This window comes from Vigna angularis, chromosome 8 (assembly GCF_016808095.1).
Source record: "Vigna angularis cultivar LongXiaoDou No.4 chromosome 8, ASM1680809v1, whole genome shotgun sequence".
Taxonomy (NCBI): Eukaryota; Viridiplantae; Streptophyta; class Magnoliopsida; order Fabales; family Fabaceae; genus Vigna; species Vigna angularis.
The window spans coordinates 10,942,018-11,014,106 of NC_068977.1; the positions used below are offsets into that span (position 1 = coordinate 10,942,018).

The 72,089-nt window shown below is 33.0% G+C and overlaps 4 protein-coding genes across 8 annotated transcripts; all 4 read right to left on the minus strand.

Moving 5' to 3' along the window:
- Positions 1-2,101: 2,101 nt before the first annotated feature.
- LOC108343685 (pre-rRNA-processing protein ESF2) lies at positions 2,102-9,274 on the minus strand. 5 transcript variants are annotated; one of them, XR_008244947.1, is made up of 9 exons: positions 8,570-9,274; positions 8,005-8,068; positions 7,816-7,883; positions 7,331-7,420; positions 7,122-7,252; positions 4,972-5,094; positions 4,385-4,440; positions 3,578-3,677; positions 2,102-2,446 (listed from the first exon to the last, which is right to left on the minus strand). XR_008244947.1 is itself a non-coding variant. In XM_017582013.2 (8 exons), exons 1-7 carry the CDS (start codon positions 8,808-8,810, stop codon positions 4,423-4,425), a joined length of 735 nt encoding a protein of 244 aa, XP_017437502.1. In that variant the 5' UTR covers positions 8,811-9,274; the 3' UTR covers positions 2,102-2,446; positions 4,385-4,422. The 5 variants fall into 5 exon arrangements, 3 of the variants coding, with proteins under 3 accessions (XP_017437502.1, XP_017437498.1, XP_052723413.1); XR_008244946.1 differs by having other exon boundaries at positions 2,102-2,458; XM_017582013.2 differs by lacking the exon at positions 3,578-3,677.
- Positions 9,275-15,671: 6,397 nt separating this feature from the next.
- On the minus strand, positions 15,672-28,765 carry LOC108345726 (pentatricopeptide repeat-containing protein At4g35850, mitochondrial). Its single transcript, XM_017584446.2, has 13 exons — positions 28,635-28,765; positions 28,309-28,462; positions 28,025-28,187; positions 27,296-27,361; positions 27,090-27,187; positions 26,603-26,720; positions 26,308-26,517; positions 24,373-24,449; positions 17,250-17,343; positions 16,883-16,948; positions 16,718-16,795; positions 16,522-16,623; positions 15,672-16,004 (listed from the first exon to the last, which is right to left on the minus strand). The coding sequence occupies exons 1-13, from the start codon at positions 28,657-28,659 to the stop codon at positions 15,912-15,914; spliced, it is 1,344 nt and encodes a 447-aa protein (XP_017439935.1). The 5' UTR covers positions 28,660-28,765; the 3' UTR covers positions 15,672-15,911.
- An 8,159-nt stretch (positions 28,766-36,924) lies between these two features.
- LOC108345476 (agamous-like MADS-box protein AGL82) lies at positions 36,925-37,402 on the minus strand. Its single transcript, XM_017584062.2, is given in 2 exon segments — positions 36,925-37,023; positions 37,025-37,402. Coding segments are annotated over 2 exon segments (399 nt in total). The 3' UTR covers positions 36,925-37,002.
- Positions 37,403-51,105: 13,703 nt separating this feature from the next.
- LOC108344435 (uncharacterized) lies at positions 51,106-51,474 on the minus strand. Its single transcript, XM_017582880.1, has one exon. The coding sequence runs from the start codon at positions 51,472-51,474 to the stop codon at positions 51,106-51,108; it is 369 nt and encodes a 122-aa protein (XP_017438369.1).
- Between the last annotated feature and the right edge of the window lie 20,615 nt (positions 51,475-72,089).

Genomic DNA, 72,089 nt, shown 5'->3' on the forward strand with positions numbered 1-72,089 from the left:
ACCCAGAGGACGAGGAACTAGAAGAGGTAGAGGCTGATCACGGGGAGGTCGAACCGGAGGCAGAAATGCGAATGTCTATGATCAGAGTGTCGAAGAAGATTATAGCGAGCACAGAGATGGAAGCAAGAGAGGTGGAAAACAAACGAGAGGAAGAGGAAGAAAGAACATTGATAAGAGAAACATCCAGTGTTATACCCGCAGTAAATTCAGGCATTATTCTTCTGAATGTTGGCACAATGGAGCTGCTAATAAGAGCAAAGATTATGAGGCTAATCTTGCGCAAGACACGTGCGAATCTGATTTTGAGCACGTCCTTCTAATGAGTACAGTTGACCATGACAAAGAAGAGTTGCGGTGGAGTCTAAGTAAGAACGAATGCGAGGACGAAGTGCATGATCTAAATAGGTGTAAGAACGATTTTCTTACACAAGACAAATGTCAAAAGGTGGAACATGTGTTGATGTCTAACAATGCGAGCCATGCAATAAAAGATAATTGCTGGCATTTAGATACATGTTGTTCCAACCATATGACGGGCAAGAAAGAATGGTTGATAGACCTGGATCCGAATATCAGAAGCAGTGTGATGTTTGCTAACAATAGTGTGATCATAGCTGAAGGGGCTAACAAGATTCTAGTAAGACGCAAGGAGCATATCTACTGAATAGAAGTCCAACGAGAGCTTTGGAGAACTGCACACCAGAAGAAGTCTGGTCAGGTATTAAACCATCTGTAAATCATCTCAAAATCTCTGGCTCAGTGTGTTACAAACACATTTCAAACACATGAACGAAGAAGTTGGATGATAAAAGCGAAACTTTTATCTTCATCGGTTATCACCCCACAGGCGCTTATAAGTTGAACAACCCTGAGAAGAAACAAGTTGTGATCAGTAGAGATATGATTGTGGACAAAGGTGCCACGTTCGAATGGAGGAAGGCTGAGACAGATAAGAAACTTGAAACTGAGGCGAGTAAGAATCTGCAATAGCTCCTAGCTGGCTGGAAGATAGCATTCCTGGTGTTGAACAGGCTGAGATACGTGATGAGGTCAACAACAAAAGATCACAGAGGATGAGATTTCCTTCCTCAAGGCTAGTTGATTATGAAGTATTTGCTGACAGTGACGTTGTAGATTTTGGTGAACAAGCACACCTCGCTTTCCTAGCCGATGCAGAAGCTATTACCTGGAAACAAGCGTTTGATGTAAAGGAGTGGAGAAAAGCTATGATTGAAGTGCTAAAGGCCATTGAAAAGAACAAAACTTCGGAAATGGTAGAGCTACCTCAGCACAAACATGCAATTGAGGTAAAGTGGGTTTTCAAGACCAAGTATAAGCCAAATGGTGAAGATAGTGGCGGACAACCAAGTTGAAGAACTTCAAACTGCAGTTAACAGTTGCAGATAGTGGCGAGACAACCGCGGACAACGGCGAACGACACCGGACAGGTGCAAACAGCAGTGACAGTGCTGGTGGACAACCCAGAACGAAAACCAGAGCAGGATGAACCTGCTCTGATACCAACTTGAGATCTAAAATAGAGAAAAATAGTTCTGAAGGGCTTAGAAGACCCTTCTCAGTTCTATTATTTATATAGATAAAAATCTGATACAATAGATAGATGGAAGATGAAGAGATTGTCCTAGACTGCTAGGAACAATCATTATAGATAACCCAAAACACAACTACCTACTCTAGGCTCTGCTATACTAATCATAGGTAGACTTAATAATTATTCTAACACATGTAAAATCCAACTTTGATGAGATAGTGAAATGCTGATAAGATTGCTCTAGTCATATCCTTAAAGTTCAAACCTTCTAATGTTAATTTCACACCTCTTCCTCTAGCTTCCTTCTCCTTTGGAAGGCCTTCTGAGCTTAAGAAACTTCACATTCACCAAACCTCCACTGAACCATTTCACACTTGGCGTGCATCATAGAATTCCTTCATCAAACCATTTCGCTGCCTTCTTTTGATTCGTGGAGTTGTTTCCATCACTATGGCTCACCAATCCAATACAAATGAGGATACCGCCACTTAAACTGACTAAAGATAAGATTAGAGAAGACATACCCTCAAAGAAGAGCACTCTCACAAATTGTCAAATATATGATAATTTTACTCAAAATATTCAACCATTCTACAAATTTAGAAGAGTTTGTAAAAAGGTATTTTAGAAAAAACACAAAGCTAAGGACTAAGAAGCAATTACATAAAAAATGCTTCTAAAAAATAAGTCATCTAAAAGGAGACTCCTTGCATGAGACTTGATATAGCTTGGTCGCTAAGCTTATCCTTTAGGCAACATTAACCTTCTAGAAGGGAAGGTCAACCTTACTTTCCAAGCTTCCTCCAAAAATGCGTCATCTATGTGTAGGTCCAAGGACGAGTCTCTTTTAACTCCATGTAATGTTGTTCTCCTTGAAAATGGTCGTAACTTATTCTACAAAATAAACTACCAAACAAGAAGATCAACAAGACAACTCAAGTTGAGTCAACAAAGTAAACTCGACTCATGTCAATAAAAAGAAAGTCAACACAAAACTAAAACCTTATAAAAAAGAGAAGATTTAGAAGCTTCCCTTCTAAACATGTTTATTCTCTTTAAACATGTGCCTTCATCCTTGGCAGGGCTTGAAGGCTTATCATTTACCCCTTTCTCTTCTCTTTCTTACTATTTCTTATTCTCTATTTAACGATTTAAAACCGCTAGAATGATCCTCAGGATGAGCTCTTCAATTCTAATAAATTATTTTCTCACTTTGACTAAATTGGTTTTCTTAGTTCTTCATTTGTCAAATCTATGTTGCATCTCTTGGTCTACATGTGATATTAGATTTTAATACAAGTCTCTACAAATCAATTATAATATGTTTTTGTTGTTTTTACGTGTAAATAAAGTATTGTGTAAATAAAATATTATTTGATTCTTGAAGATGTTGGATTGTCTTAGAGCCATTTTAGTTTTGTCAGTTAAGGAAAACTGGTCTTGGTATGTAATTTTATGAGCTTTGCTTGATTGTGTTATTTGATTTCTAAGTTGAAATAATGGTATGAATGAATGAATTATAAGGCATTTCGAAGGAAGAAATTCGACTAAATGTGTGCATTGAGATGATGACTGTTTCATTATTTGAAATTATCTTAAACTTTATTAACCATTCATACTGATACAAAAGAATATGATTAAGATTTTCAAAAGAATACTGATGCATTGAGATGATGACTGTCATAAATGTTACACATTCTCATAAACACTATTTTATTTTTATTTTTCCATAATCTTTTCTAAATGCAATCACCATTTATTTGTTAAATATTGATTGAAATTAAGTTTTTCAATTATATTCAATGAAATATTTTTACACACAGAAGTACATGGGAATTGATATAATGTAAAGCTTAGCATAATCTCGTTAGTTTGATATTATTATTTACAGTAAGATATCACAGTATTATTATTAATTTGAGATAAGTATTATTTTGTATTATTGGATATCAGGTTATCTAATATTATAGCATAAGCCCAAAATTAAAAAATACATGTAACATTTCCTAGAGAATGCAAACTCACCATCATACTGATATTCTCTCTTACTCAAAAAAATCCCAATTCTATTATTAATTTGAGCACTAGAGAATCTTTTGCAAATAAATCTTCCTTCATGTTCAACCTTCAAGAGCACACATCAAAAATTTCAAAGTCACTCAAATTATGTCTATTGTTCAAAGGTCCACATTCAAGATCCCTTGTAAACACATTAAATATTTTCTAAACTGCTAAATTGGGTTTTTCCACTCCACTCTAGAAAGGAACAATTTGTTTTCCCGTAAGTTCATATTAGCCATCAATGCCATAACAAGAAGGTTTTATTAAAACAAAATAACAAACAAGAAAACAAAAGAAACAAGAAAACTTGAAAAAACCACACCAAATCCATAATAAAAATACATCGCAGGCATAAACAAAAAAACCTATGATGAAAGATTATGAAAGATACATAAATGAAAAAAAGAAAAAGTCCAATAAAAAAATTAAAGTTTAATAATCAAATTTCTCATCATATTAAACCCGTTCACAATCTCACAGCCCACAAAAAATCTTTAAAACTTACTATGGCTTTATAAAAATCTTGCTTTTGAAAATATTAGTATTAACTTTTTTTTTTACCTACCACAACTAGACTCCTAATAATTTGAATTGACTCTCCAAAAGAATTAGAATGTTTTACGTATACACGGATTGCATTAATTTTCATTTCGAAAACCTATATCAACAAAATAAGGCATTTTCTAGAAAATTCACTAAAAATTAATAAATACATAGAAATTAAAACATCACCACCAATTTGAGCCAAGCACAAAGAAAATTACAATGAACCTTTTGGATCCTGATGTTGAAGCTATCAATACATAAGATTACGAGCCACCAAATACCTGCAAGGAACAAAATGGAAACCCTTCGAATTAAAAACTAGCAACGTCATATATTAAGTTACCGCACATTTTCAAGAGAGGAAAGAGAGGGCAATGAAAAGCACAAATATAAACACCAGTAAAACAATTAACATTTAGCTCCTACAGTTTTTTTGTTTTAATTTTTCATTCTGGTAAATTTGAAATAACTATTTCCAGTCATTTAAAATTTATATAACATTTGAAATAACTACTCTAGTCTCAAAATGAGTAACTTTAAGTTTTTGTTTTTATATTAGTTTTCATTCCTCAAAAAATTGAAATTACTATTTTGGCTCTTTACCATTCTTCTTAAAAAAAATAATATTTATTTTAAGGAATTTCGATTCTTTTCAGAAATATTATATGAAAACATTATATCATTTATGGTCCACTCAACTTCTCTTCAAGTCATGAGCAGATAACAAAAGATTTTACTCGGACCAAAATACACTAAAAACAAATTTAAACCAAGAACTATTATCTCTAACTAATAATGAAATTGTTACTTACAGCATCCAATACATCGTCTGAGAGCTCAGGTTTACTTTTCTTCGCATCAGCAGCTATAGGCTTTGTTTGAGGGAAATGACGAATCACTTTTGCCACTCCCGAGTCTTGTTCAATCTTCTGCTTCTGTGCAAGCAAAATGTAATTATGTCAGTATGAACTAATTCTTCAATATAGACATTACTTGTTGAAATTTGAAAAAAAAAATACAAATGAAAAGAAATAGCTGAACGTGTCTTTGAAATAACTTTCTGATTGCCATATTTGTGAAGCAAATTATTTATGGAAAAAAATGATAGTTGAAGAATCTTTGTGGCTAGTAAAGAGTAATCCAGAAAAATTGGTCTTCTATCAGAGAAGACAATCATAGCTACTCATCATGTGAGTCTAATTTTAAGGAGCTTCAGTAATTCATATAGAAACAAGTTGTACAATTAAGCACATGCAATGGACCACAAAATAAAAATGAAAAGAAATAGCTGAACGTGTCTTTGAAATAACTTTCTGATTGCCATATTTGTGAAGCAAATTATTTAAGGCAGAAAAATGATAGTTGAAGAATCTTTGAGGCTTTAAGTAAAGAATCAGAAATCCGTGGTAGCTATAGTATCAAATGTCACCACGTAGTAGGAATTTTCCAAGTTTTAGTCTAATCAATAAAGTGTAGAACTCAACTTATTAAAAATCAGTAATTGAGTTCCCTGAAACATAGAAGTATACTATTTATATTGCAAGTCAAGCTGAAACAGCCTCTAACAGAGGTAGTTGCAAAAGGAATGACAAACATCAGGAAATAAAGGAAACAAGAGATGGGAGTGGATGAGATTCAAGGCTCCCCCAAGCAAGAGAAACTCTCTGCTCCAATTTTCCTATGATCATCCAAAAAGATGTCTCCTCATCAGTACATCATTCCTTACAACAGAAATACACACATCAAGCTCCACTAACTAACTAGCAGCTAAATTCCCCTTTCTATATCTTCTACCTTTTACAAAAGCAAAAAACACAAATTATTAGTTAGGCTTGGGCTTGGGTCTTTATTAGTTTGAGGCACTGTTCCTAACACAAATGAACATTTAAAATTGCAGTAGATTCCAAAGCTACCCATGATTTAATTTACTGTTCTCAAAATCAAATTTATTTAACTTATCTGCAACTCTCATTGTTAGATTAGGTCCAAATATAGGCCAGAAAGGCGGTCGAAAAACAGTAGCCAAAAATGGGTATCAGCTACATTGACTGTTGTGATCGTATGGAGATACAATAGATACACCTTACTGCCATTTAGAGAAGCAATTTTCATGGACTTACATTTACAAATTATATAAGAAAGGACTTCTATTTCCATAACTCATCAGTAACTTATTTTAGAGACAGATCATGTTAGATGAATAGAAAACAGTAAAAATGCTATCTCATGGTCTGCCAGAATTGCCACTCATCACTGCTATATGAAAGCCAAAATAAGATACAGTAAAAGACTCAAGAAGCAGGGATGACTGAGCTTTTACTAGGTTTATGGTTAGAAAATATAATTCTTCTTGTTAAAGTTGAGAATTGAATAATGCTAGCTATTTCAGAATTCCTCGAAGGTTAAAACTGTAGCAAGAAGTTTTAATTCAAAGGTAAGCCAAAAGTATAACAAGCAAGATATTTCAAATTAGAAAACTACATCTAAATAGAAAGCTTCATTTCTTGCTCGCTTTCATGCTCCAATTAATGGAGAACTTTTTTAAGTATTATGAAAAATGCTACCTATTTGCAGATCACCCCAAGATATTTGAAAGCTGACAACTTCAAACAATAACAGACAAGAAAACTAACTATCGTTTAGTTATTTCCTTAATGGAAATGATCTTTCACTATGCTACTTATATCATATCACCCAATACCAGAAAAAAAAATAAGCCACAAAGTCAGGTACCAACCACAAAAAAATTAAGAAAATGTCAATCAATAGATTTACCGCCCATTTCTCGTTTATTGGGGTTGGCTTTCATACAACCAAATAAACTATTAATCAAAATAAGGTTTCTTGTCTGAAATTCAATGCCTGAAGTACATTCCTCCAATGTTTAAACCAAAGGTAATGATGGCATGGTACACCAAATTTACTTTTTAAGTCTTTGAAATATGTAGACATAATAGCATACCTTCTTTAGCCGCTCCTCTATAGCATTCAAAGCACGTGACTGGTCAACTCTCGATAGATAGAAATCCCTCTCTCTCTTGGCAGCAGAAAGTTCTACAGCCAGCTTTTGCTCCCGAATAGCTTTCTTAAATGCTGTAAGATATACATTGTTTCAGCACAAACAGCTTAAGCTCCACCACTAAAACAAGACACTGATCATAAAGCGCTCACCTAGTTCTTCAGTCAGATCATCCCACTTGAACTTACTTAAGTACTTAATATTCCAAAGGTCATAGTAGAATGATGACCTCTTTCTCCCCCCTTGAAGACAAAGAATACAAATCAAAAACTTGAAAACCAAATTCATACAGACAGACACAAGTTAAAGAAAAATATCCTGCTACAGTAAGCATACTGCACTATGAAACATCACTAAACTTAAAGAATAAACCAATTCTAGGGTTTATAATACAATATTACTATTCTCATCAAAAAGACTGAAGAAGCAAGAACAATTGGTATATACAATACTGCAACTACAAATAAACACCATATCAATTTTTCAAAAAATTTCATACAGATGTATAATAGTCAAAGCATGAGAATTAAGACATACTAATATTCTAGAATCGTTAACATAAAAATTTTCATTTAAGAATGAATAACAGAGAGAGAGAGGGGCAGGTGTCTGACAGTGACAAGATTCAAACACATACCTATTTGTTCACCATTTAACATACTGGCAACCCTCTTAGCAACCCTTTTATCACCGAATTCAACCCATCTACACAGCAGAGAGAAAACCAATGATCATATTCAAATCTCAACAACAGAAAAGTCAGCAAACATTGGAACAACTTCAATCAGATACCAATCCTATTCCAAAATAAAACATAGATAAATACCCTTCTGCATATTCTTGGTCTCGGGATCCACGGGACCGCTTAGAAGGCACTTGGGTAGCAGAACCTGAAAAATCAAATAATAACAAAGTCCCCAGTCACAACAAAATTCAAAATAAATAAATAATATACACGTTCTAGAATTTCATTAGAATGCCCTGATGTTTAAGGTGATTTCCAATGACTAACTTCTTATAGCTAGACATTTGGTTACTATGCTTTTCTGGCATCCAAACCATAAAAATGTTACCGCTCTTATTATTATGCAAAATTTACCTTCTATGTTTTTTTCTTGATAATTTTTTACCACCATAATTTTAAATTTTCACGCATGTGTAACAAAACGCTAATGGAAAAATGCATGAAACTTAGCTGGTAAAATTCACGAACTGATGATGGTTGAACGGTATAAAGTACAACTAAGCTAAAACATAAAGTAGTAATTTTACAATCAATGTTAAACTCCAATTGAAAAAAAAGAGTCTAAAAAATAACCCAGCGAAACATCATCAATTTTAATTTCATGTTTTTTCCAAATAAAAAGAACAATCCGAAAATTTAGTGAGACCTTGAGGAGAGAGAAAAATTCGTTGGATATCACCGAACTGAGAGAGAATGTGGCGAAGCTTTACGTGGTCCATGTGAGGAGGGATTCGGCTCAGATAGCACACGCCCCGCTTCTCCGCGCCCTTCGACGCCACTCTCTTCTTCTTCTTCTTTGTTTTCTTCACTTTCGCGTTTTCGCCGTTGGATGTAATTTCTGTTGCGTCAATCTCAGCGACCTCTTTTTCTTCCTCCGAAGAATTCATCGTTTTCTAGTGTCTGTAGAAACACCTTCCTCTTCTTCTCGTTCAAGTTGATTAACAAAAAACGAATTTTTCTCACACTAGAATTTTGCTGATTAACAAAGCACGAATTTTGGTGACATTTGGTTTTACTGACCTCACTCTGCCGCGCCGCACGATGCAACAAAAAGAAGCACCACTTACTTCTTCACTAACTTCGACCAATTAACGCGCAAGGCGTTGCGGCTACGACTAATGCAGGGCAGGCCGTTGCGGCTTCCACCAAAGGAGGTGAAGGGCGTTGCAGGCTGCCGGCAACGGAGGGGCGGCCTTCCGGCAATGGAGGTGCACAATCTCTAGTTAGGTGCGGCGCTGATGTTTGAAACAAGGGGAAATATTAGGGTTAATATTTTTTTAATGAAAGATCATTTTCAAAGGGCTATAGGGAGCAGGAAGAAAGACCCTGGCGCTGATGTGTGAAAAAGGGGAAATATTAGGGTTTTCATTAATTTTTAATGAAAGATCATTTCGATAGGGCTATGGGGGTGCAGGAAGCAAGACCCTGTAAGGAAAGGTATCTGCTCTTTTTGGGCGGAGGTTGAGGCCCGTGGAGAATAAAAGGGCTGGGCTGTATTTCTTTTACCACTTCATATATGAAACCTATAAAATTACTTGTTGCACCCATGTACAATTTTTTTTTTTAGCTTTTCTGAAAACTGCTAGAATTCAAGTCATTTTCTTCTTTAAAAGAAACTTTCGAATTCCACAATTTGTATAATAAAAAGTTAAAATTGTTTCCATATTGAATGTTTTTCAAAGTCAATTTTCACTTCTAGATATGTGTGTAATGTGAAAGTTAAAATTGACCAGCAGATTTTATAATTTGAAAATTAATTTTAACTTATAAATTACGCAATGTAAAAATAAAAATAAGACCATATTTATTGAAACATTGGTTAAACACAAACAGTCTCAGGGGTTGCAATCACGAATTCAAAAAGTGCATCATTCAACTATAAAATAATTCTTATAGAAAGGAATTTTTAAAAAATGAGACCACGTTTATAGGAAGGAAATTAAAAAATGTGTAGGTTAGGAAGCTTGCCTCAAAATAGGTGGGGTTATAGGTTGAGAAGTTAAGTGACAAGCTCAATGTTCTGAGTAATAAATTCGTGCAAGCATAAATTACTAGGTAATAATAAGTTAGTTATAAAATTTGTTATATAAAGTTCTATGAACCGTTAAATTTTTAATGCAGTAAATAAGAGTGGTGTTTGATCCTAACAATGTTACTTGATGGACATGTCTTTTTAATGCATGCCAAGTTCCTATGAACATGTTTTAATGATTGAGATATTTTTTAAAGTGGATAATATCTCATATGTATGGTGGTTAATCCTAACAATGTTACTCGATAAATTTAGGATCAGAACAGGAATGTTCATCTTGGAACGTAAAACTTCGTTACAGTTTTATTCTTAAAAAACGTCTCATAAATTAAAAAGAAATAAAAATATTTAATCGACTCTATACAATAGTATTAGATATGGTAAAAACACACATATTTTTACAATATTACATAATATGGTGAGTCACCATAAAACAACAAAGAATATTTTAAGAGACTAACAACCACCAACATAAAAGAATATTGAGAATTATAAGTAATGCTTTCAGTACCAAAATGTTATTTAATTTTTTTCAATGATATAAATGTCACTTTTGTTTTTAAAGTTTGTATTAAAAGATAGATAAATTAGAAAATACTACCTCAGAAATTATATATAAGAAAAAATGTTTTTTCTTATTAATTAAAAATAATAGTCAGGTTTATTTGTGGTCTTGTTTTAATATAATAAAGAAATATTTTTACTAAAGTACCCTCAATTATATCTATGAAGGGTAAACCCATCAATTCGGTCTCCCTTACATGGTTTGGCCCTAACCCATGTAGGTTGGGGCCAGAAAAATTCACAGGGTCAAAAAGCCCCTCGTAGAAAAAGCTCACAAGACCAAAATATCTTCAAAAGCTCTGTAGGCCAGGGCCAACCCATGGGTCTTATTTTTAGAAAAAATATTCATTTTGCATACAAAAAAAATATAATTAACTCCTAATTTGTTACAAAAATAGTTACTATAGAAAATAAATTGAAATTTTTATAGGAGGAGAGTTTTAGAATTAAGAAGAAAAAGCAAAATGACAATATTTATTGAGTTAGATTCTCTAAGTATATAATTAAAGGATCATTTTATAAATTTGAAATTTAAATATTTAATTTCGTTGTTTTTTAGGTTATAAGTCAGAAATTAACTTTCTATCTAAAATTATCCTAATTGAAATTTAAGAGAAGATTTTCTCTAATTGAAGCTCTTAATTTAAAAAAAAAATGAGGCTTCTTTATTTTTTTAGAAAGCTATTGAAAAGAAATTAAATATAAATGTTTTTTTTTCATTTTATACTCAACAAATCATGCTCATAATATAAATAATAAGTAAAAAGAAAAAACTCATAAACCTTGTGCAGGCTGTAGTTGTATTCGCTCATAGGATTCAATCTCGTCGTACTACTCATTCAAAATGTTTACATTTTAAATATCATAAACATAAACATAAGTATACATTTATGTTATGTGTTCTAATTGAAAGTTAAAAATAAATGATTTTATGTGTTAGTTAAAGAATTGAAACACTATAATATTTGTCATTTTTTAGTACTTTAAGTCTATTTAAAATTTTCATTTTTTTTATAAATTTTTAAGAAATTAACATAAGTTTAATTTACACATAAAATATTAATACTATTTTTGATCCAAAAATTTTAGATAATAAATTTTTGAATTATTTTTAATTTTGAATAATTAAAAACAGACTGAGTGTTATTTTAGAAGTCGAGGAAACAAAACAATGATTCTTTTTAAGAACTGTAAAAGCAGTACAAATATTAAATCAATCTAATATGTTATTATCTCTCTTTGGGGTTATTTTGATATTACTAATTATATATAATTTTCTAATAATTGTTGTCCGCAATGTAAGACATAATTGTATTAATTTTGACAACAAAATAAAACATTTTTATAATATTTTAATAAAATAAATTTGTAATACTATTTAGTTGTATAAAATTAAGTACGTGGTTTGCAATTGTTTTTAATTATTTAAAAAAGTAGTTATTTTGAATATTAAATATTCTATTATACTATAATTAATTAGTTTTATTTAATAATTTGAAATAAAAAATCAATTACATGAATATAAAATTTAGTACTTTTAATAGTTATTATGAGAATATTGAAGTTTAGTTTTCAAAAAGTTTTTAGTGGACTAAACCCACCTTAACCCTGACTCTAACCCCCTTGAGAGGGGGTTTTGGGGGTTGGAGCTTTTTTTTGACTTCCATTTGAGAGGCTTCTTAAGAGGAGGCTTTTTCAAGAATGGGTTTGGACTAGGCCTGGAATCATGGGTCAAATTAATAATTCTAATGAAGGGAAATATATTTTAAATAATATTGTTAAATAGGATTGCTTGATTTTTAGATATAACTTTTTTTCTTATGTTTAAATATAAAATAATAATATAATTTTAAGCAGTATCCCTGACAAAGTCAATGCCGCAAAAGTTTATAGTAATTTTTTGAATCATGGAAGGTAATGAAAATGTTTATTTTCAGTTTAAGACTAGGAATAATATTTTTATAAAAGTAAACAAATTTAATCAAAATAGAGAATAAATTAGTATTTAAGTTTATCCTTACATTCTCTTCGAATTTTAACGTTAAATAATAAAGATCGAAAAAACAAATAAGAGATGTGAACCCTAATCAAAGGGAATTTTTTTTTAATCACTGATTAATTTCTTTCCTTCAAACAAAATCATTTGAATATGAATTGATCTAATTTCAAATTATTTTTTTAATGTTTAGATAATATAATTTAAATTTATTTTAATTTTTTCATTTGAAAAAAATTAATGATTGTTAAAATGGAATATGAAATGTATATTACTTAGTTATTGGTTTACACCCTTCTCCTTAATCCTATACTTATAGGATTTAGTGAATGGAACACAACTCACTTTTAGTTGGAACACACTAACAATAATTCTAACACTCCCCCTCAAGCTGGATCATACATATTGTATGAGCCAAGCTTGGAATAAACACACTCAAATGGAAATAACATCAATCAACCAAATTGCAAATACAAGCAATAAGAAAAATACAAGCACTAAGAAACTTCAACTTGGAAAGTCTTCAAACACAAGAGATTTCCTTTGCAGTGTTGTCTTGGAAGGATTTCCTTTGCCTGGACATCGGTCAAACGGTGCGGACAGCGGAAAACAATGGCTGGACAACGGAAAACAGTGTCTGTACAGCGGAAAACAGTGCCTGAACAGCGAAAAACGGTGCCTGAACATCGACAAACGGCGCTTGAACAACGATTTGAAACAGAAATAGTTGTCCAGCAGCAAGGAAGGTGGTGACGTCCAACAAATTGTTGCCACGGCCTAGACACACGTTGTCCAGCATTTGAGGGATAGCAGCACATGGAAGAGACCAAAGGCCTGCACATTTTCACGTTTCCAGCAGCAAGGGGCTGATTCAGTTGTGTCTTTGCTGATTCAGTTGTGTCTTGGAAGAAGTGACTAGCACATGGAAATTGAGAAGGTGTGTTGTCACGGCCCACAAAAAATAAAGAGTTCACGGGAGAGAAAGAGCTGCACGGTGTCACGGTCCAGCAGTAGGAGCATCACGGTTCAGAAAAGAAGCCTTCATTTCTTCATCCAAAACTCCAAAGTGTCACGGCTGGAAAGCATAGGAGAGATGGGCCACCATGCACCATAATTAAAAGAACTTAGTACTGCCCACTTTCCTTTTTTTTTTTTATTATTAAGCCAAAACCGTGACAGTCACTGGGATGGTAGCCAAGTGAACCGTGAACACAACAAATCCAGTGAGAAAGGAAGAAGATGGAGATTCTGTGAAGACCAAAGAAGATGGAAGCTATCGTTGCTATGGAGGGTCAGAACAGAGAGAAGAAGCTCCGTCGACGGCTATGGAGGTGTCGCGGTGAAATTTCTGGTGAGCAGAGGGCGGCGCGTGAGCTATACGCGCCTGCTCACAGTCACAAAGAAGCGGCGCGTGGCGGCGCGTGGGAAAGAGTCAGACGCCGGAACCAGCGGGGTTAGGTCGCGCTCGAAGAGGTGATCCAGATCCGCTGGTCACCGGTCGAATCTGCGACGATGGCCGGCGGCGGACGGTGGTCGACGACGGACTTATTTGGCGCTCGTGGCGGCGCGTTCGGAGGATTCTGATCCTGTCTCCGGCAGGGTTGGCCGTCGCTCAAAGAGACGGTCCAGATCCGCAGGTCACCCGTCGAAACTGTGACGGTGGCCGGAGGTGGCGACAACGGCGGAAGCGGCGGCCAGCGGTGACAGACGGCGACGGACGGCGGTGGACAGCAGCGGACAGATGCGAGATAACCGTGAACAACGGCACCGGACAAGTGCAAACAGTAGTGATAGTATTGGTGGACAACCCACGACAGAAATTTTAGGGGCTGCCGACGGCCGGCCGCCGGGCAGACGGCAAAGACCACAGAGAAGGATCAGAGAACCTGCTTTAATACCATGTTAAAATGGAATATAAAATGTATATTACTTAGTTATTGGTTTACACCCTTCTCCTTAATCCTATATTTATAGGATTAAGTGAATGGAACACAACTCACACACACTCACATACAACTCATACACACTAACACTTCTTTCCAACTCACTCTTAGTTGGAACACACTAACAATAATTCTAACAATGATCACCTAATGCAAATTATTTAAATATCAAGTAATCATTAATAATTCAAAAAAATCAATATGAATTATACTGATTGATATTATTCTTCATTCAATATGTCATCATTTTGGTTGATGAGATGATGCCTTTTCTTGATTGATTTCATCTCAGGTTTTTTTTTTCAATGCTAGTTGAGTATTTTTTTTTTATCATATTTTTGTTAATGTCAACTTAAAATTTTTTCTAAATAACATTGATAAAAAGAAACCATAGTTAATATTTACTTAAAGTTATCTCAACTATAATTATGATAGAACTTTTGACAAAGCATAACATTGCTGTCAATTTAAGAAGGATAATCTCTATTAAAATTAACAAAATAATAAAATAGCCCCTCTATTAATAATTGAGTAAATCCTTACTAATATAACATAACTAAAAATTAACATTAATCAAATAGTCATTTGAACATTAACCAGAAAAATCTTAAATTGATTAATAAGAAATAAACATATATTTTGAAATAGAAAATCGTCCATATGATATTGGTTCAAAAAAACAAACTCTAAACACTTATTAAAATCTCTATCATAATCATATTAATAACATTTCTACTAAAATCAAATTAAGAAAAAAAAAACAAATAAGACAATCTTAAAAATATTTAAATTTTAAATTTGTTTACCTTCTAAGTGAAATTTAAATTTCTCTAATTTTAATTAATCTAATTTATTTGACTATATTCTACAATTTCTATTTCTTTTAAAATTTCTTATCCAAACATCACATTTTATTTCAAAATACTTAAAATTTTTATGAAAATAAATTAGCCACTTAAAATTCCTTACTCTTATAGAAAAAGTTTGTTGAAACATAATCTTGGTAAACTAAAACTTAAAAACGCACGCTTGAATAGTAACTAACAGAGAGTGTAGTTTTCAAGCTTTCTCAATCTCGATGACACTCTTCTCAAGTTCTCAAAACAACACTATTAGTGAAAGAATATGTAACACACTCTTCCCCACTAAGGAGTAACATTTTCTTCCTTCTCAAGCAAACAATTATCAATGTAAATTACAATTTATAGCCAAATTTAGAGTCTGCAATGACATTGACATTGACATTGAAATAACTTAACATCAATGGTGCCTCGTGTATTACAGAGAAATAATTATTTCAAAACAGAAAACCTTGATCTATCAGATGTTGGAAAACGGTAAAAAGTGCTCTACATAATCTCCTAAAATACAATAATTTAGTTAAACTTGGGACTTACGTACCATGTGATACATGAATCAAACCAATAATTCTGGTGACTTAAGTAGTATGACTTTAAAATTGTCTGTTCCCGCTTCTCGTATTCATTCTTTTATATGCATTAGAAACCATAAGAAGTCTTGGATCATCTTCAGGAATCTCTCGATCCTGCAATTCCACAAACAAAGTAGTGAGCATCATGGGTACGTTCAATGGGAAGATATAGCTTGATTATAACATGTGTGTGTGACCATTAGAAAACAATTCAAAAAAGTGAACTCAATAAAAAACTAAGAGCTGTATTTCATTTCTTAAAAAATGCAATACAAGAATTTCAAGGAATATCTGAATAGGAAGTCATTTAAGAGCACATAGAAATGAAAACTCAGTGTTCTCCTTTGCATGCAAAATGATGAATCACTCCCAGTACTATATACTAGAGGAGTGTTGAACTCTTGGCAATGTGACAAAAGAAAGATTGAATGGCAATGCAAAAGGGCCTGTTGTTAATGACAGCGGATCACAGCTCATACTAATTAATATATCCAATCTAGGGAAGACAAATTGCAACCTTTACTGTATGATTCATGGCTTTTTACCACTAAGATGAATATACAAACTATCAAGAGAAATTATTTCAAAGAACATAGAAGAACGTGATGGTCTACAGAAGCAAATAACTCACTTTTAAGCCTTGGTAATATGCTTCTACCGCAGGAAATAAGGCGTTAATTTTCCGAACTTGCATCATGTCCCATATGTAGTTGGCAGTGGTATATCCCCCGGTCTACCATTAGAAATAAGAACAAAATACATATTAGAAATTCCAGAGAACAAATAAAACTGTGTATCAAGCTAGTAACGAGATAAAGTTTCAATACCTTCTCTCCTGCAGCTACAAGCAGGAGCTCACTTCCCAATCTGCTATTCACAAAAAAATTTCTTTCGTTCATCCTTACCTACATTTATAAAATAATATTTTTAAATCCTTAACCAGATCAGATAAATCACAGTGACAAAGTTGACGCAGAGCTAAGATGACGTACCAGAATATCTTGAGCAATTTGCATTCCTTTCTCAGTGTACCCAGCCATTGCCCCTTCTGCGAGAGTCTGCAGTCACGTTAACTCAATATGCCTTTTATGCAAATTGTTTTAAAAATAATCATTACGCAGCAGTGTTCAACGAGGTAAGGGTGAAACAAATTTTCAACTACATAACCATGCATTAGATGCATGACTGGAAAATTGGCACTTTTTAAGTTCAGGCATACTTGTACGAGTCACACACTGCCAGAAGGGTGTTTATCCATACTACTTACATCATCCTCAAGATCCTTTGAACAAGAATAATAAGCTTTGAGCTACAATAATACTTGGGATTGAAAATCCTAGAAATTTTGACCAAACTCACCACAAAAAGTTCTGCAGCAATAACCCTTCCCTCGTTTATGTAGTTCTCAAAAGTTTGAAGAGCAAGGTCAATTTCTCCTGCATGACAATAGCACCTGCATAATAATGGTAAACAGAGATAAACTGACTTCTTTAATAATGCATCAGGAGAACAGATACCAGTACAATTAAACAGAAGGACCCTTCTAGAGAAAAAAAAGTTAGTTGAAGTTTTAGATTGAAAAATAGTGTTCATACACTCCACTGATACAAACATATGTATATATGTATACACACACACACACACAGAGATATATATATATATATATATATATATATATATATATATATATATATATATATATATATATAATTGTGTAATTAACAATACAGTACTGAGAAATCATAAATAAGGGCTAATGCCTATGACATGCATATGACATACTAGGTATAACAAACAGATTTATAAAAGTTATACAACATAAAAACTGAATTCAAAGTCTTCTCAATGATTTAGACAAAATATAGAATTGATAAATTCAATACTAATCCTCTTGGATAACATCTTCTCTTGAATAAAATGATAATCAATCTCAATATGTTTAGTTCTTTCATGAAACACTAGATTAGAAGAAATGTGATTGGTTGTCTATCACAATATAACTTCATGTGCTGGACTTCATAAATTTTAAACTTTGAAGAAGTCTTTTGATGCACACAAGTTCACACTTAGGCAAAGTCATAGCTTGGAATTATGCTTATACACTCGATCAAGCAATGACACTTTGTTTCTAGCTCTTCTAAGAAATAACATCTCCACCAATGAATAACCAGTAGTTACGTGTTTGTCTATAGGATAACCTATCCAATCAGAATCGTTATATCCAGAAACTTGACTATTTCCCTTATCCTCGTATAAAACCCCAGTCCAGGAGCCCTTTAGATATACCTAACAATGTGAATAACAATGTTCCAATGATCAATGACTAATAGATATCTTTAGTAAGGAATCTATCTATCACGCACTCGACACTCACTCGCACATGCAACTGAGAAAGAAAACTGTATATTCCTCTTGTATTCAAAGAATGTACAAGAACAGCACCCAACTTCCAAGGGAACACTTTCCCTATAAAAAGAATATCAAAATCTCCCCTGACACAAGACCTCCCTGCCTTCTTATAAAGGCCCCCAACCAACTAACCAACTAATTCCTAATTTGTTTCCTTCTATCCTGCACACATTATATCCTATCACATTATGTTCTATCATTACATCCCACTGCAGAACAACCTTGTCCTCAACGTGTTATCATATGAAGGGAACCCACTGGCTATTGCTTGCAATTTTAGATCTGGAGGCTTGGGTGGTGGTTGATATGAGAGTGGTTTTTGCACACCATATTCTGAACCCAGTAATTTGGAATCCCAAAATTCGAATGTCATTGATTGTTGCTTGGCTGCATCTCCATCTTCAACGCTCTTTATTGTTGCCTCCCCTTCCTCCTCCATCATACTATATTTTTCTGTTCCAAATCCCCCTTCTGTTTTGGTGTTTTCTTCCCTACAGAGAGTGTGATTCTTCATTTTTGGCCTTTCTCCCACAATTATAGCACTTTGTGAATCTCTAATCAAGTTCTTTAGATCCTGTTGTGGCAACCAATTGTGAATGTTAGATTGCAGCCCTGCAAAGAAAAACCATGCAATTGATCTTCTAGTGTTTTATTAGCTTGTGACACCAATATCTTGAATTCTTGGATGAATTTTTCCCCACTCAAAACAGCTGCATCTTCTACTCTATTTCCAGACTTAATAGTCACAAAGCTCCCACCACATTCTGCTTTCTTTCCTCAGTCTTCACCCTTCTTCATTATTTTGACATACACACCACGACCTGCCACACTATCTCCACTAAAACCAGCAGCTTATGCAACTTTACTCAGAGAAGCAAGAGTCACAACATTCCCATCATGGGCTTCACCTGATGTATTTTCCCTACCAACATTTGTCACGTTATCAACCTTTACAGCAACAACTTCTGCAACTTTCTCAACAACAGCCACATCAATGTCTCCATCACAGTTTTCGTCTTTGCCTTCATTTTCACATATATTTTCTTCTCTCCTATCTTGCCCTCTAATTGCTGCAAAACCATCAACACTCAAAACAGCAGCTTTTGACACTCTACTCCTTTATGTAATGGTAACGACATTCCCTCACGGTCTTAGTCAGCCCCGTCCTCTTCACTGATATCCGTTTTCCCTTTTCTTCTCCCCATTGGTTGAATTTTCTACTTCATTCGAGGGTTTCTTGGCTTTCTTTATGTGTAGAAGACTATCTTTCACAACATCGCTACCCATTTTTCCCTCTTTCTTTCCTTTCATGACAAATTTCTCACTTCTTTCTAAGCCCTTTATGTGAATCTTGAATTTCTGCAACATTTCTTTTATTTCTTGGATATTTCTTCTCCATTCTGCACTACTATGTGGATATCTTTCTTCCTTCTTCTCTTCATTAGCCAAGTACTCTCCTTCTTCAAAGAATTTCTTGGCTTTAAGTTCACAACATCCCTACCCATTTTTCCCTCTTTCTTTCCTTTCTTGTTGTCATGAAGAAATTCCTCTTTCCCTCCCCTTCTTGCTCTGTCAAGAGATTTCTTCCTTCCTTTTGAATCCCTTTCTTGATTCTGGTATTCCAATATCATTTCTTTCAATTCTTGGCAACTTCTTCTCCATTATGCTATCCTCATTTTCAGTTCGTTGGCCCACTTCGTCCAAGGTATTGTCTCTTCCTTCCATGCTTCCACCACTTCTTGATCACTTCTTGATCCGGCAGGTCGGATCAATTTGATAGATTTGTTTAGTAAGGAATCTATCTATCACGCACTCAACACTCACTCGCATAGGCAATTGAGAAACAAAATTGTATATTCCTCTTGTATTCAAAGAATGTACGAGAACAACATCCAACTTCCAAGGAAACACTTTCCCTCCACAGGAACAACCTCCTGTCTATACAAAGAATATCAAAAGCTCCCTTGACACAAGACCTCCATGCCTTCTTATAAAGGCCCCCCAACCAACTAACCAACTAACAACTAATTCCTAAAATGTTTCCTTCTATCCTACACACGTTATATCCTATCACATTATATTCTATCAAGATCCTACATAAATTTGCTAACAACATGGAAAATGAAAGACCAGGTCATGTGATTGCAAAGTAAAGAAGTTTCCTGCCATTCTCCTATATCTCTTGTTAAGAAGTGAACTTTAAGCTTAACTCAACCTTATAAAACCAGCTTGTAAGGTGAGTGTTGTAATTAGAGGAAGAATTTCCTAATTAAAGAAAATATCTATAGAATCTTCTAGTTTATTTTTCAGTATATTCTTTCCTTATTTTCTTTTTTGGAAGATTAGATTGTTATAAATAGGTGTAAGAAAAATGTAATAGATATGAATGATAATAATAAAAATCATTCTCCTTTTCAAGTGAGGTTTGCACCCACTTATATATTCTAAATTGACCTTATCTCTAGTTGACATAAGACTTGACATTAATGGATGATCCGATAGCAAGTGAAACACTAAAACCCAACAAACAACAAATTTTGTTAGGACAAGTTCTAACTCATGACTCTGATACCATGTTAAGAAGTGGACTTTAAGCCTAACTCAACCTTACAAAGTCAGCTTGTAAGATGAGGTTTGACCCCACTTATATATTTTAAATTGATTTTATCTTTAGTTGACGTGAGACTTCCAACCTACCGAAGCAGAACCATTAACTTTTTATTTTACCTATAGGACTATCAATGGGCTTACATTATATCATGTCAATTTCCTTCAAAATTTCTAAACCATATTTTCTTTGAGATCACAAAGCCTTCCTTTGATTGAGACTCCTCAATACCAAGAAAATATTTTAGTCAACCAAGATCTTTGGTTTGTTATTGGTTGAACAAGTATGTTTTCAATTATGAAAATTTAATAGCATTGTTGCTTATGATCAGTATTTCATCAACATAAACAACTAAACATACACATTGCCCAAGAGAAGTATAGTAGTAGAACATTGAATGATCTATTTCACTTCGTTCCACCAAGTGTTTGTTTTCTCTTTCAACTATTCCCTTTTGTTGAGGTGTGCAAAGGCATGTGGACTGATGTAAAATGTCATGTGAAGATAAGAAAGATGATAGTTTGATAAGACCAGTATTTAGAACTAGACAAAAAGAGATACTTTTTATTCCAAGAAGGTCTATTCCTTACCAATGTAGTAGGACAATAGACTATAACAACAATTACAGCCAAGGTACTTTGAGAGGCCTCACTCTCCACAACCTTTTCCCACCGAAACTAAGATACAACCACCTAACCTCCCCACACACCTAAAACAGACTATTTATAATGTCTGTTACAATTATAAAACATAACTAACTGCCTTGTTTCTTTCTTCTACTATAAACAATGCCAAACCTACCATAGTTCAAAGGAAAAACATTCTTAGGCTATAACTTCTAAAAATTTTAATAGTTTTCACACAATGATTCTTGATCTTATTTGGAAGATAGACAAAGAAATAGGTAAAAGCTCAAATCTATATTTCATTAATTATACCTAAGTACATCATGAATATTCATCAATTAAAGTAATCAAAATATTTTTAAACCAAAAGATGTAACAAAACTTGGAACACCAATATTTGAATGAATGATACTAAAAGTTAAGTTACATCGTTCTTTAGTTTGCTTTCAAAAGGAAAAATGAACAAGTTTATACCCCACTAACATGACTTTCACAATAACACTTCCAACTTATAGAGACTTCAAACAAAAATTTCTAATTTTGATATACAAGAAAATTGAGAAAGCCATGAAGTATCAATTTTGATCATTGAGAAGCTTAGGAGACAAAACAACACAAGACATATATGGTTGTGATTCAAAATAGTAGAGACCCCAAAATTCAACATCTTCACCAATCATTTGACATGTACCAAGTTCCAAAATGACAATAGAGTTGGGATTCAATGTCACAACAATTTAAAGACTTAGTTAACTGAGAGGGGTTAAATTAAAAAGACAAGGACAAAGAGAACAAAATTTAGATTTAGTGAAGATGAAAGTGAGACTTGACCAACACCTTTGGAGTCAAGATCCATCAACTAAAGTAATGAGGTGAGCAAATTTAATTTAAGGGTTCTCATAGAAGAAAATAAAAAAGCATTACCAACTATATGATCAGAAACACCTGAGTCAATAATCCATGGATTTAGCTTAGCAATTGATTGACAAACATGTTGAAACACTAGAAGAGGAGGAAGACTAGGCTTTATTTGCGGTTTTCCATTGAAAATATTATTGAAAGTCATGTTCATGGATTTTAATTTCAGACGTTTGAGACCTAAACAAGTTTGTTTCCTCTTTTAGAAAGCCATGAAGTATCAATTTTCTTGAGTACGACATTCTTTTGCAATAGGAGCACTAGAAACGACCACCTCTTCCTCAATTTCCATGACTCCTAGGGAAGATACCATTGTTGAGGATTCAACCACCTTGGCTGAATTTTCCCTTTTTACAAAGGTAAGAACACAAATAGGGCTTGTAATTAAGTTGTTCAAAGAAGGAACTTCTTGACTGACCAAGATTTGAATGTAAACTCTTCAGGATCAATCCCATATATAGCTTGCAAATTTTAGTTTATTTTTATCTAATAAGTCAACATCTAAGAGAACTACAACTTTTCCACTCCAACTTGGGGTTGAGCAAGATGAGTAATCATATCATGGTTTGCCTATTTGAAAGAAGCCAACCTATAGAGTCGTATAGCCATTGTATATCATTAGCAAAAATACTCTATGCCTTTTTCCAAAAGAACAATAAGTTCTAAAGGCTTTGAGAGTCCCTAAAATATGTGGTTTCTCAAGTTGACACAGTATAACACATAATTGAAAATCTTCCATTGAGCACTATTCTCTATTGACCCTCCATTGTGCACTTTCTTCAAATGTTCATGGTGTCCTTGACCAAGGAACCAAAGTTCTACAAAGGCAACCAATGATATACATACTTTTTTCATTGAGTTTCTATGTGGTAATGGTGGTGTTCACTTACAAGCCAAACAACCAAGCAAAGGGCAACATAGAGAAAGATGATGCTTGAAACGGACTAGGAAGCTTTGACAAGACCTGTGGAAGAGAGAGATACAATGACATTCCAATGGCAGCAACCGACACACAAGATGCACACGCATGACAGGACAAATTGTGATATTAGGGTGTGAGAGCTCATAAACCAAAGCTAGGATGCTAGACCACTTGTGTTAGGTCATGCTTAACAAGGTGCACCAACCCTAGAGTTAGAAGAAAAGGTTTTGGTGAAATTGAGGGTTTCCAACTGTAAGACGACAATTTTCAACAAGAACATCTTTATAAAGGTTATACAACAAAAGATAATCATTATTCAACAAAGCTCAAATTGAAAGCATATTCACCAACAATATCAACCAAATTGAACAAGTTTGGTGGTTACATCATTGCCTTTGTACAAACAATTCATATTCTACTTGCACAAGATACTATATGTTTCTATAACAAAATCAATAGAAGTGTTTTGAATATTGGAAAATGGATACACCACAAAATGTTAAATGTTTACTAATTAATTAGTCAATTGTATACCTATAAAATATTACACACACACACACACATATATATATATAGATAGATATAGATAGATAGGTAGATATAGATAGATAGATAGATATATATCCATCAAGACTATTTGGTTTGAGCGGGCTAAATGATAATGATATTGCAAAGGAAACATTTTATCTAACCAAAGACATCCTTCAAAAGAAGCAATGGAACGAAAGAAATTATTTACATGTTAACCACATATATATAACCACCTTCCCAGGACTTCTAACTTCCCTTTGATTTAAAGGTCAAATGCACAAATGGAAAATACCATTCATTTTTCATACTAGTAGGTACTTTCCAGAAAGTGTAACAAGGAAAGGAGCTAGCTACTAGAGGAAAATGCCTATTCTACAACTTTCTCATAATCAATATTTTCTTTTTGTAATTTGATTTCCTTTCCCTCAATTAGGGACAATAGCAAAAAGAGGACCCTTAATTGATTACCTGACTACTTGCATCATAATAAAGACATCAGGAGTTTTTCCGTCCTTGTTCAGCATGTCCAATAGTGTGTTCGTTAACTGCCACAATTAGAGCAAACATGCATATATTAAAAGATAAATTAAAACAAAAAAGAAAAAGAAATAGCAGCCCAAGAGTATATCCGGAGAAGAGAAGGGAGATGTTTCCACTGTGAGGGTCCCTACAGCCCAGGCCATAGATGTCCAGAAAAAGATATAAGGATAATGATCATGGCTGAAGATAAGGAGGAAGAGGAAGGAAAAGAGGAGGAAGAAATGGAGCAGAGACAGATGACTCTCGGCTTTTTCAGCAGGGGGCCTGACACAATCTAATACTATGAAACTACAAGGATGAGTGAGTGGAAAACGAGTGTTGGTGTTAATTGATAGTGGTGCTAGCCACAACTTTATTTTGGCCAAACTAGTGACTGAATTAGGCCTGGTGGTTGAGGAAACTCCTCCCTACAAAGTCAGACTGGGGGATGGACATAAAAGGACAACTAGTGGATGTTGCCATGACCTCTTATTAGTTTTGGAAGGTTTGGAGGTGAAGGAGAAATTTTATTTGTTTGAACTAGGACTTGTGGATCCAATTCTAGTTGGTTTGACGGTTGGCTGTTAGGTGTGAAGGGTTTGTTATATAGGGGGGAGGTGTGTCTTAGGAGGACAGTTTTGGGTTATATTGTTGTAGTGACAGGAATATTACATCCTGCGTGAAGGGAGGATTGCTCCCTTGGTTACCTAAGTCTTTGTTACAAGAATAATAAGACAGTTTGGTTCTTTGGTGAGTACTGTGTGCTGTGTGTGTGTTGAAGTGCTTATCTGTGTGGGTTCAGGGTTTCTTGCTGCCAAGAATCCCAACATAAGTGATGGCACCACATATCATAACGAGTGAAGAAATAGTGGTGCAAAAATATAAAAGTGAAGAAAGAAGGTGAACAAATTCAATTATTGAATATTTCCGAAGCCTTTATTTTCAAGATGGACTCTACTTGTTTTGACAAACACATTAAAATGGCCTGTTTTGAAATATACACAAACCTGCAATCCATTGGAATTTCCTTTTCCAAGTTTTATACTAGAGGATGGTAGGGGCAGGTTACTATCACAAAAAACAATAATTCAAATATGATATTCGGATGTGATACAACCCCATCATTAACTAAATTGGTAGAAAACTTCCTTTAACAGCCATGCAGAAATTCCACTTTTTTTAAGTATAGGAATATAAATCTCTAAAGAACATAAAGTAATAATGAAATTTAAATGTTGATGTCATACAACACATTATCTAAATAAATACAATTTGTGCATGCAAACAACTTCATAAAGCCTTCATAGGAAATGAAACTATAAACATTATAAGGCTGACAAATTTCTTGTGGCAATATTCTAACTCAGCTTACGGGTGTCCGACATGGCAATGAGAAAACATAATTTATTCATTACCTTAAATCATATAACTATTATACATCTAATCTCTATTTTCGGGTCAATACAGAGTGTAACAACAATAGAGCTTTTAAAAGGGTCCGTAAAAAAGGAAGATTAATATGCACATTTGTTTAGCAGAAGATAACATAATACGAATTTTATTTGGTGGTAGTAACTAGGTAAGTCAATGAAAATGAAGGGTGTAAATATTATTTAAAAGAAATATGCAGTAAAAAATTATTAACCGAGAAAATGGATCCAGATCTACATTCGACACCAACTTATGTCCATATTCAAATATCACATGCAACCAATTTCTACAGGACTTATGCTGATAACTCAATCCAACATCTCGAAATCATACCGTCCAATAATTTCATTCCACACAAAAACAAATGGCATTGGAGTAATAACACAAAAGCATAGTAAAAAGAATTAAACAACAGCATACGAACTTTAACATGCATGACATGACACTTAATACCTCAACAAGTTTTAGGTCTGCAGCAGCATGAAATGCAGTGTGATATGCTGTAAATGGTCGATTCAAAAACCCTCCACGCCTATGAATATAATCTGCTGTTGGTAGGTTGTATAATTCTTCATCACTAACACCCATCATCACATTCTCAGCATTGGCACTGTTGGTTTCATCTGAAGACCACATCTTTGACTTCTCCACAAACTCAATAACCTTTTTCCACAGAATAAAAGTTTAAACATCACTGGACAAATACAGCATATACGATTCCAAATAAAAACATAGGTAAGATAACTACTTTTGCAGAAAAATCATCAACAAGAGGTGTCTTATTCTTGTGTGCAACTATAAGCCCAGCATAGCAGAACTTGTTCAATCCCAGACCAGCAGCTATCATATCACGGACAATTGTATACCTGGATCAATACATTTCAATAAATATAATTTAAATATTCCAAAACAATATAATATATCTAAGTGACGAGTTGATGATTCTGAAATACAATTTGTACTAAAAAACAGAAAACTAGAAGAGAGAAAACTCTTACCTTACACAAAAGACAAGAAAAAATTTATCTCGTAGAAAACCAGGTTTTACGTGTTAGGCCATTAAGAGTAGAATTTCACAACACACTGTTTAAAATAAAGCAACAATCCTTGGACATTGAATGACAACAAAAAAGCATTGTAAAAAACAGACAATGGAATTATAGAGAGCAGGAATTAAGGGAAGAAGTAATTTATAGTAAAGTATTAGATAGTGCAAGAAGTAGATTGCAACATACACTCGGTCTATGCGTCCATCGGCAGCACAAGCATTTAGCAAGCAGATGTAGGTTTGTACATTAGGCTTTACTTCCATGCGTTTCATTTCCTCCAAAATCTCCATTTCAAACAAAAACAAATAAATCATATATCTAAAGAGAAGGAAGCAATAAAATAAAAATAGTAATACTTCAAATCCTTGACTACAAGCAATAGTGATAAGTACCTGAATAGCCTTATTAGAGTTCTTGCATTTCCCACAGGTCGAAATCAGAAAGTTGTACAAAGTAACCTACGTCATCAACATGAAACAACTGTCATAGACCTACATAGAGGATATACAAATTACACAGCAAAATGTTTTGCGGCCTAATGGCATCTGCTGATACAAACTACTAGACAAAATCATTATGGGGCACACATGACAGCTTCCAACAACCTTTTCAGGCAAAAATGTATATAAAAATAACAAAAGTATCTTCTGGTCTACAATAGCATGGAAACTTGAAAGGATTATAAAGAATAAAAGAACCTCAAAACCTTCTGTTATCACTCAAGATTATCCATATTCTAAAAGTTATTACAAAAGGAAGAGACCCAGAAAATAAGAGTTTACGCAGCAAACTAAAGACATTGAACTACAACACTTTCAAGAATAATCATTCCACATTCTCATCTCTTCCCCTTGTTAATAAACTCGGGGAAAGCAACAGAACTAGCCCAATATCTCAACTGCAGATCCCATTATATGTCATTAGTACCAAATTGAATTTCAAGCAATGATATCAGTTTCTGCAGGTGATGATCAACCTAAATTTGTTAAGCACCCCTTTCTCAGAATATAAATTCAAGTATTACATTCAATATCAATAGCTCCACTCCAACACTTCGTCCCACCTAAAATGGAAAACTATTCAAGCAAAGTTATGAATAATGATAAAAAGACAGCACATACATCAGGGAGCAAACCCATAGTTTTCATTTGGTCCACGAAGAAAAAAGCATCTTGCATCCTAGCTGCTTTCATAGTTCCCGCAACAAGGGAATGGAAAGTGTCGCGCGAAGGTTTCACCCCATCAAGCATCATATCTTCATACACATCTCTCAGCAAGAAAGTCCTACCAAATAAACCCCACATGCAAAAATTCAGCCTTGGCAAAATTAAAAAAAATGGGATGCTCAGAATAATTAATTAACCCAAATTTTATTTTATTTTTTTTTAAAAAAAGGAGACAAAACCTTCTTTTTGAAGTGAGAGAGCCCAAAACAGTGTTATACTCGGAAACGTTGTTTGCATAGTTTCTCTTGGCGTACTCTTCAGTGGAAACGGCGAAGAATCGGAGTCCAGAAACCCGATTCAGTGACCCGACACGCACAGCATAACGTGATTGAACTACGGAAAGAGAAATAAAGAGAAACTGAGACTGAAAAAAAAAATAGTTGTGCAGCATAACGTGATTGAGGTATGGAAAGCGAAAAGAAAGAGAAACTGAGATTGTGAAAAATAGTTTGTACGTTAAAAATGAAGAAGAAGTGGAACGCGGAGAAGAAGAAGAAGAATATACCAATGAGAGATTGAAGGAACTTCATGGCATAGAAGTGGAATGAATCACTTCAGAAGGGAAGAGTTCCAATCTCTCTTAATTCTTCCTAAAACCCTTGGATTTTGTTTGTGTTCTTTTTTGGGGCTTTCGTTTGTTGCTTAGGACTGTGTTTCGAGACTGGCCTGAGAAACTATTCTCGATGTTTTCTTCCTGCACCCCTCATATTTTCTTTTACCACCCGTAACATAATAAAATGACTAAATTATTTTTGTCATTACACCCTTATTTATTTATTTCAAAATTATGTTTAGAACTACGTATTTGAAGTAAAGTTTTGAAGTATCCAGTCAAGAATATGATTTTGGAAAGTGTAATATAAAATATAGTTGGGAATTCGAGAATCTAAAGTACAGTTTTAATTATATAATCTAAATATAATTTGAAAAATAAGTTTAAATGTTATAATTTAGAGATATTTTGAATTGTCTAATTCATAATATAATAAGCAAAAAAAAACTGTTTTCAATTATTTAATTGGTAAAGCACTACCAAAACAATAATACAAAATTTCTAGGAACAACAAATTCAAAAATATATTTTTGGATATATGATTTTAAAACACTTTAACAAAAAAAAAATAAAGATAAAAAATTATACTATGAGTATAAGTATCATTTTATATTTATAATATTAAGTTATATGTAAAATCTAATAGAATTTATCTTTATTAGATTAATAGGGTTAACCTTTAACCTAATATAAAGGTTCTTGTCGAACCAATCATAAATATTCAATCTTAAACTTGAAATGTATAGATTTTAACATAAGAGTGTGAGTGAGATTTTATATTAATTATAAATAAAGTCATATTACAATATAGAAATTGATATAAGTATATTTTATGAATCTCTTTTATAAAGTTAAATTAGACCTAAAAATTTATTTCATAAAAAAAATAAAATTTATATAAATATTTTAAGAAAAACATCATAATTATTGAGTATAAAGAACTATGAAAATTAAAAAAAAAATCTATATTCTCATACTTCATTTCAAAAAAATGTTACAAGATGCCAATATATGATTACTTTTATTTTTGTGTCTCAACTTTGCTAACTTGGATAATAAGACTGAAATATTCTTCATTAAGAGAAGGATATGTAACCACTATTATACGAAAATCTTCTCCATTATTAGAAAGACACATGGTCACTAAGAGAGAATCATCTTCATTAGGACAAAAACACATGACCACTACTCCCAAAGGAAGAAGACTAACATGCCCTTAACTTTTCTCCCAAGGTGGTATAGGTGGATGTTGACTAAAAGTCAACTAACAAGAGGCGTTACATATGAATCAACATGAGATTTGAATTGTGTTGACTCATGTTGACCAAAACCCTACACTAATTGGTCCATGATATAAGGCTTAAAAAAGAAATCCTATATTATTTGGCCTATAATACAAGGTCTAAAATAAATCTACTCTACTAAGAACCCATTGATGACCCATGATAAGAAGAGCTTGGATCCATCTTTCATAGATTACTCCTACTCTTCTTGAGTGTGTTTGACTATGGCTAGGGGGTAAGCCATCAACGGTAGCCAACGTTAAGTCTTTTTTCCATTAACATTTTTACCTCAGGCTTGATATTTGCTTTCTTGAAGGAGTTTCCTTGTGATTTAAAAGAAAAAGAAAAAGATAAAATAATTGGTAATGCTATGTCTTTTTCTTATTAAATTTTTTCATTTAGGCTTGAGATTTAATTTTTCTTTTAGAAGTTTCATTGTGATTTAAAAGATAAAGAAACAGAACAATGACCAAAGTTAACTCTTTTTCTCACTAACTTTTTCTCCTTAAGTTGGACTAGTATAACTTGTTTGGATGAACTAATTTGGAGGAATTTGCACACAAAAATTTGAGGAGTAAAATTTTTTAAGTCCTCTTATGAGTGAAGATATTAGAAGAGAAAGTCACGTCACTCTATGCTTAATTATAAGACTAATATTTTGTCTTGTTTGCTTTTTTCACTATCCAAATCATGTATTTGCATCTCTATGTTTAATATAATTCTATCAATTTTAATTTTCCCATTAAAAATAATACCTCGCATTTCACAATAACAATAATATTGTTATTTAAACTAATTACTCATCCACAATTTATTCACTAGTGTAGAAAATGCCTTTAACGTCACCCTTTAGACGTCTGACCACCGAATATCCAACGTAAAAAATGATCGGTGACATTGTTGTAATTAAAATCACTATTTAGACGTCGGCCCCTACAATTGGATGCCAAAAATAGACGAATGAATAAAAATATTAATATTTGAATTGGCTTTAGACGTTCGGGTTTAGGATACCCGACATCTAAGACCTATTTAAACGTCGGGGCCAACCATTGGACGCCAATGAGGTAGTTAAAATTCCAAAAGTTACCATTTAGACGTCCAATCCCGCCACACCGACATTTAAAGTCTTATTTAGACGTCGGCCCCTCCTAACCCGGACGCCAAATGTGTCCACTAAAATTATATTTTAAACCTTTTAGATGTCGGTTAAGAGGGGGCCCGACTTCTAAAGTCATTTAAACGTCGGTCCCTGTAATTGGACGCCAAAAATAGACGAATGAATAAAAATATTAATATTTTAATTGGCTTTAGACGTCGGCTAGGAGGGGGCTCGAATTCTAAACATCTGCTATTACCAAAATCGCGAACGTGAGGCAGCAGTTACGCACACTCAGTGTTCATCATCTTCCTCGCGTTTTCTCTCCATGGCCAAAGCTTTTGAGGTTCATTTTCTCTCTTTTGCACCGTTTAAAATTAGTTTTACTCCGATTACATTACTCTTTGATGAATTATCTTCCATTTGAACCGATTATAATGCGTTTTGGTGCAGTTTTGCGTGTGTCCTTTGTCGGCGATTTTGAGCGTTTTTGGCTTGCGATTCTTGCGTTTTTGAACGGTGCGCTCCTCCATTTCCCTCCACTGTGTTTTTGAACGATGCACATGCAGACGTCTAATGAATTGTAGAGCTAAGATTCGTCCAGGACATTAAACGTCGGCCGCCCATAGTCAGACATCTATATAGACGTCTGTCCTGTACTATCCGACGTCTACATTGACATCTCCCAATAAGACGTCAGTGCAGGATCAAACGTTAAAAGCCCTACATAACAGACGTTAAAAGTCTTTTCTACACTAGTGATTTGATCTTAATTAACCCTAAAATATTTTCATCTTAGTTTAAAAAGACTAAAAAAAAGTAGAACAATGATCATCATTAACTCTTTTTCTCCATTAACTTTTTTCACTTAAACTTGAAATTTGTTTTCTTGAAGAAATTTCATTGCGGTTTAAAAGATAAAAATAAAATAAAAGAGTACATTTAATTCTTTTTCTAAATAAATTTTTTCTCTTAGATTTGCTTTCTTGAAACTTCTTAACCCAAAAATTCAGTTTCTTTTAGGGGATTCAAAGAAATATTAAGAAAGAAATAATTTAGATATATTTTAATATTCATGATATTTAATTCTATCTATTAGAGAATATCTTTAATATTTTCTTAATTGAATAATTATTCATCTAACCTTATTATTAAATAGGCTTAAATGCTTACTCCATCCCCATATTAAGAGGTAAATTTATGTTTAGTACTCGGTTATAAAAATGAAGACATTGGATCTCTATGTTATGAAAAGTGCATGACTTTAGTCCTATCCGTTTAACGACGTTAAAATTGATGACATTGAACTGACTATGGATGTGAGGTATGCAAGAAATGTCGTCGTGGCAGCCAGGGTTTCTTTTCCCATCCAAGAACAGGGAAAGCTTGGGGTTCCCTCTTCATCGCGGCAGCCATCTGCCTCTGCCCCGAACAAGATCAACACTGCTCCTCCTGGCCAGCCAAGCACGTCATTGGCGACAACGCCAACGTTGGAAGCGTCGCCGCCCTTCACGACCCTCCTCCTTTGGCTCGCTCTCTTTCACGCATAGGAGAGAAACACCGTCAATGCGAGGCATCGCTCATCGCCGCTGCTCTTACCTATGTTTGATCAACCAATTTTTGTGCTCTATTTTTGCATTGGGCCTCTCTCATTGGCTCTCATGGTTTGGCTTCCCTTCTGTGTTTTGACAGAACCTCTTATTTCCATTTTTCTTATCACTTGGCCATTATAATGTGTTCTGATACCAGTTCACCTTATCTTTTCCCACTACTTGGTTATGATAAGTGAAATTGTTGATTTATTTCTTGTTATATGTCCAATTATGGAGCTACAAGCATTTATCAATGTGGAAACTATTATTTTGATACTGATATAATCTTTAGCTAGGACACTAGCTTGTATTGGTTTATAATGCTTGAAGCTTTGGGTTCTTTTTGTTTAAATATTGATGTTTGGTAGAATGTATAAATTTTACTTATGTTTGCTTTAAATTTGTTATTAATTATGGTTATACCATATAGGGTTGCACTTATTATCCCTCTTCTGCTTGTCTTTTCTGTGATTTGAATTTTCCAAAAATTTGATTTACAAGTTTCCCTTGAGGGACATATTTCTCGTAAGTTAGCTATCCAAAACTGCACAGCAGAGGAGAGAAGAGAAAAAGTACGTCACATCAACATGAAGTTAACGTCGTTGCTGCCCATTTAACGAATAGGATTGAATTGATACAATTATAACAACTTTGGGACCCAATGTCTTCATTTTTAAAACCGGGTACTAAAGAGAAATTCACCTCTTAACATGGGGACGAAGTAAGCATTTAAGCCTATTAAATAAAATAAATCTTTTAAATTAATAAACTATTTTATCTTAAATCATAATTAAAACAAAATAAATCTTCAAAATTTGTAACATCCTAATTTTTTTTCATAGTGTTTAACTACTATAGGATATATCATATTCCTGATATTACATAGCAGTTAACTCAAGGAAACCATATAAATTCCCATTACAATTATTCTTAAATAATTTATAATAGAAAACTTTATATATACACCCTTATACACTAGAATAATACCTACTACACTGAACCAAAAGTGTAAGATAAACTTTGCAAACAAAAGGAAAAGTCGAAACGTCCTAATCTAAGCTTCAACTCCACTTCCAACAAGCACCTGCTCTCCGGAGACACCACTTAAGCTCACACCATTAAGGTGATCATTGTAAAAGAGAAACATACATAAAGACAAACAACACAAACACAAAGGTAAGCTAAAATATCAAAATACTATACATACATGTTAAAACAATAACAATATACATCCATATTATGAATCAAACAACATCTAAAATAATTCCATTAACCTTGTACTCCAACTATCCGCATAGATGTATTAATGTCGGACTCATGGGAAACCTGCACCCGTGTATGGTGGAGACACTTGCTTAGAATAACAATAACCACAACCTCAACTACCACCAATAATGTCATACACCAAGGTTAATCCATCAAACATCTATGGCCAAAACCACTGACTATAGACTAGGACCTCCAACTACTCTCCATGACATAATCACCCATCTCTACTTGAGATGGGGTTATAGAGAGTGTCAGGATCATTCCCCAATCCATGAGCCCCTACCTCAATACATTACACAACATAACCAACTTAGGATACTCCTCCTTGGAATTCCTTTCTCCACAACACTTCATTCACACTTTGATCATCTCATAATACTCTGCATCCAAACATATGAATCCATGAAACATACACAAAAGAACCAGAAACATACACAAAAGAACCAGAAAAAACCCCATCAGGTATCACAAAGTAGTTGATAATAAAATTGATTCTCTATTGCACAATGAAATTTATAATAAAATTACTTAGGATCACAAGAGAACAATGAAAAACATATATCATATATGTACAAGTGAATATGGTTTAGATTGGTCAAAATTACACATTACTGGTAATATTAATCGATTAAATTGGTAATCTAATATGTTAAGGCAAACCAGAATTCACATAAAGCAAAATAGGAAAAAACTACCCATTTTAATCTATTATGGTACTAACATAATCGATTAGAATAAAGTGTCTGTTTTAATCTATTATGTTACCAACATAATTGATTAGACTGTAGTTTTTGTTTTAATCTATTATGTTAGTGTCATAATCGATGAAAACCAAAAACTATGGCCAAATCAATGATTATGACTTTGGACATTTTGCCCACAACTTTATTTGATTCTTAGGACCCTCTAAATGTAGAGAAAACTTAGAAAATACTACTCTAACTCAAAATGACCATGCAAAACTCAACAACTACTCTAAACCATCTAAACTCAATTCTATACCTTTCATACCAAATTTATGAAACTTAACAGCTTAAACAAGTCATAAATGACTCTATGACGGACCCTAAAGCATCCTACATACCCCAGACCTTCTAATTCAAAATCTCACTAGTCAAAACCCCTTCAAAATAGCTTCAAAACAAGTTAAACTCAACATAATTTATTGTGAATAGTTTTACTTCAACTTTCTACCCTTCTCAACACTCAAACAAGTTTTAAATAACCTAATGACAATCCTAAAAGTCCAATTTCGCTCTTCTTACTACTAACTCAAAATTTCCTTTACCAAAACCCTTTAATTATACATAAAACCTTTTAATACCACTATTAACTCATATATAGTTTCATATCAAATTTAGAGGAACAAGGAACAAAAAGACTCCAGAAGATTTAAATGGACTAAACATCAACCACAAACATTAGGTTTCTCTCTAAAACCATTTCTATAGAAATTCACCTATTAAAATCCCCAATTATGACCAAAAAAGAAACTGAAACTTACTTGCTCTATTACAAAACCTGATCAGATAGATATTGAGATTACCTCGCTGTGATCTCCTAGGTACCTCTTGATCGTCAAATAGATGATCGATGAGGTAAAAAAGTTAAAGAGAAGGTATAGAGAACTGAGAGGAAGAGTTTTAGAAAGATGAAATATGTTTTAAGTAATGAGATGATTTTAAGAACTTCTATTTATATTATTGAATTATTTTAAAATATAATACTCGGTCTCATTATTTTAAAACACATATCAACTCTAATACTCTATTTTCTATATTCTTACAAAATTAAATAAACAATAAATTTATTTATTTTTTACTTAAGAAAATCTATTTAATCTCATTTATTTATTTTCTTAATTATTACAATTTTCAAGGACACTCTTTTCGGAAACAATCTTTCCTCTTTATGAAAGGCAAAATTCGAGAACCAAACATGACGTTTTTATTTCGAAATTACTTATGCATGGACAAATTGTAAAAAACATTCATTATTCATTATTTATATATTGTATATTAAAAAAGTTTAGAAGGAAAAATTTAGACAAACCATGTTATTGTTTTCGTTTAAAAAATTCGTAGCATTTTTCCTTTTAAATTAGGTATTTAATAAATTAAGCTTTTTTACTATCCGCATGATTAGATTTTCAGACACTTCAAAACGAAAATTGTTCCCTCGTACAAGCCAAGGACGCGGGCTATATCAGAAAAAGAACATCAAGAACAGGAATAATTCATAGAGTCTACTACAATTATTTTTGAACCAATTTTAATAATCCTTTTAAACCATGAATAATTAGAGAGAAAAAATATTGTAGAGTGCAAATGATAGATACTCGCAATGAACATGTGAAACCAAAATTCTGCACTTTTTACTGCAAGATGAAACCTACATTACCTAAACAAAGAAGCATGAACTAAGTAGATGCCAAAAACTAAGTTAGTGTTAAAGAAACATGACATATGGTATAACAATAACACAAAACCAAGTTCAGTCAAAAGTAAGCATTCAGAAAAGCATGTCATAGTAATTGGTTTGAGGCAAGGCGTTCAAAGGTCCTCCTCCTTGGTGCTGATTTTGATATTCAGCAGAAATACTTGGCAAGATAGATTCATGAGGTTGACTGCTAAAACCCACAGGATTATCACATCCTTCATTAGAAAGTTCCCTAATCAATTCCTCAACCTCCAGCTCACTGAATAGATTGATTGAATTCAGTGGCACATCAACTGCTTCATAATTCTTATCATAAAGTTCCATAAAATCTTCAAGCAATGGTTGACTTTGAGAGATGTTTTGCAAACAATTGACTTGGTTTGGATGTGAGGTGGTAGCAGTAGCATTTTCCTGAGCCATGTTTGGCACAAAACTAAACCAAGCATCATCACCACCACCCTCTTGCATGTTTCTCAACAAATAACTAATTTCATTATCAAGTGCCTGGATTGGAGTTTGGATGATTTGGCCGTGTGAGAAATTCTGCATCAAACTGGGTACATTCTTGTGGTTCTTCAGCAATTTAATTCCCTCATCACAAGCTTCAATTTTGGCCTCCACACGAGCACACAAGGCCCTCAATTGATCCTCTTCCATGTTCACGAAACTTGGATCCCAAGTTGGGTACTTGATGCTGCTGATTTGTTTATGCACTTTGGAAATCTCAGCTTCAATCATTTTCTTTCTGTTCTTAAAAAACTCTTCAATACCATAAGTCTTGTGAGGTCTCTCTTTCTTTAATTGAGTTTCATAGTACTTTTGAATCATGGAGTGTATCTCTACAGGGTTTTCGGGCGAAGTCACTGCTTCAACATCACCATCAGCATTATCATCGTACATAATCAAACAGTGCTCACCACCACACCTCTTCGAAAATTCCGAGATTTTCTTCATTAGCCCTGTCTTTCTTCGCAAGAAAGTTGTCTTGCGGGATCTTTCATTGGAGATTTGTTTTAAGGTTATTCTTGCGCGACCCATATTCTGCAACACAGCACATACCAAAAACAATTCAATAGCAACCGATAAAACTGAACAGTAACATATAGTAAAAATAAAGCTCAGATGAATTCAACAACAATAGTTTCTGTGAAAGTATACCTCTGAAGGTGATCGGGGTCACCAACGATGACTCTGGTAAAAGTGGAGGCTTGACTTGCGTGGGAAGAAGATGAAGAAGTGATCTTGGGGCTCCTTTTTTGATTACTTTTGAAGAAGATGATGAAGAATTCAACAAGAACAATGGAAGAACAAAAGGAGAATGTGAAGTGGAAAAGAATAAGGTAAAAGAATGAGACTTCTCCAAGAAACCAAATCTGTTTGAAATATTTAATGCACAGTAACAAATATAAAATTTGATACATAAATTTCAATCAAAATATATCATTATAATCCATCATTCAATGTAATTAGCTTGAAATTAATGAATAACAACTAATTTTTATAAATTGGATTGGATGATTGCAATCAAATTTAGATTAAAATGTTTAAGATGTCACCATTGATTCAATGGGACAAATATTCTTTTATGAATGATTAGACTTTTCTCTTTCTACTGCATTAATTATTTCTAACTTTTTTTATCATATCATAACAAATGTAGTAAATTCTGTCTTTTAATACTTTCTCACTGATCATCTAACTCTTTATTTCTTTTATGTTTTTATGTCATATTTATTTATTGTCTTTCTTCTAAAATTATATTTTTACCTATTACATCTCATACCATTTCTCGCCTTTTTTTTCCTTCTCCCGGTCTAAAATACCAAACTTTATTACTTGGTTGAAATAAGCAATCCCTCACAAATACTAAACATTGTTCAATCATACACCACTATCTAAATAAGCTATAACAACTAATTAAATATATTAAATATGCTATTCTACGTGAGTTAGGATACTTATTATAGTCTTGATAATCTCTTTCCTTTTTTTTCTACTCAAATATATCTAACACAAAAGTAGAATGCTCCCTCCCTAAGAAGCTATTCCACCTTCAACTTATTTTAACTATATATCATCATATTCAACAATTAAACATCACAAACATTCATTCACATATATACATTTAATTCAAAATAAACATTTTCAAGACAAAATAAACATAGTCACAAGAAAGTAGCTAAAGAATAAAATATCACACATAGCTCATTCATCGTATTGTCATATAAATATTAAAAAATCACACTATGTAATGCCTCTGTAATTTACCTCAATCCAAATTGATCTCATAACATAATTCACCTATCATTTATTTCAAATTTCGTGTTAACAATTCATTCTTTATTTTGTATTGTATTAGCATAACATTCAATTATCTTATTTTCATTAAACACATCAAAGTGTGACATTCACTACTCCATACACAAACCTTAAATCAAAGATCCAAACGTTCAAACCAATAAGACTAACTATCAAAATTTCAGCTCCATCCAACGATTAAACAGAATAGTGCCCAATGCTGGATAAGTGGCATCCGATGTAAAACCCAAAGAAAATAATAAAAATAGAATTATAATACTCTAAATTTTTTTTTCGGTGTTATAATTATTTTTGTCAAATAAATAAATTAATGTTTGGTTTTATTTATTTATTATTTTAATAATATATGGTATGGCTTGTATGATTTACATAGCTATTTCTGTATATAACTTTAAGTGAATTTGAATTGGCTTAATGGTATGTGTATTTTGTTGTTGTGTAGGTGGTGTCCAAGACCAAGGGGTTCGACCTTCATAAGACTTAGGTGAGTTTATTTTTCATTTGGCTAATTTCCTTTATATTCTTGCACGAAGTAGGGCTCACGGATGTTAGTGTTTTTCTTTTTGGGTGCATGCATGTAGGGCCCATAGGTGTTAATTGGTTTTTCGATGCATGGTCGAATGAGGCCATGGTTTAGTGAATGAAAGTTTATGTAAAGAAAAGAATTAAATCACGTGAATGCTTAGAATTGGGTGAACAATATAGCAACATTTTCTTTTAGAGGCGTGCTCCTTGCACCTCCATAACTTTGGTTGCACCTCCATTACTTCAGTTGCACCTCCATTATTATGTTATTACCCTTACATTTTGCATTGGTGTGTGAGTTAATGATTTAGTAATGATAGGTTTACTTTTTTACCAAACCGATGAAGTTCGATATACATACCTGTACTCCCTGGTTTCGACATTCACTTTACATTTTTTATTCCCTTCTCTTACTCTTATTCTTTGTTCTCTGTGTGTGCATTCCAATAATAGTCCTTGATAATTCTCCAAATTTACATATTTTTTTGTGTTTAGGAGTCTTTCTTAGATTCTTTTAGTTTCTTATTGTTTAGAATTAAGATAGATTTAGGTTTTTCTTTAAAATCTTAGTTTTGTAAAATTTTAGTTAAAAATAGGTTTTTAGGAGTATATATTTTTAGTCTTTGTTAAAAAATAGGAAATTAGTATTTTTGAAAAATATTTTAATAAAAATTCTTTTCTTTATTTTGCTTAAATAGGTTTTTAATTTTTGTTGTCTTTGTCTTTAATTTCTAATTGCTCTTTCTGTTCATAGTTGAAATGAAATTTCAGGATTGGGCCTTGATTGGGCTGACTGTTCTACGTTACTGGATTTGATGTTGTTGATTAAAGATGCTACCAGGAGAGTTGCTCCCTCCATCACCCCAAGTACTTCCTACACCTCCTCACTATGTTTTTAATTCCAAAAATACCCTATGTTAATTTAACTTTTACCAAGTACTCCCTACACTTCCTTACTACCAAAGAGTTCAGCAGTCATACCCACATCAAGAAAAACTACATGAGGCTTTGATTTGAAGAGTCGTTTTCGCGACTTTCTTTGAGCCACTCGAACAAGGATATTTGTAGGATGCATGTCTGCATGAATGAAGTTGTCCACCTGAAAGAAGACATTGCAATGTCTAGGAGGTTAAAACTTTATAATGTTACAGTTTAAAACTATTAGCAGAAGGCAAATTTTTTTTCGTTCAAATTAAGAATTAGGAGATGCATGATATGATTACTATTATCAACAGATCTAAGATGTTCCTTCAAAAAACAAACTATTATTTTGGACAAAAGAAAATTCAGTATGACTGATAAGGCAAAGAAAACTCAATAAATAATATACAGAGTAGATCTAAACAACCAAAAGGCCATGTAAACATCACCATACTTCATGAATCTAATATGTAATGATATGAAAAATCTGTTTATCACACAATAAAGACAGTTTCTAGAAAGAGTTGATAATTATTAAAAACATGGTTTGCTATTGTTATAAATAAAAACAAGCATTACAACAATTCGTGGGAGATTTGAGGTCATCAATCGTGATGAGTTATGCTTTATGTTGCAAAACAAATAAAGAATGCGTAAAATAAACAAATAAAGTATCCCTATTCATAAGTAAATAGTGGCACAAGAAACTAAAAATCAAAGATACTTTACCAGAAGCATTTTCAGAAGTGCGTGAGTCCCAATATGAGCAATAGAAGATTTAAGCCGTTCATGTCCTTGAAGATCATCAACATAATAGGCGACACTCTCACCCTTCTCATATGTTTCCACCAAAACAGCAGGGTGCACTAGTGGATAAACAAGCTTAGGGAAAGAAGCATCCTTCCATCTACGAAAATTATTCTTGAACAGATGTCGAGATCCGTTTGTCCTTCAACGAATGTCAATATCCGTGCACGGATGTTGACATCCGTTTAAGAATTCAACGCATATTCACATCCATTTAAATATTACTGAAGGACAAAAGAGGAATGGTGAGGTGCAGGGAGGAGTGTGTGGTGGTGCAGAGAGTAACTCTCCGCTGCCGGGCCACTACTGCTGCAATGGAACTCCAACTTTAGTGAAACGCGCGTTTTAGCTTGGCTGCCACATTTTGAGTACATTGGGCCATTGACTGGATAATTGGAAGTTGCTCTTGATGGGCTACTGATGATGGTTGATGAAGAGTGGGCCGCTGCTGCCACACTTTGGGAATTAGGCCTGCATTGTAATTGATGTTGTGCATTTTGAAGGCTGACAGATTTAGCTGAAAGGGAAATGGGCTTATTCTGCACGGGCCAGAGATTAATGAAACACAACGTTTCAGTCTTAGCGGAAGCTGTCCTGCTTTGGGGTTCTTACTTCGCGATTCATTTGGAAGAAAAGGTAGCTTTCTTCCAGCTAGGGTTCCTAAGAGCAACTAGAGAGAAGTGAAACGAAGAGAAAAGACAAAGTTTGTGCTCAAGTCACTGATCCTTCCCGGAGAAGAAGCTGCCCAGAGAAGAAGCTGACCAAAGAGAAGATGATTGGAGGGTTGTGGAAAAGATTAGAAGGAGATCGTGAACAAAGGACGTTGAATCAAAAGAGCGCGAAGCGTCGACAATTAGTCCTTTTCACTTTCCCTTTTCCCTCTTTCATTTTTTTTCTTCCTTCTTCGACCCTATAAAAGGGCATGTATATAGACAGTGTGAGAAAAATGCGGAGGGTGAGAGGCTCCGCGAGAGCGAGTTCTAGGGTTTTATCGTGCTTTCAGTAGAGTAGATTTGAGTTCTTATGCGTTGTCTTCCTGCTCACGCATTTTGTTCGGTATTTTCTTGTAATTTTTGTGTTTCATTAATAATACTTCCTTCTACTTTGATATTTCTCTGTGTTGAGTGCTCTATGATTCTGAGTTCGATTTTCTTTGCAATGTTTCTGCGTTCTTGGTTGATTATGTGCATATTTTTCATGTTTTGATTTGAAAATGAGTTGAACTCGTAACTCCGCACATATGAAATTCCTTAGGGAATTACATGACTCCAATGTGAGCATGACTTATTGAAATGTCTTCTCGAGTTAGAGTTGAGTTCAATGATACAAAAAATATTGTTTTAGAGTAGTTGTTTTACTTTGAAAATTTGATTTGAACTCTATGACTCCACATAGTTGAAATTCCTGAGAGAATTACATGACTCCATAGTGAGCATGACTTATCGAGATGTCTTTTCGAGTTTGGAGATGAGTCCAATAAAAGAAAATTATTGTAATTCATATTTTTGCTTGTGTCAGTTCATTTCAATTAGGATTTTGTATGTTTTAGAGTATATTGCATTTTAATTGCATTTATATTAGGTTCTGCATCTAGTATTGGTTAGAAACTTGAATTAGGATTTGAATTTGCTGTAATTTGGTATAGTAAGTAGACATTTACACAATCTAAGTTTTGATTTGGAACTTAAATACCACACAGTGGGTATAACTGTCCAGGATGTCTTCCTGAGTTGTAAGTGACTACTTTTCTACACTAATCTTGGCACTTTTGATTCTTAATCATTAGTCTAAGCAACAAATCTGTTTCTACTTGTTAATTTAGGTGTTTGTTCATTTGATTTCAGTTTTAGTTGAGAATATTAACATGATTGTTCTTGATTACTTTTGTTTAGAGTAGGATTTGATGATTCATTTTAGGTTTTATGTTTTACATTTTAATTCAGATTTGATGCTTTGTTTAGGAATATCTTTTAATAATGCATTCTTTTAGACTTAGGTTTTGCTTCTATTCTGCATTTCTGTTTCAAAGAATTTCTTTCCTTATTTTTTAGCATTTGAGTTCTGTTTAGATTGTATCATATCTGTTATGTTTCAGTTGTAGGAAGTTATAGTAAATATGTTTCAGTTGTAGGAAGTTATAGTAAATAGGTTTTATTTCTGTTTTGAGTAATTTAGATTGTTATTTTCTTTTCTTTTTATTGCATTTCAATTTCTTTATTCTTTTAAGCAGATTTTAGTTTAGAATAGTTTTAATTCTTTTATTTTAGTTTCATTCATTTTAAATGTCCCCACCCAGTTTAATAGTAAATAATCAGTAAATAAATACAAGACCTTAACCCTACACTTTAATCTTAATTAGCTGAGTCCTAGGATTGATATTCCGGTTGCCTTATGCTACATTAGTGGGGACCAGACTTTGTTTTGCCTTAGGCGACTAAAAGGTAGTTTAACAGTCCTAATGTTGGTTTAGTGGTGGTCCCTATGGTCCTTGGTCGCGGTGATCCTGATGAGGGTGTTGTTTGGTGGTCGTTGGTGCTTTTTTCATTCGTTGAGAGGCCAATATTTGAGTAAGATTTGGTTTGAAACCTTTAACCACACTCTGAAGTACGATTAAGGCCTCGCTAGAGTTCGAAAGCTGGTTAAGGCCTCGTTGTAAGGCGAAGTATGTCGAGGCCTTAACCGGCGTTCAAACGCCTGTGAAGCCTTAACCACACACCAAAGTGAATATCCTCATGGTTTTGATAAATCGAAAAGAACATGTCACACTAAATGATGCATTTCTTGATGCCATCACCATTTAATAGGGAAAATACAAATGGGCAAGTTGAGTGTTACATGAATAAGGTCAAGAACAAGAACCACAATCTGAGGAAGAAGAATGTTCGTGGTGTCCAAACACATCCTTTATTATGCCTTGTAACAAAGTTTCAATCTCCATGAATCGTTCTTCAATTTGCGTATTGAGACGTTCTTCTATTTCTCAAAAAAAGTGTTTGATTTTGGGTATTGTTAGCCATTATAGAATCGTGTTTGGAAGGTCACCTTCTAATACCACTTGATATGATTGTTCTAAGAAGGAAGGTCCATGAAAAATAACTAAGAAGGGTAAGGTATAAACGAAATAGAATTAACACCAAATAGGTAATCTTATTGGATTAAATTAGACTGTACAAAGAGAATATTTTACAAAAGAATAAATGAATGACATACACTAATGTTGTAACTTATATATATATATATATATATATATATATATATATATATATATATATATATATATATATATATATATATCAGTTACAACTAATTTATAATCCTGCATCAAAAAATAGGCCAGCCTTTGCGCTTCAATCAGCTCAACATTGGGAGTTATGTACCATCATAACTATTGGAGAATTCAAACTTAATGCCGCAATCGGCTTAAGGTTGGGGGTATGTACCATCATAACCTTGGAAAATTACATCTTAAATAAGTTATAGGTTGACTTATGGTAATTGGTAAGATAAACAGATCCCATATAATTTCGAAGATATTGTAGGAAAAGAGGAGATGATTATATCTCTAAATAAAATAACTTAAATCAGTTTTCTAGTATTTCATATCTTAATAAAGTTTCAAGAGATATAAGTTGTTGGAAGATAGTCTAAAGGAATAGGGGACTTGGACTCCCTAGCTTGAAGTCTCCTTAACACTCACTTTAAAATTTTTGTTCTTTGGTTTAACATTATTCTAGACCAAAAACAAGAATTGTTGACCTCTGGGATGAGTTTGTTTGTAACGATCCACATTTATTTTCTAAGTAATAATTTTCAGTGATGGTAGTCAATGAAAATTATTTTTGGTTGGTGGATGATTGAATTGATTTTATGTCCATTTTATCAGTATGTTTATGCCTTCCATGAGAAGGTGGATGCCTTGCCAAGTCAATTGTTGACTTATTGTCCACTAGAAATTGTCTTATGCATCAACTTCACCTTAGTTCCTTCATTAGGAGACCCAACCAGGCTACTTGACATGATGCTTCTGAGGCTGCAATGTTCTTAGCCTCACATGAGGAAAAAGCTACCACATGTTCTTTTATAGAGTTCCATGAAACTGGTGCTCCTCCACAAAAGAAAATATATCCTACAGTGCTCTTTCTATCACTCTTATCTCTACATAAAATTGAGTTTAATACTGAATTATTCCCAGCTCAACATCAGATATTGCTTTTGAAAACAAAATTCCAAAACCTATTGTGCCTTGTAGTTCCCTTATGTTAGAATGGTGCAGTAGAATGGTTAGCGTGAACAACAAACCAAGAGAGGGGGTGAATTGGTTTCTAATCCCAAATCGTGCCTTTAAATATTTTCTCTTTTAATTCAAATTCCTTAACGATAAATTAAAACAAATAAGAGTGTAAGGAAGAGAGAAAATTGCACAAGTGATTTTATATTGTCTCATATCACAAAGATCCTACATCCAATTTTTAATTTCAAATGAGAATTAATGATCCACTATCAAAAACCAACAAACTATTACAATCGCAGAAAATAAACAAGTTTAAGGTTAGAACATTTCTCTTGTTACCGCAAGGGATGAAACTCACTTACTCTAAAACCCACAAGGGATGAACACCTCCTTCGAATGCTTCATAAAGGTTGACCACCTCCTTTGAATCTTCACAAAGGATGACAAACTTTAACTCAGCAATAACAACAATAGTCAATCACAACTCTCGTGAAAGTTTTCGCTCTATGCCAACATCAAGTTCTGAAAGCCACAACACAAGGGTTACGTAAAGCTTATAACACACTTAACAGAGTACACAATGAAATCAAATAAGCTTTTCGAAATTCTATGTACTTCATATGTTAAAATGAGAGTCTTAATCCAATATATAGAGATCTCTCTCAAGGATACCTCCAAAAAATCCATTGTCAACTATTTAACACAATCAATTATCTAAATGAGGTAATCAATTATGCATTTAATGTATGCACAACGATAAAAAAACATGCTTGAAAACTCTAATAATTGCTCGTGTTAATCGATTATCTAAATGAGATAATCAATTATGCTCATAATGTATGTACAATGGTAAAAAAACATGTTTGAAAGCTCTCATAATTGCTCGTGATAATCGATTATGGTAAGTCATAATCGATTATGGTAAGTTGGTAATCGATTATTCCAAAGAAAAATGAGTTTTTAGAAAACTTTTAAGCACAATACATGTAATCAAGGATAAATAATACCATATACATAAAACTACTGAATTAGAAAAACTTAATCATAAAACAAGTCTTCATGAAAGTCTTCTTGCAACAAGAACACTTGAGACTTGACTTTGAGATATCATCAAAACTTTTAAGCTTCATCTTTATGCTAACAATCTCCCCCTATTTTATGATAATCAAAACTCCTTTGAATTAAAGCTTTTTGTAACCTGTACTAATCTGTAGTTCGTACATAACTTCAAGAAAGGGATTAGTAGACAAGAGATAAATAAAAGTTAAGCCTTTAATCATACTTTAAACATACTTATCTCCCATCTTGATCAGTATTAAAAAATGCTATGTATGAGTTAAAAATATATCTCCCCTCAAACATAAGAACTCCCCCTAAATATAAGCAAGAAATAAATAAGAAAAAGTAAATAAGAATCCAAACTTTTCATTAATATAATAAAACATAACATAACACAGGAAGAGAAAATGCAAATGAAATGCATGAAGGACATCTAGAATTCATCGCTATCGTCATCATCTAAAGGAGTTACTAAGTCTTTTATGACTTAAACCTTATTGTTTAGATTCATAAGGAGAGAACACACTTCTTCATTCCTAGAGGCTTAAAGAAGAGAAATATTGGACAATTGCTTAGACAGACTCTCTAAAGAGTAAGAGGAGTTTACTAGAGCTAGCGTAGAGGGTCTCGCTTTATCTTGGATGTCATCCATCGACTGATCTTCATCATCATCCTTTGGGTTCCCCACATCATCACAATGGATGTAGGTATTTCCTTGAGAGATAAATTCCATCTAACGGAGGGAAGAATTCCATATCTAACTGCCATTGTGAGTGCTCTGAAATGCACCATTAGAGACATCTACTCCCTTGTACTCGCAGATCATGGATACCAAAAGAGCATAGGGAAAAGGGTAATGAGTGAACCTCTTAGCCTTCATCATGGTATCACAGATAAGACTGGGCCAATGGATCATAATCTCATTGACTAAACCATAAATAATCATTAGATCCACCTCAAAGCACTATGCGTGATTAAAAACACGGGGACAAAGTAGCCACACAATCAAGAAGTGAATCAGCCTCTCATCCTTCTTGAGACCACCCACTAGCAACTGCTTCCTGTTGACATGAACCTCAGGATTCTTTAGAAAAGAGAAAAAGGCAAAACTCTTGTTGAAGCCTTCAATACCTTGAGTTAACATCACTGCATCTTCATTCAACTGAATCTAAGCCACTGTTGTCCAAATGTCATCGTCCAGAATAATATTTAATCCCTTAACTCTAGTAGAGTAGACCCCATCTTGTACCTTCAAGTTAAAGTAGAACACTCTAACTAAATCCGGATAGAACTTACCTTGCATCTCGAGTAGGGACTGAATGCCTTGGTGGAAGATACGTTGCACAAACTGAAACCCATATATGTGAAGCCAGTTGATATCAATGCACTTTAGGGATATTAACTTTATTTCCTTCTAAAACAAGGTGAACTCATAGTGTTTTCTTCGTCAAAGATCCACCCACACTAAGATTATTGCCACGAATTCTTGGATTACTAAAGGAGGATGGGCGAGATCCCCTTCTGGTAGGTAACTTTCTTCTATCAGCAATGGTAGAAGGTAAGAGCAAGGAAAACTAAGAGGTGGGAAGCTAAGATGCAAGGAGAACACCAAACGCGTGTCGTGAATAACAAGTTCAACACGAGTAATGGTTTTTCCAAGCTTTTTAGGCGGTGGTGGTATATTAAAAAAAATTATTTAATTGTAAAAATGAAATAACAAGTGTAGCACACGTGTTAGCACATGATCAAAATCTTACGTCATTTGTCATGTAGGATAAACTTTAATGTCGTTGAAAAATAGGAACTAAAACCAATGCTTTTAAAAGTACAAGGACCAAACAGTGTCAAAGTTTCGACCAGAGGCCATTTATAATTTTATGTAATTTTTCAGGGATAAAAAACATATTTTTCCCTTTTTTTTGTATTAAAATTTTGTTGCGAGATGATATTGTTATGTTTACTCCAATAACATGATCATTCCAATATATTCTACTATAATATCATAATCATTTTATAATACTTTGATACCTAAAATTATAACTATTAATTTTATACTCTTATACCTTGATTATGAATTATGTTGGTCATACTCTAATACGTTTCTCATTATGATTTTGATCTCAAAAGATTTATTATGGTTCTAATGCTATGATTTGATATCAATAAAACATTTCTTATGATGCTCAGTTATAGACTAAAATTATATCTCTTTATTGGTTTTGTCATATGAAAAAGGGAAAGATTGTTGAAATAAACGAGCTCCTTAAGTTAAAAGAAATTTAATGATAACAAAACACTCATACTACTAGACAACGAAGTCTCTAGTTAGATGAGAAATAATATTAGACGAATAAAGGAGAACATCTAATTTAAAAATCATATAAGAATAATGAAACTTATATGAATTTGTAGTCACATATTTGGAATGATATGCGAATTGTTATTTTAATTGTATATTAAATATTAACACTTATGTTGTAACAAATATCTCCTTCTTTTCATTGATGATCTAAGTCACATATACTAAGATATCATCTTGTGAGAAATAGAGGAGAGAGTTCTCATACATTGTGAGCATATATAGATATATGAACATGAGTTGTGATTAACTTGTCTTAATTTCATAGTTTGTGGTTTCCTTTGTAAATCTACATCTTGAATTGGATAAGATGTTATTCTCTAACAAGACATACTTAATATATGTCTTTGAGAAGATGTCACTTAATATTCTTCTTGTTAAATATCTTTTGACATATAAATCTATGTTTAAGTGAAATTGGATTATTTATTAATTGTTAATAAAGTTATTTCTTATATAGTCTTTTTATGAATAGTGTTGATGTCTTTCCTAATCTTGGTATTGCTAATAAAAACATGTTATGATTTTTCACTTTCGAATATTAGATTTAATGCCATAAATCGTTTAAATCTCTCTAAGTTTAGGTATTGTTAGTGGCTAAAAGGTTATTTTTCTCTTACATGAGTTTTGGTTTGATTCCGTCATTTTGTATCTTTTTTGGTTTTTCTTTTTTCTTTTATAAAATTTTCAAATAGTGGCATATAATTAAAGGATAAAGTTTTAATTGGCATGTTAACATTATATTATGCCTCACATGATTTCATAATAAATAAATAAGAAATTCCCTAAACCTAAGTTTTGAGATACAAGAAAAGTAGAATTAAGAAATTTCCTAAACGTAATATTGAGATATAAGAAAAGTAGAGGTTGCAACATGATTGATATAGGATATCATGCATTGTCATGGAGTTGTAATTTTTGTAGTACTTAAATCATCATATTTATGTTATTATTTCAATCAAGTGGAACTACTAAGCTAGCACTTGAAAATAAGGGTAGGTGGCACAGCATGCCTACTTTTGTACTATGCGTAGAGTTAAAAAAGCACCTTCCTTCCTCTCTTCTTATGCAAAAGGTCCACACATATTATGATGGAAGAGGAAATGTTTCACTTTATGACAATGTAACATTAATAACAACCTATAATGCTGACAGATTAGCCTGCTTCTATGCAATTACCTTATAGTCTAGGCAAAATGCTGTTCTATCGTATTCTCCGACAAAATATGTAGCACAAATTGTTCTTTTTGCATTTATTTTGTTCATAAAAGTTAGAAGAGTGCATATTTTATCAAAACAACAGAACAAAAATGTGAATCCTGCATAATCAGAGAGCGAGAGAGAAAGGACAAAATGAAAAGTAAAAATCTGTTCTGTGTGTTAGAACTGGTTTTTCATTTTGTCTATTCTTGGTTGGAAAAATAATTATATATTTTATTACATCAACAAAATTAACTGCTAAAGGGCAATGAAAGTAGCTTTTGAAATATAATTTCCTTTGTAGCCTAACAAATATTTATTTGAATTTAAATAGTGTATAGGTATAATGTAAAAAATATATTTGAAGCCTAACAAATATTTATTTTAATTATGGAGGGTTATATATTTGAATTCTTTTATTTTTGTAATATTTGTTTTATAATTTTTTGGTCAATAATCCACCATCGGCCTTTAGACCTAATTTTTTAACAGTCTATTAATATCTCCAGTTACCTCCATTTTGGAATCAACATTTCATAACACAAAATATTTTTCCCAAAGTTCATTATGCAATTAATGAATAAAACATGATTTAAAAATTCAAAATTCAAGAAGAAATACCCCAAAAAATTTCAATGCTAATCATGTTTTAGAGATCCCCAAAATAAAAGTCACCTTTGAAAATCTGATTACCAAATCACTATGCTTAAACATGGAATAGGGCAAGTATATAAATATTAGGGTAATAATACAAACACCCATTTTTTCATTCAATAAAATAAAATTAATTTAAAAGAAAAATGGGCAAATTAACTAGAAAAGTATAAATACTAATTTTTTATCAGGTGTTGGAAAGAGTAAGAAAACGAAAAGGTGAACATGTAAAATTTTCTTAAATAATATATGTAAAATACACTAATCATAATGTACATTACTCTATAGAACATTGAGTGTGAAAGTATCTGAATGTATATGTCTAGGTATGAAGTAGATCTCATAAATTAAAGTGCCACAAGAAATCTATAATCTATTACTCAGGCATTTCATTCACAACACAACTCATATATATCTAAAGCAATTTTCATTGATTGATAACTAAAAATTTTCACATATAGACTAAAAGCTTTGTACCTATGTTCATGCTTACAAATAATATGCAACAAATGAAAGGCTAAAAAGCTTATACATAGAGAAACAGGAAGCTCTTGCATTTGTATACATAAATCAAAAGAAAACAGAAAAAAAAAATGAAGAAAACAAGACTTAGCTGGAAGAAGAAAGCAATGATTATTGGAATCATGACTATAAATAAATAACACATCAAACAATTTTTGCTTGAGAAAGTTTCTTTTCAAGATACTTGAGTGATGTTGGGTTGATTTGAGTGAAGAGATAGTTCCCAGCAAATAGGTCACCAAAATGACCATGTCCCTCTTTGAACCTTTTCTTCACCTTAGCACACACAAGCATAACTTTTTTCATCATCCAAATCTTCCTCCAACTTGCCATTTTCACCCTTAACCTTCTCCTCAAGGGCACCCCTCTAAGCCTGACCCACTTCTTAGGCCTTAGGGTTACCCTCTGATCTCTCTCATCCTCATCATCAGACAAAGGGCCATCATGCCTCAGAATTTGGTAAGGTAGCTTAAAATTGATGGCACTTGCAGAAACCATTTGAACAGAAGACATGGTGAGAGTGGAAATGAATAATGAAGAGAAAATTATGGTTGTGATTGTGAGAAGGATGAGGAAATTTAGGGTATCCCTCCAGAAAAGATCTTTGGTGAATGAGTTTGAGGTGGTGTTGGTAAGAACATGGTGGTGTATTATTACTAGAGGAAGGAAACTACCGTGGAGGTAGTTGAAGTAGCATTGTATTTATTGTACTTTGGAAACTTTCATAAGCATTTATTGCTTCAGTACGTACACATTTCTTTATTAACCAACAAGAAGAAAAATATTTTTCACACCCTTTTTCTTTACATATTGGAAGAAAGAGAAATCATACACTTGTCTATAAAAAATTACTTTTTAATTTAATTATGGATTACTCACATTGATTAAGAGAAAAAAGAATGATTTTAATGTAAATATAAATATTGGATTAGATTACTACGTAACCCTTTCAATTATTTGATTATTTTATACGTTTTTCTTTCTGCAGTAAGCTTTTTGTTCGGTTTTTGGACTAATTTTTTTAATGGGGACGTAGTTGTTATACAAACTTTCACATTGAAAGTTGATAAATGCGTCGTCAGAACTTAATATTTCCACCATATTTGAATTAGGGAGTGAAAAGGGAAAGGATAGACGAGAAGGAAAAATAAGTATAAAAAATGGTGAAAAGAGTATTATGAATAATTTAGTTAATATAATAGAATAAAACATATACATTAATTTGATAATTTATAAAATAACTAAAATATCCTTGTACTACAAATGAAATGTGATTTTTCAAGGACAATTCCGTTTGCTTTCGCGAGAAATATAATGCTTTTTTATGACAGAATCCCCAAACCCTCACTATTTTTATTTGCAAATCTTTGTAAAATCGGTACAAATAACTTGATCTTACGTATTTTATTTTTCCATTTTTTACACTCTCTCCTACGTGTAAGTCTATTATTTCTTCTTATAGGACTTTTTTTCTCTCTCTAATGTCATTCATCTAATCTAATAGCACTGTACAATAGCTGATGAGTTAATGATTATTTTCAATCAATCAATTTTTCAATCAGAGTAAATATCTATTTGTTCTGAAATTTTTTAATTTTCTTCCTTCTTTTTTTTTAATTTTTCATTAATCTTGGTCAAATAAGTTAAAAATAGTGATTCTTTCAACATATGGTTATTGATTTTTGTTGTTTGGACAATTTGTTAGATATTTAAATTTTGAGTAAATATTACTAAGGGAAACTATCTTTGAAAATCTTTTAATGATGGATTTGCATATAAGATTTGATTTGGCTGTGAGAGTTTGGTAGAATAATTTGTAATGTTGTAGTTCGAAGATTTTCATTTTGAAAATAAAATAGGAAAAAAGAACTAGCATGCATGTTGAATTCAAGTTTTTAGTTTTGAAAGTAATTATATTCTTTGATTGTAATTTTAGATGAGATATATGTCAATGCTTCGTAATGAAAATGTGTTATTCTGGTTTTAAGTTGGGTGCAATTGAGTTAGTAGATATTTGACTTAGAGTACACACTGGTACAAAAATGGTTTTTTATACCTATTAAAAAAGGCTTTTTATACCTATTTTGGAGTAGGTATAGAAGGAGGGGGTATAGAAAATTTACAATATTTTATACCTACTATTGAATTGGTGTAGAAAGTTTTACTTTTTATACCTATGTTGCATAATAGGTATAAAAGTCTTATATTTAGTTAGAGAAAAATTTTCTTTTTATACCTACTGGTGCTGTAATAGGTGTAAAAAACAATACTTTTTATACCTGTTGTGGCTTTGACTGGTGTTAAAAGTAATGTTTTTTTTAAATATTTTATTTGTATGTACTACTATCCATATCCAGAGTTGCATAAGATTCAATCCCAGAATACAGTTTAAATAATCAATAACAAGTAAAATAATCAATATTGTTTTCATTAACAACTCAAAATGTAATATTTATTTAACAAAGTTCCTAACTATATTTACCTAACATAGTTACTTAACATATTACACATAAAATAGTTCCTAAACTCAAAATGTAATATTGAAACATCCAATCATTTACAAATGGTTAAAAGAAATGTAGCCCACTGCTCCCGAACATCCTTTATGACATGTTGTTCCATTGGAGACGTGTCATCAAATATCTACACAATGAATAGTTTGAGTAAAGTTATAACATTAATGGCTTAAGATCTTAGTTACAAAACAATTAAACGAATTATTGATTTTTTAATCTGTAGTGTAATTTTAAAGGAGTTATTCCTTGTATATACTTCTTTTAGTTTTTTATATTTCAGCATCGCAATTAAAATTTTCTTCCTTCCTATTAATTACATGAAGGATAAAATTATAAAGATCATATTATTTTGAAACTAAAAGAAATGACAGATAAAAAGTAGCATTTTTACCAAAATAAAAAGGAGAATTAAAAAGAAATGTTACGTGCCTAGTGCCAAAATCAGAGAATTAAATAAAGCAAACCTTGATTTAATTTATGAAACCAAATCAATTGAAAATGATATTTGAAAAAAAATCACTTAAATGCACATACAGTTTATCAATATTTTATTGAAAAATTGGAATAAAAATTTCCTTGTTTTTTTCTTCAACCGATCTCAAAATTCAATTTTAATTCCTACAAAATTATAATTACATTTTTCATTGATAATAAACTTAAGACATGCATAAAGCAATAGTGAACTTAAGCCATGTATACAGAATGACTCACGCCAATGAAATAGTGAACTTCTTAAATTTCTGCATATTCTTTTATTAATTCAACCTTGTAAACCTTAATGACTGAGTGAACCTATAAACCTTTTAAATTATAACAGAATGAGTAAACTTGTTAACATTTGGCTAAAAGTTAAATTTGTTTTTTCATTAATGGAAAAGTTACATTTTTAACGTTGACTGAATGTATTTAAAGAACAAAACTTGATTATCCAAATCAAGCTAAATTGATGATTAACAGAATAAAATAAAGTTGTATTTGAAATAGGATGAGTATAGATAAATATATACATGTATATATGTGCGATAAAGTAACCATATTTTGGCCATTGTAGATGCATATATATGACATACTAACCTGGTGATGAAGATTTTTAGTCTTGTCTACTAGAAGCTCTATCTTTTCCCCTCTGTCCAGAACCTACATTAAAGTACGAGCATATTCATGCAGAAAATACATTTTATTCATTTTCCAACTAGAATTTATATCTAAAGCAAATTAGAAAAGCCATTTAAGAAAGATGACTTTTATTGCAGAGAGCAATTTATGGTGTGGAGGGATACTAGAACTAGATGTTTATGAAGGAACATTACTGATATTGCTTCTTTGATTAGATGAAAAACCAGTTAGAGCCAACAATGTTGTGTCAGGAAAAGAAAATATTTTTCATGTTAAAGAAACTTGATGAATGGTTTTGTTTGTGCTGACATGAAACCTTATGAAATTTGATCCTATATATGAAGAACTGAAATGTTTTCATAGCAGTGTAAGCAAAATGACTGACCTCAAGAGCCCTGTTCTTGGCAAATGCTTCAGGATCAGCAGACAATCCAGCAGTGTCCCATCCATAGTCCCCTGGGAATTCTCCATTCAAATAAGAGGGAGTCTGAGCTGAAAAGGGTCCCAAGTATTTCACTCTGTCTGGACCATACCACAATTCATTTCTCTGCTCACTCATCAACACAGATAACACTACATATTAGTCACACAACACAACCCAAAAAAACCAAAACCAGTAAGAAAAAATATGAAAAGCACAAACAAACAAACACTTGAAATTTTGTATTCTCAACTTTCTTCACTTTTACTAACTTCTTCAACAAACAAACAAACCAACATAAACAAGGAGGAACTTATGAACTCAAAGGTTCACGTCTAAACATAACTAAGATCCAATCACATTTCCAAGATTAATTTCAAGAGGTTTTCATCACATAATTCAGATTCCAAACTAGATTCAAAGTGTTGTATAAGAGAGTAGCAATTCTACCTTATATCAACTAAACAAAGGTCTATCCATCAAAGGAAGAAATCTGAAATTTGGATCTAGAAAGGATGAAGAACCAAGGAGAATAAGGTTGTTCTGAATGGTAACCAAATTCCATCTAGCTAATGTAATAGTCAATGATTGAAAGGCCACGGTTTTATCACCGTGAGAGTTAATGAATGAGAATAAGAGAAGAGTTGTCCTACCAGCACAAAGCAACATATAAACAATCATTTTGGGAACAAAAACAACAACCTTAACGTGATAATTGAGAAGCCATACTTAAATATAATTCATGTACATGTCTTATTCTTAATTTCTTATCTTCAACTATCTACCATTTACCACTGTGAAAGTCTGGTCCAACTTTATTTTATAACTTTAAGGAACCATTAGTACACCAAGAGGAAACAGACAGACTTGACAGCAAGGATGCGAGAAATCGACTTTGGTCATGCTTTCAATGAATAATGAAAAGAAAAGACAACAAAAGGAGAAATGGCTAACTCTGGCCCCATTCGGTGGAATGAAAGAGTAACCCAATTATTTTATATTTCCAGTAGCATTTTAATAATTTCCTGGTTCATGAAGATGCACTGATGGGCACATCATGGTTCATGAGTCACACCAAAATCTGATCAAAGTTATGTAGCTATTAGGGAAAAATTTACAACTGAAACTGCTTCCACCAATATAAGCAAGCCCAACACATTTGTTTAGAAAACTATTTTACCAAGAAGCATGGCTTACAGGATAATAAAATAAGATGGCTCAAAATAAATATGGTGAAATGGTTAATTTCAACAGAAAACATTTTAGAAGTTCAGAAGTGACAACCACAGTAGCAGGTTTCAATCTACACAAAGAGCGAAACACAATCAAACCTACACAAATAAAACAAAAACACATTCACACACACAACAAGAATTTTAGAGTTGGTTCAGGCCCTTGAATAAAAGAGTACAGCCAGAGAAACGTGGAAACTCGAGAGGCAATTCCAATTTTAGCCTCTGGATTGTCCAGCTCTTCAACGAGTGCCGCAATGATCTTGGCAACCTCAACGGAGCAGGAGGTAGGAGTATACTTAATACAACTTCCAACCTTCTTAAACCACAACACAATGCCTCAATCGAACTTTGGAAAGAATGAAACACAACTTGCCGAACCACAAATGTCCCAATTAAAACCAAAACGCAGATTAGGGTTCTTGTGGTTTACGATTTTAGGGATTACTAGGGAATGAAGGAAGAGAAGGATTACTTACCAAATGAAGGAACTGTTGAACGCGTCACCTTAAGCAACCACAACAACGAACTTCGTGACCTCAATGCACCAAACCACACCGAGAAGGCTGAACGAGAAGGCAGAACGAGAAAACCGATAGAGAAGGCCGAACACAAACACTTCGTCAACAAACACCAATGTTTCGTCAACAAATTATGAGAGGCCAAAAGAGAAGAAGGTTCTTCGTTGAGGGAGAAGAAGAAAACGAAGTGAGTAGAATGGGGGACGATCAAACCGTACTTTTCCAGAAGCCGGAGCCCTAGAAATCATAACATTGAGCGCTTGGTGACTTGGTGACGATCAGAGAATGAGAACGGGAATTGGAGGCGGTTGGAGCGAAAGGAATGAGATTCACGGCTTATGGAGGAGGCAGAGTGGGAAGAGGAAAGAATTTGGCTTTTCTGTCTAATTGTCGAAGTCTAATCTTTTTCCAAACTTCTATACCGATTTTAGCATTCATCAGGTATAGAAATTTTTTTTAAAGTTATTCCTGTACCGGTTTTAGCTTTAATTAGGTATAAAAAAATTTCTTTAAATTATTTCTGTACCGGTTATAAGTTGAACCGGTTTAAAACCATCTTTTTTGTTTTTTTATACCTAATCTAAACATAACTGGTGTAAAAAAGTTTACCTTATTTACAATAATGCCATCGTATCATTTTTTATACCTAGTAAATTTAAACAAGTATAAAAAATAGCTATAAAAAGTGTATTTTGCACTAGTGACATTGAATTCAATGTTATTTTAGATGTTGAGTGGTTAGATTATTTATGTTAGAGTTTCTTAAATTAAGTTGTTAATATGATTTAGATCAGTAAAGTTTGTTTTTCATATATTAGTTTGAGTTTAATTTAAATGAAAATTATATGGATCTTGATGATCCAGGTTAAATTAAAATGAATAAAGAATAATATTAAAGAAAATTATGATTGTAATATAATTTTGAATTTGTTTAAAACTTGTATCTGTTAAGTTGATTTTGGGTAAACTTTTGGAAACGTATTTGATCTTGTGCATGAAATTAATTTTATGATATTCGCACTCTAAGTAAAAGATTTTTCTCAAGTAGAAGTATAGCAGAAACTTCACTCTTACTATTAATTCTATTTTCGCTTAAGAAAAAATAGATTCGAAATTCAACACTTGCTCTTATCTTTTTTTTTTCTCAAATAAAATTTTTTTCACTCAAAATAATTATTGCTTAAACAAAATAATTTTCTTAAACTATATGTTTCTTTTTATTTATTTAATTGATTGAATTTAATGTTAAATATAAATGTAAATAATATATATATATATATATATATATATAATATTAAAATGATTTGTTGTCTTATTTAAATGAATTATGTTATATGAAAATGATTCGTAAAAATTATAAGATTTGTATGAATTTGATTGATAATTTAAGTCACATAAATTAAAATATTAGGTGGTGATATTAAGAAGTAAATTAAAAGTCTAACTTAATATTGTAAAAACAGTTTGTAAGTGAAGTTTACATTTGACTTAAATATTATAAAATCAATAAAATATAGTCAAAGTCAATAAAATATAGTCAAAGTAAGAAACTGAAGAAAAGATTACTGTATCATCAAAATGCTAGCTATGAATTCTGGATATAGATATTCTTTAAAATTTACTTTGATTCATGTAGTCAAAGTTTATGCATATTTGTAGTTCTAAAATAAATAAGGCATTAATTTCTTATAGTGAATGCCACAGTCTCATATGATATGTTTATACATATTTGGTTTAATAGGTTCGGAGGTCTCTATATTTGCGGGTTCGTTTCACTTGGGTCCTTCAATTTTAGAAGTGATCAATTAGGTTCCTAATTTAACAAAATTGAGTTAATAATACCCTTTCCGTTAAATGCAATGGACGGTGTTAACTTTTTAAACAGGTGGCATGCTGATGCATCATTTTATTTGCAGGTGGCAGAGTTTGAGTTTAATACGTGGCAAAACCAAGAGTGACGAGAGGCCTTCACAGATTTTTTTTTTCTCCGTTTTCTTCAAAGCTTTCAGTCTTCTGTGGTTCATCTTCTTCTCCTTCTCCCCCCCTCTCTGCAACACCCCGCTTCTCTGAATCCCTTTCTGTTAATCATCTGTCTTTCAAACTAAGATTTTTGGGTTTGTCAAAATTCACTAGTAAAATTTTGATCCCCTCCCCCATTTTTTTTCCCTTTGAAACTAGCCAAGAGGGTTATTTTTGATCCCTCGAAGTTTAATCTTATATTAAGACCACAGGATCAAGGAGGTTGTCTATTTGAAATCTCCTTCATCCTTTCTTTGTAGAAAAAGGTTTTTTTAGTTTTATCTTTGTTTTTTAGATCCGGTGTTTTAATTAACCAGTTGTTCTTCAGTTTTAGAAAGACGCAGGTTGAATTGATCTGATGGTAGCTATGATGGGTTTTTACAGCAGCACAGAGTTTCAACTTCCCTCAGTACATGTTATTTTGAATGTTTAAAATAATGGTTTGAATAATTTTGAAGTTTGCGTGGGCGGGAGAAGAGTGTGGTGAGTGTTTTGTTTGTGCAGATTCACTCAAATCGCTTAGTCACTTTGAAATTGACGAAGAAGCTCCGATTCTGCAACTGGAAATTCTGCAAGGCCCTCGCCAAGGCGAAACCCTAGACTTCAAACCCGGATCCGCTGTCCGAATTGGGCGGATCGTGAAGGGCAACACCCTCCCCATTAAGGACCCTGGTATCTCCTCCAAACACCTCTCCATTCTCAACGAATCCGGCAAATGGATGCTCCGCGACCTAGACTCCTCAAACGGCACCGTTTTGGACACTTCACATATTCCCCCGAACACTCCCTTCGCTCTCCACCACGACTCCACCATCAAGATCGGAGAATTCACCTCCATCCACGTCATCTTTCTCCCTTCCCAACAACAACAACACGCTCTACCCCTAGACGGAACCCCACGGAAGACTGAAAGCTTTGAAGAAAACGGAGAAAGAGAAAAAAATATGCCTCTCGTCACTCTTGCTTCTGCCACGTATTAAGCTCAAACTCTGCCACCTGCAAATAAAATGATGCCTCAGCATGCCACCTGTTTAAAAAGTTAACGCCGTCCATTGCATTTAACGGAAAGGGTATTATTGACTCAATTTTGTTAAATTAGGGACCTAATTGATCACTTCTAAAATTGAAGGACCCAAGTGAAACGAACCCGCAAATATAGGGACCTCCGAACCTATTAAACCTACATATTTCTCAAAAATATCCTTTAATATATAGCTCCAGTTGTAGTTATATTCCGAAATTAAAAGAATGTTCGTTTTGAACAATATTTTTTTTACGTGCCTTTTACTAATTTCAAGTTTCTTTAATTTTTCATGTTATTGTCTTTGTACTCTTTCTTTATATGATTACTTCACTACCCCTTGTTTAAAAAATGTACCTTAAAACTACATTGATTAAACAATGATTCATACAACTGTAAAAAGGTAATGGCGGAAACCTCTCTTTCTTCTACCTTTTTCTTTTCTTAGTTTTGCATAACAAATATCCTTTGAACTTTGAAAGTAAACTTTGTGATTTATTAAAAAGAAAATTTATCAGCAAATTATATTTATATATTAAAGCACTTAGAGTGTTTCAAGCCGTATATAAAAAGAGATACACAAAGATTTCTCAACATTAGGTCTCCATGGAATATTACAAGACCTATACATTTGAAAAGAAAATATACCCATTTATTCCTTCCATGACATTTTACATTAAACAATCATACAAAACATTTTACATTCAAACAATATTTCAAAATAGATGGACACTTCATTTTGTGGTGGGTTGGTGTAAACTGCTAAACTCTTGCATATAACATGTTGCTTCCTCTTCCGTGGTACTTCCATCAATTGACACTACACTGCATTATTTTCTACAAAAAGAAAAAACTATGGATTACGAAGTTTGAGATGGGTCAATCTTAAAGTACTTGAAAAACACTAGAAAGGAGGGGAGATGTGAATAATGTTAATGGAAAAATCTTTTCTCAATCCTTCTGATGTAGCATGTTCGTCGAGTACGAGATTTATAAGGTAAGTGTTAAGATCTTGTAAGTGGTTATAAACGATAACTTCTTTTTACGTTATATTCAGAATATACATTACAATATTTGTAAGAACTTCCTTCGTTAAATAAGGATCGTTTAGTACAAAAGTTTCTTGTATGTAAATATAAAAATGTAATTGCAAGTTTTATAAGAGAAACATTTAGGTAGTAGTAAACAATAAATGCACATATATTTTTATACTGGTTCACTCCAACTAAGCTACGTCCAGTCTTTTCTATCCACAGAGGATTCCTCTTTAACAAGATTATAATTAAGTATTCTCACCACTCCTGGTATCCTTAGTCAATGAATAACCTTCCGTTATCCTAGACTAGTTGAGTATTCGCACCACTGCTGGTATCCCTAGGCACTCTTGGTATCCACTGATACACTGCCTAGGTGAGTTTCACCCACTCCTGGTTGTGCAATATTATTCACCACTCTTGGTATCCCGATTAGCGAATAACCTACAGTTACCCTAGATCAATTGAGTATTTACATCACTCCTGGTACTAGACAATCTTGGTATCCTCTGATACGCTGCCTATATTTCCTTAACTCGTTTGAGTTCAACAACAAGTGTTTTAATTCTCTTCAGAATTGGAAGCAATGATTGCTTACAAGTCACTCGTAGAGATGATATGTGTAGAATACAATACAGTCTAGAGACTCGCTAAGTGTTTCTCTCTTTTCTTACAACAGTAAGCATATATTACAATGAAGCTTGAGAGTATTGCTTGACTTCTCTTCTCCTTCTCAGATATTCTCTTTTTCATGAGCTCTTCTGTGCTTGTCTTTTGAATGTTTTTCTTAGGATGAATATTTTCATTGTATCTTATCATTTTGATTCTTCCTTTGAGTGTTCTTATATTTAAAGGCTCTCGAAAATATATCTATTAGACTGAACTCTTAGCCTTGATTCTTATGTCTTCTCTTTCTTTCATGTTAAGCAATTGTTGGTTAAAGTCAAGTTTGTCAAAGCCAACTCGCTTTTTTAGTACTTTGCTTGAAGTAGGTTATATTTTCTTTCAAACACCACTTCTTAAGAGGAGAACATTCTGTAAATATCTTCTTTGTCTCTAACGTCCACTTCTAATATTTTTTGAATAAAGTAGGTGGATGCGTGTAAAGTAGGTTATCTTCATAGAATCGAGTAGATTGTGCATGCAACAAATATGTCTTATCTCTTATCACTTTTGTTGTTTTTGAATGTTAAGCATTTAATGTCATTTAGTGCTTGCTCAGAATAACAAAGTGTTTTTTACATTTTCTACCGTTGAGGTAGCGTTTACCAATTAAGCTTTTCTCTAAAGATACCAAACATTAAGTAAGAACTTCGTTGTTGGATGAAGTAACCGTTTTAGCTCATGGTATCGTTTAGACTGATATAAACGCTTTTTGTGATATTGCCTTTTTAGAGCAAAAGTGTTTAGCAGGTTATGTTTTTTTTTTATGTTTTTGGTTTAGGCTTTTAGAGTGTTTTGCCAAAGATATAGTCTTAACACTTTTTGTGTTTTTCCGAGAGTTCAATTGGATACCCTTGGGTACAATATAGCTTACATGTTTAGCATAACTCTCTTAAACACTTTGACTTGTGAGTAGTCATTGCGTCTGGATGTTTTGACTTAGGTGTTTTTGTGTTTCCTACAGTCTTAAGTGTTTTCCTAAGGTTTTCTATTGTTGGGGATTTAAGCCTAATTCTTATGTTTCTACCTATCCTATTTTTCTAGTTATGGAATTTCTTATTTCGTTTAATGTTATTTAATTAAACTTCAAAATATCAGAGTGTTTATACGTATAGACGATTTTGTCTTAATAAACCTTTTACTTAGAACCATTTTTTCATATTGACCCCCTAGGTAAACTGATTTGATGTACTCAATTGGATATAGAATCCAATTAGAGTAAGAAAATTTAACATTTGAAATTTTATGTTTCATCCATACCCAAACATGTAGTTGTGCTAATGAAAAAATTTACTCTTCATCCACTTTACCTTGTTTAAATACAATCTTGCTCCTATGAAACCATATGTTTCATATAATTGATATTCATAGACCTTTCTATAATTTATTTTCTTTACTATTAAGGATCGATAAATAAAAATTGTTGAAAGTGCATATTTATTTGGTTATGGTATACTGAATTTATGGCCACCTATTTACTACACATGTTCCAAACCCTACTTGCAATATTGCATGTAAGAAAAAGGTAGGTTGTAGTTTCCTCTTCCAATCCTCATATACTTGTTATTTATCCTAATTGTAATCCTCTCTTCCTCAAATTTTCCTTTATGACTACTATATTCAACATTACCCTCCAAGCAAAATGTTGGATTGATGGAGCCACCTTAATACTCCAAAAAGATATCGTACATATTAGAATTTTTTTCCAAAATTAAAAACTTGAGATCCTCATCTTTCCATTCCCATCTATCCTCACCTTTTCTTTGTATTTTTATTTGATTTATTAATTGCTTAAATTCAACTAATTTTAGTGTCCATCCTAAATCTAGTGTTGCCATCAATCTTTTCCTATAGTATTCTTTCTCCGCTTCCTTAATAACATTTGGATCTTCATTCACTTTCTTAGAATTTCCATCCATTTAATTGATCGATGGAAAAATTTAGAATTGTTGTCCCCTTGTTTAATCCATTTGACCCTAGATTTTTGTTTCAATATGGACTCATGTTTCAAATTTAAGACCTTAAGTTGACTTAGTAACTCTATGTTCAACTTTCCCTTCCTCATCCAAGTTACTAACATCATCCAAGTTCTCTAACTTTCCTATTTTCGGATTATATCCTTTTTTAATTTTCCAGTATGTCCAAAGATGTTGTTCCAAATCTTTAACTCATGTTTCATTCATTTAAATTTTTCTTTTACTACGTACTATCATATCGTTTCCTTCTAAATTATATTCATTCAACTTCTGGTTTACTAGTTTTAATCCTCATTTCATTATTCCACACTTCTAAACCCCAATCTATTTGAGTTCTTTACTACAATGGCACAGTGGTCTCAGACCTGCCTATCTTGAATGTTCTGTTTGTATGTAAATTTGTTATTCAAGATTGATATTTGATTAGTTGAGTATGTAAATTTGTTACGTACCTTTTTATAGTGTATGACCATCAATTTTTTTTTAAGTTTTTACCTCTAGTTGATATTAGTTTATTTCTCTCGTGTTTTATGATAAAAACTGAGTTGTAGAAAATAATAATCAGTAGACCGATAATAATAATAAAAGTTACTCACATAACACAAGTTCTTCATGCAAAAATCAATATAAACTGAAAAGTAAATGATCCTTATTAATTGTGTAGTGTAAATATTACCAACAATTTGTGGTATTATAATTGCAAAGTTCACACTCCAACTTTTTTTACTGGTTATACTGAAATTATTGGGTATTAATTATATGGAAAATGTTTTGTTGAGAACCCATATTAGCCAACTTTTTGACAACGTGGCGCATTTTCATTGGGTTGTTTGTTTAAGTTTTTTAAAAAGGGGAACTTTCTCTTCAAGGGCGTTTTTGGAAGGAAAATTTCATTTGGTGGTTTCATTTCATTTTCATTTCACAGAACCATCTTCTTCCTCACGAGCTCTCACTCTCTTCCCACCATTTGGCGGTTTCATTTCATTTCATCGTTCATCTCTCCTTCTCAGTGTTCCGCTCACCATCAACGTTGAAGTTGGTCTGATAATCACATTCCCTCTTTCAAACTCTCTTTCTTTGTTCTTGTTAGCACTTGCTCTCTGTTTTTGTGGCGTCATTGTCGCGTTCTCTCCCTGTTGCATTGCGCCTCTCTGTCGTTGTCCCGCTGTCCCGTTCTCCATCAAGGAGTAAAAAGGTGTGTTTTTTGTCGAAGGTTTTGGGTTTCCGCAGTGTCGAGGTTGGTATACTTTGACCATCAAAGTTGTGTAATTGAACCATAATACACTTCATTGTTAACAATGAATGGTACAAATACTAAATACTATTAATAAACTCAGTCATCCATATAAAAAAATGGACTAAATAACGTCAATCACCCCTTGAAGCACGCTTGAGGATAGCAAACTGACTCTGGGGAGTCACGTTGTCATAGCTGGGGAGTGTAGGTCAAGTTTTTGTACAAAACGCATTTTGGCCTCTGGTAATCGCTTACAACTACCCTATAAGCGATTACAGCCTATTTTTGCCTACAAGTTCTAAAGAAATTCACCTCCCCTGTTGGAAACACCCTCATGGGCTCCTTGATGGAAAATGGACTATCCAAAACACAATTTTCATGCACTTTGGGACCATCAACCATCAACAACACGAGTCACCCATAAAAAAAGATGGAAAAAGCCACCCTTGAGCACAACAAACTCAACCAAGGGAGTCACGTTGTCATTTTATTAATTAAGAAATATGTCATTTAATGTTGTTACAGTACACAAATTTTAAAAGGCGTCCTCAATAAATAATAGATCTTTGAAAATGAGGGAAAGATATACGTATAAGATACAGTGCTGTCAATTTTGACCTTTGTTGACTATTTTAATGATAACTTCTTCCACCGACCTCCAAATGATGCGATTATTTTTTTATTATAAAATAGACTCAAAATGCTTTCCAATGAGTACTAATTTGTAAGTTTTGGAGATCTCAGTAGATACAGTTAATTCCTTAAAGTTAGCGTTTTATATATTCTTGTCAACTTTGACCTTTGCTTCTTGTTTTACTCTTAACTTTCTCCACCGAACTCCAAATGAGTTGATTCTTGTTTTGTTGGAATCTAGACTCAAAGAGCTTTCAAATGACTACTAACTCATAATTTTTAGACCACTATACTAGGTGAAATTAATTTACAAAAAACAACGTTTTTCTACGCTTTCTAAATGAGTTTACTTTCAAGTTATTGTTTCATGTTTCTTATTTTAGATGGATGAGTGAGTTTAATGGTCATGAGTGGTGTTTAGTGCAGCAATGGACATGTTAGGTCAATGAATTGTTGAGAAAAAAATTCATTTAGGTGCTTTCAGACAAGTTAGATAGGTTTTATAAGCATTTCAGCCCATTTTTTGCCCTGGTAATCGATTACAAGGGCCTTGTAATCGATTACCAGAGAAAAAATGGTTATTTGTATGTACTCTCCAGCTAGATGAACAACACTCCCCAACTCTTTTTTTCGGACCTTCACGGCTTGTTTTGCTCTTAACTTTCTCCACCGAACTCCAAATGAGTTGATTCTTGTTTTGTTGGAATCTAGACTCAAAGAGCTTTCAAATGACTACTAACTCATAATTTTTAGACAACTGTTCTAGGTGCAATTAATTTACAAAAAACAACGTTTTTCTACGCTTTCTAAATGAGTTTACTTTCAAGTTATTGTTTCATGTTTCTTATTTTAGATGGATGAGTGAGTTTAATGGTCATGAGTGGTGTTTAGTGCAGCAATGGACATGTTAGGTCAATGAATTGTTGAGAAAAAAATTCATTTAGGTGCTTTCAGGCAAGTTAGATAGGTTTTATAAGCATTTCAGCCCATTTTTTGCCCTGGTAATCGATTACAAGGGCCTTGTAATCGATTACCAGAGAAAAAAATGGTTATTTGTATGTACTCTCCAGCTAGATGAACAACACTCCCCAACTCTTTTTTTCGGACCTTCGCGGCTTGTTTTGCTTTTAACTTTCTCCACCGAACTCCAAATGAGTTGATTCTTGTTTTGTTGGAATCTAGACTCAAAGAGCTTTCAAATGACTACTAACTCATAATTTTTATACAACTGTTCTAGGTGCAATTAATTTACAAAAAACAACGTTTTTCTACGCTTTCTAAATGAGTTTACTTTCAAGTTATTGTTTCATGTTTCTTATTTTAGATGGATGAGTGAGTTTAATGGTCATGAGTGGTGTTTAGTGCACCAATGGACATGTTAGGTCATTGAATTGTTGAGAAAAAATTTCATTTAGGTGCTTTCAGGCAAGTTAGATAGGTTTTATAAGCATTTCAGCCCATTTTCTGCCTTGGTAATCGATTACAGGGGTCTTGTAATCGATTATCAGAGAAAAATGGTTATTTGTATAGAAACTTCAACTGTACTCCCCAGCTAGGATAACCGCACTCCCCAACTCTATTTTTCGGACCTTTTCTCCTTGTTTTGCTCTTAACTTTCTTCATCGAACTTCAAATGAGTTGATTCTTGTTTTGAAGGAATCTAGACTCAAAGAGCTTTCAAATGACTACTAACTCATAATTTTTAGACCACTGTTCTAGGTGCAATTAATTTACAAAAAAAAAGTTTTTCTACGCTTTCTAAATGAGTTTACTTTCAAGTTATTGTTTCATGTTTCTTATTTTAGATGGGTGAGTGAGTTTAATGGTCATGAGTCGTGTTTAATGCACCAATGAACATGTTAGGTCATTGAATTGTTGACAAAAAATTTCATTTAGGTGCTTTCAGGTAAGTTAGATGAGTTTTATAATCATTTATGGCCATTTTCTGCCTTGGTAATAGATTACAGGGTCTTGTAATCGATTACCAGAGAAAAAATGGTTATTTGTATGTACTCTCCAGCTAGATGAACAACACTCCCCAACTCTTTTTTTCGGATCTTCGCGGCTTGTTTTGCTCTTAACTTTCTCCACCGAACTCCAAATGAGTAGATTCTTGTTTTGTTGGAATCTAGACTCAAAGAGCTTTCAAATGACTACTAACTCATAATTTTTAGACCACTGTTCTAGGTGCAATTAATTTACAAAAAAAAAGTTTTTCTACGCTTTCTAAATGAGTTTACTTTCAAGTTATTGTTTCATGTTTCTTATTTTAGATGGATGAGTGAGTTTAATGGTCATGAGTGGTGTTTAGTGCAGCAATGGACATGTTAGGTCATTGAATTGTTGAGAAAAAATTTCATTTAGGTGCTTTCAGGCAAGTTAGATAGGTTTTATAAGCATTTCAGCCAATTTTCTGCCATGGTAATCGATTACAGGGGTCTTGTAATCGATTATCAGAGAAGAAATGGTTATTTGTATAGAAACTTTAACTCTACTCCCTAGCTAGGATAACCGCACTCCCCAACTCTGTTTTTCGGACCTTTTCTCCTTGTTTTGCTCTTAACTTTCTCCACCAAACTTCAAATGAGTTGATTCTTGTTTTGAAGGAATCTAGACTCAAAGAGCTTTCAAATGACTACAAACTCATAATTTTAAGACCAATCTACTAGGTGCAGTTAATTTTCCAAAAACAACGTTTTTCTGAGCTTCTTAAATGAGTTTACTTTCAAGTTATTGTTTCATGTTTCTTATTTTAGATGGGTGAGTGAGTTTAATGGTCATGAGTGGTGTTTAGTGCACCAATGAACATGTTAGGTCATTGAATTATTGATAAAAAATTTCATTTAGGTGCTTTCAGGTAAGTTAGATGAGCTTTATAAGCATTTATGGCCATTTTCTGCCCTGGTAATAGATTACAGGGGTCTTGTAATCGATTACCAGAGAAAAAATGGTTCTTTGTATGTACTCCCCAGGTAGATGAACAACACTCCTCAACTCTTTTTTTTGGACCTTTGCTGCTTGTTTTGCTCTTAACTTTCTCCACCGAACTCCAAATGAGTAGATTCTTGTTTTGTTGGAATCTAGACTCAAAGAGATTTCAAATGACTACTAACTCATAATTTTTAGACCACTATACTAGGTGAAATTAATTTACAAAAAAAAAGTTTTTCTACGCTTTCTAAATGAGTTTACTTTCAAGTTATTGTTTCATGTTTCTTATTTTAGATGGATGAGTGAGTTTAATGGTCATGAGTGGTGTTTAGTGCACCAATGGACATGTTAGGTCATGGAATTGTTGACAAAAAATTTCATTTTAGTGCTTTCAGGTAAGTTAGATTGGTTTATAAGCATTTATGGTCATTTTCTGCCCTGGTAATCGATTACAAGGGTCTTGTAATCGATTACCATAGAAAAAATGGTTATTTGTACAGAAACTTCAACTGTACTCCCCAGCTAGATGAACAACACTCCCCAATTCTGTTTTTTGGACCTTTGCTGCTTGTTTTGCTCTTAACTTTCTCCATCAAACTCCAAATGAGTTGATTCTTGTTTTGTTGGAATCTAGACTCATAGAGATTTCAAATTATTACAAACTCATAATTTTTAGACCACTCTACTAGGTGCAGTTAATTTGCCAAAAACAACATTTTTCTAAGCTTCCTAAATGAGTTTACTTTCAAGTTATTGTTTCATGTTTCTTATTTTAGATGGGTGAGTGAGTTTAATAGTCATGGGTTGTTTTTAGTGCATCAATGAATATGTGAGATGAGTTGGAAGACCATTATGGCCTTTTTTATGCTGTGATAATCGATTGCAAAGATCATGTAATCGATTACCAGGGACCTAAGGATCTTTTGTACCAAAAGTTCAACTGCACTCTCAAGTTGTAAGAACATCACTCCCCAAGATTTTTTTGGCTTTGTTTTAGGTCAAATTTTCCATTTTTGTTGAAATGGATGATTGAGTTCAATGTGAAAGGCTGTGTTCCCTACACCAATTACCACGTTTGCCTATTCAATTGTTGATAACACATAATTTTGATATATATCATTTTCATCTTCTATGTATATGATTTTCAGCTTATGTTTATTTTATTATGTTCGTGTTGTCCAAATCAATAAATGTAATTCAAGATAATATATTGTTTGCTTGTTTGTCCAAATGCCTTTCGAATTTCGTTCAAAAGTATATCATAACTGTTACTGGAATTATGTGCACAATTTACACAAAGCAATGTTTCAAATTCAGGGATTCCAAAAAAAAGTAGTCGTAATCGATTACGAATGCTATGTAATTGATTGCAGAATGAAACCCTATTTTGTTCCTGATAACACTCTAGATTTACATATTTTTCTTTGCTAAAAATCATTTCTTAGATTTCTTTAGTTTTTAATTTCTTAGAATTAGGCTAGTTTTGTGTTTTTCTCTTAATTCTTTAGTGTTATAAAATTCTAGTTAAAAATAGGTTTTTAGATGTAATTTTTAGTATTTGTAAATAATTAGGATATTAATATTTTTTTTGAGAAAATCTTTTAATAAAAATCTTTTTCTTTACTTTTCTTTTAATTTTGAATTGCTGAAATATTTCTTTTATTTTTCTTTTGGGCATTAATTCATTTTCTTATTGCAGAAAGGCCCTAAAAATTGGGTTACAAATGCAAAGCAATTGGGCCGTTTTGGCGCTGGACCTGTTGCTGCCATAGGGGTCTAGAAATTCATTTTCATTTGCAATGCTCGAGAAATTCATTTGGAGGAAAAGAAAGAAAACCTCTAGGGCTTGGTTCCAGAGAGCGCAAGAGAAAGATAGCTTCAATAGCTCTTGATGGTGACCCAGGTCATGAAGCTTGTGTTCTCGCCATTTAATCAGAGAAGAACCTGCCCAGAGAAGTTGACCGGCAAGCAAATGGAGTTGACCGGAGATGCCACGTGGAGGGCGAAGATTGAAGCGTCCAAGTGAAGCAAGGTTTCCCTTTTCCCATTTTTTTTTCATTTTCTCTTTTCGTTCTCCAACCCTATATAAAGGGGTTTTTCTGCATGTAAAGAGATAGAGAACATTTCTTCATATACTTTTGAGATACATTTTCAGATGCTCTATAGATTAGGGTTTTTACGCTTTTCCTAGAGTAGAGATATTGTTCTTGCTTCTGGATTTCGCTAAGACAATTGCGAGAGTGACAGTCGCGAGAATATTGGTGACTTCCGGTATAGTTGTAATCTTCTTTTCATATTAATAAAGTTCTATTTCGTATTCTCGTTTGTGTTGAGATTGTTCTGTGTTCTTGATTTCTGCCATTGTTATGTTTTGAGAAAATGATTTGGATTCTGATTCTCTGCAATTTTATGATTTCTTTCGGAATTAAATGTCTCCATAGTGAGCATTTTTCATCGAGATGTCTTCTCGAGACAGAGAAAAGTCCAATGCATAAAAATTGATTCAAATTTGTGTTTCTTGAATTTGTTTGTGAATTTTAGATTGATGAATAGGCTAATGAACCTTGATTAGAAAAATGAGTGGAAAGAGTCAAATTAAAGTTCTGAAATATGAACTAGAATACCCTGGATTGGGATTCACATTATCATGATGTCTTTTTGAGAACTCTAAGCACTCTTTTATTCATATCAATGTACATTCACCTATGAAATCAATTTTGTCTTTGCTTTTGATAGTGATAGTTGAAGTTCAGTTTGAGTTTTGATGTTCCAGTTGGTTACTTTGAGTATTTTAGAATTTATGATCTGCTTTACTTCTGTTTCAACCTTTACATTCTTGTTGATATGATGCTTTTCAATCTTGAGTTTTAAGTTCTTTTCAATTTGGTTTTATTTCTGATTTTGTTCCAGTTTTAGTATATAGGTTTTGTTTTGGATATAAATAGGTTTAATCTCTTCATTACTTTAGCTTAGGTTTTATTTCTTTATTTTCTTCCTTCTTTTATTTTAAAACAGATTATAGTTTCGTTTTTCTTAATTTTTTAATTTCTGTGTTTTCATTTTAAATGTCCCCACCTGTTTAGTAGTAGTTAGTAAGTAAATAAATACAAGACTTAAATCTACATTTTAAAACTTAATTTTGTTGAGTCCTAGGATTGATATTCTGGTTGCCCTATGCTACATTAGTGGGGACCAAATTTTGTTCTGATTTTAGGCGACAAAAATCAGTTTAACAAATGGCGCCGTTGCCGGGGATTCGGCGAGTTAAGTCTTAGAGTGTTAGGTTAGTCTTGTTTAGGTTTGTTTTCTTGATTTTATTTCTGTTTTGTGTTCATATCTGTTCCTTTTTAGTTTAGGATCTGTTTGTTTTGTTTTCATTTTTGTATATTAGGATCTGTTCTGCAGAGTAGAAATTGTGAATATAGCTTGTATAGATTTTCTTTTCTTTCAATTCTTTTGTTGAATTCTGTGATAGAGGCTTTATTGGTCTGATTGGTTTTTATCTTGTGAGCAATTGGTAAGCATGGATCACTCCTCTGCATATGGTAATTTCGCATTTCTTTATAATGCTCAACCACCAAGATTTGACATGTTTTATGAGCCTATTCCTGAGGTTTTTATGCAGCTAGCCAATCAAGCTTTCCAGCAGCAACCACCACATTGTTTTCAACCATATCATGAGCAACCACCCTTGCAAGTGCAGCAGCAGCTGCCACACGTATACTGGGACCAATATGCTGAACCAGAGCAGGAGAATTTCCTGTGGGAACAACCATGGCAGCCATCTTTTTTCCATTATGATGCACCA

Bases quoted from the DNA above. Each gene is read 5' to 3' on its own strand.
- LOC108343685 (XM_017582013.2), bottom strand. From the start codon at position 8,810: ATGAATTCTTCGGAGGAAGAAAAAGAGGTCGCTGAGATTGACGCAACA. The intron at 8,069-8,569 runs GTCTCACTAAAT...TTGATTTTTCAG, and splicing joins AATTTTTCTCTCTCCTCAAG to GTTCTGCTACCCAAGTGCCT. The intron at 7,884-8,004 runs GTATTTATCTAT...TCTGCTGTGTAG, and splicing joins GACCAAGAATATGCAGAAGG to ATGGGTTGAATTCGGTGATA.
- LOC108345726 (XM_017584446.2), bottom strand. From the start codon at position 28,659: ATGAAGTTCCTTCAATCTCTCATTG. The intron at 27,188-27,295 runs GTACTTATCACT...TTTGAAATGGAG, and splicing joins ACTCTAATAAGGCTATTCAG to ATTTTGGAGGAAATGAAACG. The intron at 16,949-17,249 runs GTGAGTTTGGTC...ACGTGACTGCAG, and splicing joins TTGCTGCAGAACTTTTTGTG to ACTCTCGCAGAAGGGGCAAT.
- LOC108344435 (XM_017582880.1), bottom strand. From the start codon at position 51,474: ATGTCTTCTGTTCAAATGGTTTCTGCAAGTGCCATCAATTTTAAGCTA.